We start from the raw sequence: 59,613 nt of genomic DNA, 5'->3' as shown, positions 1-59,613 counted from the left end.
TAAGGCTACGTATGGATTCGGCTGAAATGTTTGCATTTGTGTTTTTCCATTTTTTTTTTCACGCGTTTTTGAGACTTGTGGCTAACAATAGCCGCAAAGTTGGACTTTTCAAACTTTTTTCAGTCAATCAGTGCACATCATGTACTATTCACGGACCCACAAATATCACTTTTCAGCAATTTTTTCATTAAAAATAGGTCTCATAGTATTATTTACACATTTAAAAATTATTTTGCTACAATATTTTTTAGTTTCAGTTTTCAATTTTTAGCTGTATCCAAACAGACCCTAAAAAAAAAAAAATCCGGATGCACATTTGTGTGTAGAAAAAGAATCTGGAACAACAGCAAGGATGCCAACATAATAAGTATGGTTTTGAAATCCGAATTGGACCGATGGTCCAATCAGGTTAATTGGAAACCGTTCATTCAAGCGGTTTTTTTAAATAACCAATCATTCCAAGAAAATCCGTGAACCATGATTGAACCTCCTGGTTTCAAAACCTTAAGTGGTTCTCAAAGGTTAGACTTTTTTTTTTTTTTTTTAATTTTTTACAGCCATTGTTGAAACTTCAAGCCTTTAACTTCAACCACCACCATAAGACTATCAGTATTGAGATCGCACCGCTATCTTTGTTCTTCTTTTAGGTCTCGCTCTCTCTCTCTCTCTCTCTCTCTCTCTCTCTCTCTGTGTTTTTGCAAATGCTATGTATCTACATTTTTGCCTCTAAGAGTCTGTTTGGGATCCGTTTATTTTGCTAAAAGTACTATAGATAAATGTAAAAGTTAACTAAAATAGTACAGTGACACCTATGGATAGTACCAAAAAGTACAGTGGGGCCTATAAATAATAGAAAAAATAAGTTGAATAGTCAAATAAACTAGGTTTTTTAATTTGAAGCCAAACGCACACTAAAATCTTCATCTTTAGTTCTTTCTAGATGATGCACTACCTTGCTTTACTCTCAACCACTAAAGGCTTTGCTTTACTGTTACCTACTTATGCTTGCTCTCAAGCACTTACTAAATTTTATGAGAACTTGTTCTTTATTAAACCCATTTTTTAATGGGCCAACAAATCAATGTCCACCCACTCCACTCTTGTAATTATTTTTTAGAAATGATATGTCTACAACATTTTTACAACAAATTCTAAGTGACAGGTTATTATTGGTTGCTATTGTTGGGGTAAAAAAGTAATCTTAGTGTTAGTTTCAAATTTGAACCAATAACAACTAATCACCTGTGATTTGTTGTAAAAATGTTGTAGACGTAGTATCTCTCATTATTTTTTTAAAATTCACAAATGGTTGAATGGGCATAAAAAAGAAAATATTGGACTGTCAATTATGCTTAGAATTTAATATTTTTTATTTGATAGTTATGACATAAGAAATGCATTTGAAATATAGTTCTTTATATTTATTTCGATTATTTTAGTTAATTTTTCAATTTTTACTAATATAATAGATTTATTTATCTTTTAAATAATTATTAAATTAATTATGACATCATCATGGTTCAACCTTAGTTGAACCTCAATCCAATCTTAAAAACTTTGAATTTTTTTTCTTTTTCAGTTCTTTGAATGGTCTAGGTCTGAAAACCATTTATAACATGCATGTCTAATTTTTAACATTGTATTTCTACTTTCCCACTTTTTTTTATAGATGTATTTCTATGTTCTCACTAGTTTTAGCTTTTTTTTATTATATTCCTTACACATTCATTTGGACATGAGATCCACTTATGTTTGATAATGTCTCAACAAAGATGATGACTCCTTTGTTCATAAAACATTTAATATACTGTGTGAGGTATCTATACTATTATTTAAGGGGCTTCCCCTATTTTGACTGGATTTTTTTTTTTTGTTCCAAAATAACCCCATAGCCTATGTTTAAGTATGAACAAAATTTGGTAAAAATACTTCTTTAACTCCCACTAAAATATTGTCTACAAAACAAGACCACTCTCTTGATAGTTTTCAAATTGCTTTATCCATTTATAGAAAAAATTAAAATTAAAACAAACACACGTTTCTTTGTAAAAACACATATGTTGTACTGATAATAATAAATTAAAAAAAAAAAAAAACACATCTACTGTTATCGCCTACAATATATATAATTTATACTACTATTTAAGAAACTTCCCTTGTTTGGACCGGATTTTTTTTTTTTTAATTCCAAAATACCCCTATACCCCTAGGTTTAAGTAGAGACAAAACCAAAGGATAATCTGGTAAAAATATGTCTAACTTGCACTAAAACATTGCCTAAAAAATAAGAACACTCTTCCACTAACCCACTTCTTCAAGTAACTATACATTTATTGTTTTTTTTAAAAAATAAAAATAAAAAATAAGTTAAATAACCCACATTGCTGCTATTTTTTCCCTAAAAAAAAAAAAAAAAAAAAAAAACCCATGTTTATCCAAAAACAAAACTAAATATAAAAAAAAATAAAAAACTAATAGTTATAAAAAAAAAATAAAAAACTAAATAGATATGTGGGAGGACTTTCGTCTCAGCCCCCATGGTAGTGGTACACTCATCCTTAGGTCAAAGGCTTATAAGGCATGAGTGGAAGGCGTCTCTCCCCGATGTGGGATTGAACAAATCCTTGAGGACTAAGGCTCAACGTTATTTCCAAAGAGGACAATACCTAATTGGGAGCCGAGACGAAAGTCCTCCCACAAGATATATACACATTTGTTTTTGATAAGTAGATACATCTTTAACTCTCACTAAAATGTTGCCTGCAAAACAAGACCACTCTCTTGATGATTTTCAAATTGCTCTATAATTTTTTTTTTTCTTTTTTGTAAAAGTTAATAATTTGCGTAAATTATAATTTGAAATTACTACATTTTTCAATCACAAAAATACCTAGGGGTGTGATGAGTGTTCTGCATTTTGAATGAAATAATTTACTCATCACACCCCTAGGTTTTTTTTGTGATTGAAAAATGTAGTAATCTCAAATGATAATAGATACAAATTATTAACTTTTAAGGCTATTAACTATTAAAAAATATATAATAGCTTATTTTTTTCTAAAATACCCCTACAACCTACGTTTAAGTAGGGGTAAACTTGGTAAAAATGCTTTTTTAACTCCACATAAAATACTATCTATAAAATAAGACCACACTCCTAGTATCCTCAAATTTTATCTGCTTAGGAAGTTTAAATAATAAGGTTAGATAAGTAAATTTCATTTTGATACTTTACTACCCCTTATTAAAGACTCTATTGCCATTTCCTCTAGCCTCTTAAGATTAACTCCAAATGAAATTTCCTTTTGAAATCTCCAACCTTTTTGTTTTTCCTTCCAACCTTCGCTTCCCACTTCAGTTTTACACATCCTGTTCAGTTTTCAAACAAATTACATATTTTAAAAGGCTCTTGGTGTCAAAATGGCCATTGAATTGCATGATGATCCCTTTTCAAAAATTGTATATATATTATAAAATGAAAACTGTCCGTGAAGGTTTCAAAGTTTTAATAAGGAAATTTTCATATCATGTGCTCAATGTTTTTTAAATTTTTGCATAATATTTTGTCTAAATTTTAGGTTTTACTTGTTTCCTTCCAAGTTATGGCGAAAAGTTCAAGATGAACAATTAGATCGAAGTCACTTTTCCAACCGTCAGTAAAAGTTTTAATAAGGAAATGTTCATATCATGTGCTCAATTTTTCTAATTATTTGCATAATATTTTGTCTTAATTTTGTAGGTTTTACATGTTTCCTTCCAAGTTATGGTGAGAAGTTCAGAATGAACAATTAGAAGTCACTTTTCTAACCATTAGTAAAAGTTTTAATGAGGAAATTTTCATATCATGTGCTCAGTTTTTTTCAATTGTTTGCATAATATTTTGTTTTAATTTTTGTAGGTTTTACATGTTTCCTTCCAAGTTATGGTGAAAAGTTCAGAATGAACAATTGGAAGTCACTTTTCTAACCAAATATTGTAGACTAAAAGGCTCTTGCATCTCAAAATGGCCACTGAAGGCGCATAATTCTCCTGCTTGATGATTTTATGTTAACAACAAGGTGGTAAATTAAACTATGATATGTTTTGATCGTAAAAATTGGATCTTGGTGTGTGCCCAAATTATTGGGATTAGCTTTTTGTATGGCTGCCGAGAAAGTTAAGGCAAAACATAAACTGTTTCCAACATGAAATATAATACTTTCTTTTTCTCCTGGCAATTACTACATGCAGTAGAATATGGTGAAATGCATTTTTTTTTTTTAAATTTGTATCAAGTGGTGTTCGCTTGGCCTTCTAAGTATTTGTATGATGTTCTCTATTAATTATGTTTACAATTTTGTTTCCATAACTTTCTATCGATGAATCAATAGAGAAATTAAAAAATGAATTGAAGCTTAAGCAAGGATTTGACCTAAAAGTAATTTTTTGTTCAACTTTTCTGTTTTCCTATATTTAATAAAATTGAGGATTAGTAGCCTTATAATCGTTATACAATTGGAGGATAGCTCATATTCTTTAAATTTGTTTTTCTACAAACTATTTGATTGTTAAATTGGTATCGATCATGATTTATGAAAATTTGAAAATCTAGATACAAGGAATGTATTCATTTTAAAGTGGAAGTTGAATTCAATCTTGAATGTATTCAATTTTTTAGTTGTTTTCAAGGCAAAAAATTTTGTGGAGCTCCTAAAAAGTTGTGGTAAGTTTTAATTTCAAGTGAAATTTGATCTAATATTAATGTCGAAAATGTGTTCTTGCACAATTAGTTAATCTGTCCATGTTCTACCATGTCACTTCCTTTTCTTTTCTTTTTTTCTTTTTTTATTTGTTTGTTAAACCTGTTTTATGTATATCTGTTTTTTAAAACCAGTTTTATGTATATTTTGCATCCATTATAAGTTTTTTTTTTTTTTTTTTTGAAACCAAAACGAAACTTCATTTAATGATTAAGAAAACTAGAATCCAAATACAAAGCCTCAAGGCTGGTGATGGAGACTCTTCTAGCCATACAATCTCATCATCTATTTGACAAGCATAGCGAGCCAGAGAATGTGCAGCTGAATTGGCCGCACGATGCACACAACTAATAGCTACAGTCCAAAGGCTAGCTGCAATGCAACGTATATCCTCATACACCAGACCCAACCGAGACAAATTATTTTTTGTTAAGGAGATGGATTTCGTTACATTAAAATTGTCACCTTCAATTACCAAGTCCGAGAAGCTAGCATCCATCGCGAATGTGGAATTACTACATTTTTCAATCACAAAAATGCTTAGGAGTGTGATAAGTGTTTTGCGTTTTGGATGAAATAATATACTCATTACACCCTTACGTTTTTTCGGAATTGAAAAATATAGTAATCTCAAATTATAATGGATGTAAATTATTTTCTTCTATACTACTATTTAAGGGGTTTCCCCTGTTTGGACCGGATTTTTTTTAGTTCCAAAATACCCCTACAGCCTTTGTTTAAGTAAGGGCAAAATTTGGTAAAAATGCTTCTTTAACTTCCACGTAAAACATTATCTACAAAATAGAACCACACTCCCAGTACATTCACGTTGGTTTTCAAACTTAAATTGCTTCTTCAATTCTCCAATTCTCTTAATTCTGTGTTTTCAAACTCCTTTCACCCACCTCTTTGCTTCAGATTTTACTACAAACAACAACAACAGCAGATAGATTTGAGGTAAGCTCTTAGATCAAATCTCAGCCCCCTCTCTATCTGATCTCACTTTTTTATTTCTACATTTCTCACTTTAATTTCTCTTGGATTCACTTTCACCCACCTCTTTGCAGTGTTTTTGTTGTTGTTGTTGTCGTTGTTGTTGTTGTTGTTATTTAGTTTACCATTGGTGGAGGAAGTGGAATTGGAATAGTAATGCATTTACTTTAGTAAAAATGGAGAGATAAAGTGAAGAGATAATGTGGTAACAGAGAGATAATGGATTATTGTAGTAGTGGCAATGGAGGAAATAGTGGCAGGGGCATATAGGAACCAATGGAAGGTTGTGATGGTGGTGAGATAGACATTAACCATTTGCTCCTTCATTGCCACTATGCACAAAATGTAAGGTCTCTAGTGTTTTCTTTGTTTAGGATACATTGGGTTATACCTAAAAGCGATTTGGATACATTGTGTACTTGGGCTGTGATGTTTCTATTTTTTGAATAAGAATTTTATATTAAAAATATATATTGAACTATGGAGTAAGTTGAGAATGAGATATTGTTTTTGTTTTCTATGTGATTTGGATTGGCATTCCCTTACTCTTTTGAGTCTTTTCAATGAGAATGGTTTTCTGATTTGGAGGTTTGAGCTTAGTAAGTGAATAGGAGTGAATTTGTTCATTTCCATGTCTCTCTTGTGGGGATGGATCCTTCTCTTGGTTCTTGCAAACAAAAAGTGGGTGTTTTATTTAGAAGTAGTGTAGTATCATTTTATGATTTATTATTTTGTGTGATTTCAGGTGATATACTCAATGCGACATCAATTTATTTGATCAAACATCATCTATTAATGAAAGCTACTCATTCATCCTTTACAAAAATTGCTGCGCAGTTGGTCTTTTTATCGGATCAATTTTCCTAATGCAGAATTATGGTGATCTTATTACAAAAAGTGTGGATAATGATCTTATGGCAATGAGTGGAAATTGCTACCCAGTAAGGCTTTAGTAATAAAATGTATAAAAGGTCCTATATTGTACATGAAAAAATATCAATGAAATAAGTTAAGTTTTCCTTGCTTTTCTAAATACTTTCCCCTCTTCTTACTCTTTAATCTGTACTTTTAAGGAAGTTGGTTCCCTTGAAGAATCATTGCTTTCGTCAAAAACCAATTATGTTCTTAACTGGATGGGGTTTGTATAATGAGCTCACTAGTTACTACTGAACTAATAAGATGTTGTATGCTCCTTATTAGCAGTTTTAAGATGAATGGAGTGTATTGGTTTCTTAAATTAGTTAAAAAATGGATTGAGACCCGGTGTAATTACACCATGCAATTAACCCCATTTTCTTCACAAAATTTTTTACATTATTAACTTTTTTAACTTTAACTTTTTACTTCTAGCATAGGGTTTTGTCAAATGCTTTAAAGATGATTAGATTGAAACCAATTATGTTTTCATGGATGGCCAATTAAAATCAACTAATGGATCCTACCACTAAGTTTTTGAATTATGATTGGTAGCTTTTTTGGACAAGATGATTACTTGTTTAGAATTGTGTATTTCAATATATATGCCTTTTTTTTCATAATTTTGGTTGCTTTTACATTTGAAAGTAAATAGTTGTGGTAAATAGTACATAGAGGCAAAGGAAGCAACAATTGAGAGAAAAAAAAAAAAGATTTCTCTAAAATAATATTACAATCACTCTTTTTCACTCTCTTAAAACGTTCAGTTCTTTATTCATAATGTCTAAGCATTAACTTCTTAGTCACAAAAGGTCTTGGGCAAGTGACCAAATTATCCATTGGAAACCAGCAATCTTAGATAATTATAATGCACAGAAAAAGGCAAACTTTCATTTGTTATTCGATAACTTCCATTTCCTTTTACCGATGTCATAAGATTGCACATCAACAACTTGCAAAAGCATTTAAGCTTGGTCAAATAATCTTTGTAACACCAAAACACATAAATTAAGATTCAACTAAAAAAACATATAATTGAGAATATGCAATTAGTTGGCAAATTTTTTGATTTGAAAACAGTAAAAATACTTTCAAACAGTGTGACCAAGTTGAAGTTCAAGACTTTACTTCACAACCAAAAAAAAAAAAAAAAAAACAAGTTCAAGAATATCCCCAAAAGAAATGAAAAGAAAATTTTGGATCCCTTGAACTTTTTAGGGACTATTATGAATGACCAATGACCATTAAAGTTCTCATTCACTACACTTTATAAACAAATTGGTAATCTATCCTTCAAATTCATCTAATATAATCTACCAATACCACAAAAAATAAGTTGAGAACCTCACTATGAGCATCTTTTCATCTAATCAATTTTAGCAATAAGCCTTACCTTTTAGCAAACCAAACAATCCAACTTGAAGACAATAATTCCAAATGTGAAAATATCAAAAAAACATGAAAAACATTCTGAAAGATAAAAATCTAGCCAATTTGCAAAGACAAAAAGTGAAAAATGGAAAAAATAAAATTGTTTTGATCTATCCTTATGCTTTACTCCTAAGATTTCTTTAATTCTTTCTTTATAATTTTGTTTTCAATGATACCAAATTCAAACTAAAATTTCATCTAAACCTATACCACCACCGACAATATCATCTCCACAATCCCAAAATACAAAAATTGAAACCAATCACTCCATAATTCCATCCCATCCACAAAGATAAATGCCAAACTCATATAACCAAACCAATCTTCCTTAAGCAGAAAACCCAAATCTTACCCCATGACAAACCTCCAAAACCAAATTTATCATCACACGGATTTGACCAACCAAATCTTACCCAGCCTTGCCCCGTACCCACAAATGCTGCTCAAGCCATAAGCAAAAATTCAGCAAATTAGTAAGAGATATTTCTAAATAATTAAGAAAACCTAATATAGAGTACTTAAAAAAAAAATATTAGTGACTAGAGATTTATCTAAATCAACTTCATTTATAGATAAATCTTAATAGAAAAAAATATTGAAAAGAAAAGAAGTCATAAAGTAGTAGAGAAAAAATTGATAAGAACAAGTGAGTTGTGTTTATTTTTTATCTAAAAAAAATACGATTGTAATTTGTGTAGTTATTTGGTACAACCACGACTTTTTAGCCTAACTTTACTTATATAGTGTAGATAATACTATCTAATGTAGAGATTCTTTTTCTTAATTAATTAATTTTTTTTTGGCAAAGATTAAGTTAATAGTAACACTTTACCCAAAAAAAAAAACAAAATTAATAGTAAAGCTAAATTCCTAATTTTTATAATAAATTGAAAAAAAAAATTAATAGAGTTATTTTGACATTAAAATTTTCTAAAAATAAATTATTTTTCTAAAAAGTAATTTTTAAGAAAATTATCTCTCTCTCTCTCTCTCTCTCTCTCTTTTATTTTATTTTTTTTTTATGTTTGATGGCCTCCTTAAATATGAGATAGTTTTCAATAATTTTCATATTGTATTTTAAATTCTTTTATTTAGCCTAACATAAAATAAAATTATTTTCCAACAAATTTTAACCAAAAACAATCTCTAAAAAAAAAAAAATATATATATATATATATATTTTTTTTTATAATATTTTCCGTTAATTTAAAATAGTTTCTGTGGGGACAATTTTTGCTAGACCAAGTGTTGCACTTGTAGTCATTTTTGGCTTGGAGAGTCCCACATTGGAAGGAAAGCCTTCCTCTTCATGCTTATATGGCATGAAGAGAAAGGCTTTCCTTCCAATGTGGGACTCTCCAAGCCAAAAATGACTACAAGTGCAACACTTGGTCTAGGCAAAAATTGTCCTCACAATTTCCTATTTATAAAATATTTATTTTAATACTTAAAATTTATAAAACCATCTTTACAACCCCTTCTCTCTATCCCTCTTATATTTTTTTTTCATCAAAAATAACACGCCGCATGTACCCAAACGTAAACACGAACACAAGCTGACGAGCACGAAAAGTATTCTTCTCTTCCACACTTCTTCTTTTTTTTTTTCTTTTTTTTTTTAAATTTTATTCTCGGTGCACACTTTGTCCCTGAACTGTCACTGCTTTCCTAGACGATAACTGTAAGTCTGTTTTTATTTTTTAATAATCATTTTCATTAAAATTGATGGGAAGATAACACTAATGACGAAGAAAGCGTCCATGACGAATTCGTCCTGAATAACGAAGAAACCAGTTATCACTGACGAAGGCAGAGGAGTCATTCAATGCAGTCAATCAATGACCTGGGCAGTTACCAAATCAATCAGGCAGACCGTTGGGAGCCTCTTAAAAGTCCCATTATTGGACCAGAGGCGTTACCTGGGAAATCATTAACAACCACAACGGTTAGCCCCTAAAGCCACATGTATAAAGCCCTCACACAGTCAACAGAAGGTACACACATACATTCACACTTTGAGAGAGCACTCTGGTTTTTATCTTGTTTTTCATTTCATAAGGTGTTTTCATTATTCTGACTTTGGCATCGGAGGCGTTGTGGCAGGCACCACACTGGTGACCCTTATAGAGCATACACTCACAACAACAAGGGATTCCATCTGCCCACTTCTACTGACGAGCTCGTGCTTCATCAAAAACAAAAATTCTCGTTCTCTACTAGTTCTTCTGAATTTTGTTTTTGTAGTATTTCATTTTCTTTGGTGTTTGTATGATTAATTTACAATAATTTTTTGGTTCTCTTTAACTAATAAAGTTTAAAAGTGAGCCTTTGATTTCTGTTTCCTCATAATTTTTCTTAAATTAGATTTACATGTTTTCTAGTTTTTCTCCGATGTCTAATTTTTTGTCCAATTAGATTTCCAAGAATGTTTATTTGGTATTAATGCACTAGACATGTGGTTCAATTTCAACTATTATTAACCAATTGGTGTTTAGTTTGTTCAATTGTCGTCGAATAAGATATGTGAGGTTGAGCTCGTTATGTTACCCACAATTCAAAAGTCTCCCTACGGCTATATGTTTCGATGATGGAACGAAACAACTTTCCAAAAAAATCATGTCTTTAATAAATTATTAATTGGCATTTGAAAGTTGTAAAATTTTCTAAACATAAGAGCACTCACATCAGCTCTTGGATAATTGTGTATAAATGTGTAAAATACACATTTTGACCATTTTTACACATTTTGAAGCAAAAAACACACTACATCATAACCGAACGACGACGTGATGTTGATGCTCCTTCATTCTTTAATTCTTCTATGGTAATAGCTAGAGTAAGTTCCGTCTCACCATCATCAGAAGATGAGTCAAATGGAGGCTCATCATTTGGAAAAATAAAATCAATGTCATAATGGAAATCCATTAAGAGAGAACAAAAACCGAATGGAATAGATAATTTTGTAGAAGTGGGTGGAAATTAGAGAGAAAATGGTCATATTTATAGAGCAAGAATGTGACTTGAGTTTGAATTTCAAAAATTTGACCTTTAGGTTTGAATTTACCATTGGGTTTAAAGTTAAAAAATATGACCTTTAGGTTTGAATTTACCATTGGGTTTAAAGTTAAAAAATATGACATTTAGGTTTGAATTTACAATTTGGTTTAAAGTTAAAAAAAATATGATCTTTAGGTTTGAATTTACCATTGGGTTTAAAGTTTTAAAAAAAATATATATATGACCTTTAGGTTTGAATTACCATTGGATTTAAAGTTAAAAAAATATGACATTTATGTTTGAATTTACCATTGGGTTTAAAGTTAGGTTTGAATTTACCGTATGAATTTCAAAATTATGACCGGTGGATATAACAATAAAAATTATGACCGTTGGGTCAAAAAAAAAAATGACCGTTGATCGGAGACATCGATTCAACAGCATCAATTCGGTCACCAATTCTAGTAATACGGTGGTCGGAGACATCGATTCGGCGGCAGTCGTCGGAGACATCGATTCGACGGCGGTCGTCGGAGACACTATTACAACAATCGGCCCACCGGTGATGGCGGTACAATGGTCGGAGACACCAATCCGATGGGCCAACGAACCTCCACCACAAGCGGCTCTATTGGCCAAGCCACCAGTGTTGGTAGTTTACTTAAAATATAAGTTTAAATTAAAAAAGTATAACTATTAGGGAAAATAATAAAAAATTGATGAATAATGAATATTTTATTGAATAGTCTTGTAAAATAGATAAACTGATGTGGGTGTTTTGTAAAAGTAATAGTGTAAAATAGAAAAAGTAAATTTTTTATGTAAAATAGACGGAATCTTTTTCACGAGCTGATGTGGTTGCTCTAATTATAAAGCCCATTTGGCTGGCTGCAATTGTTTCTCTGATTCCAAGGGAGTATACTTTTTTGTGCATTTCACAGAGTAGAGCAGGTTCCCTATAACTATAGTTAGGCTTGGGTGGGCTTTTTGTAAATTGAATAGGTTCATTTTAAACTGTTTTTAAATAGTTTAGAATAATTGAATTGGAAAATAGGTATTCTGTGGCTGCTTTAAGCATTTGGTAGCAGCAGCCCATACATGATAAAAAAAAAAAATTCAGCAGGTTAAATTTTTCAAAAAAAAATATAGGCTTGGGCCCCTTTCCCAAAAATTATGAATTCCAAGCCCAGCCGGCCAGCCCAGGAGACAAGAGCCCATGACCCATGTAAATCAAAAAAAAAAAAAAAGAAAAAAAGAAAGAAAACTCAGCGGTAAACCTAACGGAGAAAGTGAAAGACGAAGGAAAAAAAAAAAAAAAAGAGAAAGGAAACAGAGAGACAGAGAGGCGAGACAGAGAAATAGTGAGCCACTGAGCCCAGACGCCGACGCGACGCGACGCCATCATCATCATCAGTCATCAGTCATCAGAGTGAGGGAGCAATGAAGCTGAACGTGGACGCCTTGAGATATCTCTCCAAAGATGATTTTAGGGTTCTTACTGCTGTCGAAATGGGGATGCGCAATGTCTGTTTCTCTCTCTCTCTCTCTTTATTTTTTTTTAGTTATTGTATGTTTTGTTTTGGCTTTCCTTTCCATTATTGAATCGGGTAAAAATTATCCTTTGCTTTCAGCATGAAATCGTACCTTCAGAACTTGTTGACCGCATTGCCTCTCTCAAGTACGCCTTTCCTTCTTTTTTCTTCTTACGAATATTGTCTTGAATTGGATTCTTAAATTCATAATCAATGGGCTAATATTTTATATTTGTATTGTCTCTTCCCTACATGCAGGCATGGCGGCACTTACAAAGTTTTGAAGAATTTGCTCAAGCATAAGCTCTTGCACCATGACTCTTCCAAATGTGAGTTTGCGTGCTGCTTTTAGCTTTGAATTGTGTAACATAGGTGGACCCAATTTTTGTTTTGCTATCCTATCTTATTATCTGTTCTTATCTGCTGCTAGATGATGGGTTTCGGCTCACCTACCTTGGTTATGATTTTCTTGCTATTAAAACACTGGTTAATCGCGGAGTGTTTGTGTCTGTTGGACGTCAAATTGGAGTTGGAAAAGAGTCTGGTATTTTTTTTCTTATCTTGCTAGGCAAAACCTCTTCTAGTATATTAGCAGTATATTACTTGATTAATTGTTGCATTTTTTTTTTTCTTTCTTTAAGATATCTTTGAGGTTGCTACGGAAGATGGTACAATCCTAGCCATGAAACTACACAGACTTGGAAGAGTTTCTTTTAGGGCTGTCAAATCTAAGCGAGATTACTTGAGGCATCGTAGCAGTTTCAATTGGCTGTATTTGTCCCGGCTCGCTGCAGTCAAAGAATTTGCTTTTATGAAGGTTCTTCACTGTCATAATTTAGCCATTTGTGTGCTTTACCTTTTTAATTAAATGATTGTCATGCCTATTGATGTTGGTTTCGCACTTGTGCTATGCTCAATCAGGCTTTGGAAGAACACAGTTTTCCTGTTCCAAATGCTGTGGACTGTAATAGGCATTGCGTGATCATGTCACTTGTCCAAGGTTTCCCTCTGTAAGTGTTTCTAATTCATTTTACTTTGAAACTCGTATCTCAATTTGTAATACATGTTTATTTTCCTTCTAATTTAACCTTCAGATGGAAATTTCTTTACTACTTTGATGAATATGAAAACCCAGTCCATTGTGAATCTAAAATTATTTTATGTTTAATTACATGTTGAAGAACCATGTATAGAAAAACAGTCAATTATTTATTTATTTATTAAAATGTAACAACTTATAGGTTTCTTTATATTTTTAGGTTTAAAAATAGGTAAATTCTTTTATAGGTGTCTAAACTAGTGTTGCACATCCAATGAGCTCTAGTTTTATTGACACTTTCTTCTCTGACAAAAATGGTGGAGGGTGAGATTGTGGGTTCAAAACCCATTGCGTGTGTGTAATGTACCAACTTTATATATATACGAGCAGGATACACCAAATTTAAATAGAAGACATGTCCTAAAAACATAGGAGATTTCCTTCCAAACAGCACATAACCACGGTTCTCTCTTACTAGTTGTAAAGCATTCTCCATAACCTGCATCATGCAGCATTGTCATTTCACATATGCAGACATGAGGAATATATCCTGCAATCCCCTCAAATAAATTATTTTATGTAAGCCATTTGACATAAGTTATATTAATTATAAAGTTGTGCTTTCAATTTCATGTACTCTTTTAGTTAAAAAAAAAATCGTGTACTCTTTTATGTTTTGTCAATATAGCTATTTTCCTCCTTTTTCCATGTGATAGAAATCTTGACAAGTGTTGGTTGAAAATTCAGTGACATGGCATTTGTCAACAATTATTATCTGAAAATTACTATGAAAGTTATCGTGATCAAATATCAAAAGTGCTTTAACCTCAGAATCTGATTCTTATAGTAATGTTACAATGGATTCCTCCTTGTCCTACATGTCCTCCCTTTCTCTCTTCTTTCCTTTGGCTCCTTGTTTTTTCCTATTGTTTTGGAATTATTTCCCAAAGTTAAACAACAATGTCACTCCATTGAGCAATGGGAGATTGCATCTTATCAATCATTTCTATCTGATGCAGTGTACAGGTTAAGCAATTGCAAAATCCAGAGATGGTTTTTGAAAGGATCATTGGTCTTGTTATTCGTTTGGCAGAACATGGTCTCATTCACTGTGACTTCAATGAATTCAATATTATGGTATGCAATTAAGGCACTCTGCAATACCATTTCTTTGCATCTTTAGAGCTGTTTAATTAGGAACCTAACAAGTGGTTTGCCATTTTCTTGTCTTATTTCTCAACACATATGTACTGGTTATTATTGCATTCATTGGATTGACTCGGTGGTTTATATCCAAATTCTTTTTATCAGCTTCCGCATTCAGTTCATTAGTGAACTAATTATTTTTCAATTTTTGTGCTTTGTAGATTGATGATGATGAGAAGGTTACCATGATTGATTTTCCACAGATGGTATCTGTAGACCATCGTAATGCACAAATGTAAGAAAAATTGCTTCTTCCAATGCAGTATCAGTTATCATTTCATTCATTTATTTCTGATCACTGTTTTTTCTAATAGCAAATCGCTACATTTGATATATGTGAATTTTTTGCTGGAAATATTACTCTCATCTCTTAATATGTTCACATTTTTCAGGTATTTCGATCGTGATGTTGAATGCGTCTTTAAGTTTTTTCGCAAGAGGTCAGTAAGTGTTCTGGTGCAATTCTTGGATGCATTGGCTCCATTTTAGATTATTGGGGATTTTTTTTTAATTGTCTGAGTTATAATATCTGTGACTCAAATTCTTAAGATCTATTCTAGTTATCTTCTTGAGACAAGTCCGATGGATTTTTTGTCACCATCTAATTGATAGTTCTTGGGAATCAGCCTTTCCCAAAAAAAATTGGGGGGTAAGGCTGTGTACCAATTGAGATATTATCAAGTGTAACGGGCATATATAATTCTCCCCCTTCCCAACATGGTGGTGGACCCTGCAAGCATGGGACCCACCCGTTTGTGAGGGGGCGCTGTATATGCCTGTTACACCAGATATCGGCTCCTACCAATCACCTCTACCAGGCCCCACAGAAGTGCAAGCTTTGTGCATTATATACAATGTATTTTATCTTATTGATAATTCACGGGATTTTTGAATTGATTATTAGGTTGAGTTATTTATTTATTTTTTTTTTTGATAGGTAATAGAAGTTTTATTGATAGCAAAAACCTGTGCCCCTTTCCCTTGGGTGGTTACCTGTCAACAACTCCTGGTTTTACAGGAGTTGTGCATCAATCAATATGGGGTTAGTTTTAGGGCTGAGAAAAGTTTGTAAATCATGGAATATAATTAGGAAAACATTGTGGACAACTGGTGTTAGGGAAACATTGTATAATTAAATTTTGATTTATGTTTAAATTAAAGCATGTAATCGGATATATGGTGTAGAATTTTTTTAGTCTTTATACCATTAAAACGTGTGATTCCTCTCTGTCCAGAAATACTAAAGAAGGGCAAAATGGTAACTCAGTCATAGTAGTTCCTTATCTGCAAGGTAAAAGAAATTCAACTGCTGATTAAAGAAGTGTTTCTTTGTAACCAATGAGGTTTGCCTCACATGGTGTCTCCCCTTGTAAAAGCAAGGTTAAGGGTGATGTAATGGGTTCAAGACCTATCCCATGTGTGTAGTTTATCAATAAAACAAACAAACAAAGAATATCTGTGGAAAATCCAAGCAATACCTATTCTGTAACTGGTTGAAAATCCAAGCAATACTTATTTTGGAGGGATGGGTTGCTATATGAGGAATATCAGAGGTGGTTGACCAAGTAGTATGTTTTTATCAGAAATTGTATCAGGAGACACAGGAGTGTAGACCTATGGTTGAGGGCTTGGAGTTTGAGCATGTTGTTTTACTCTTCTTTGTACTTCTTGGCTGCTTTTTGATTTTTCAAGTGAAGTAGTTTTTTTATAATAAAATTTTTCTTCCTTATTAAAAAGAGAAACTCTATGACACAAGTGAATCATAGAACTCTTCATAGAGCTGAATGAGAGTAAAGAGTTCTAAATAGCTAAAAGATTTTATGTTTGGGTTCAACACTTCATTGTACATTTTATATATGCAAACTGGCTTCAAGCTTAGGTTTTTATGCTAATGGCTTTCATAAAAATCATTTTTCTTAATTTTTTGTATGCATGGTCAATCTCTTTCTTTGTCTTGCAGGTTCAATCTGTCATTTCAAGAAATCCCAGACGATATTGATGATGCAGAGGTAGACATGGATGAAAGTGGCAGGCCTTGCTTTTCTTCAATTGCAAAAGGTTTTGGTTTTCTAGACAAGGACCTAGCAGCCAGTGGGTTTACTAGAAAGGATCAAGAAGACATTGAGAAGGTATGGACTTGGAATTAAGCCAATTTGAGCATTAATCCATAGACTTGGAATGGACCCTTTCTGCACCAAAATATGCACTGGATTGCATCCATTTGCAACAGTTAGATTAAGCTTTAGCGGTCACTTTTGCTTTTGTTTTGCCCTTTTTGCTCAACTTGTTTCAGTCTTTGTCTTGGAGGCAAGTTTCATGTGAATGGTTCATGGGGTGGTGCTTTTAAATTCAATTTTTTCTTGTCCTGTAGTTTTCTTTGGCTGGGTTTCTGACCTTAGTGATTGTTGAAAATATATGTATGTTGTCTCAAATCATAAATTCCATTTCATTTAGAAGCCGGTAAGGGAATTGTCAGGTGATTGTCTGCTTTTCCGGTTTGTTACTATTACTATCATAGTGATATTATTTGTATTATAAACACAAATTTGTCTGTCCACTTTTCCTGCTTTGGTTTCAACTCTTTTAATAGTTCCATGCTTTTTTTAATTTAATCCTTGTCTTGTCCATCACTCATTTTTGTGTTGTCATTTAATTGACACTCATTGAATGAAGATGTCCTTTTAATTTCTAATCTTTAGACCAATCACTCTAATTTGATGGGGCCATGTGTCAATCACACTATGGAAGTACTTCTCCATGCCATCAACCTACTTTGTATATTAGTAATAATCTTTTCATTCTTCCTACTTCGAAAAAGTAAACCAAATTGATGAAAATAACTACTTGTAAAAGTTGATATAAATGGTCACATCTTGGGCATTTTTGAGCACAAATCTTTAATCTTCCATGTATCTTCTGTTAGTTCAGGTTATCTCTCTCTCCATTCTGTTACCACAGCTGAACCTCTGTAGTGGTCCGATCAACTAGTATAATGACACAATCATAGGCTAAGTGACCAATCTATCGAATCAATATGCATCAGGCACACCTTCTATATGTTTGTCAGTTCGTTTGTAACCAATACAGATCCAGATTCATCATATATAACTTTTGTGTTCTTTCTGCGTAATTGTTGGTTTGAGTTATGTTTAGTTTATCGTAAAGAGTGTAGATGCTTTGCTTGTGGAGTGTGTAGCCAGAAAGGAATTCCGAAGTTTTACTTTTTTGGATATTCTTTTCTTGTTGCACTGTTTCTTAAATGTGCATGTGGTAAGCTCTAAAAGGGGCTCCAATATCCTTTCCTTCCCTTGGAAAGAAATTTGGGGTGTGAAAGCCCCACAATGGGTCTCCATTTTTGTGTGGACGGCGGCATTGGGGAATATTCTTGTGATAACCTCATTAAGAGAGGCTATACATTAGAAGAATGGTGTTGTATGTAACAGTTTTGTGGAGAGACGGTGCACCACCTTTTGATTCATGGCACGGTTGCTTATAATTTGGGGAGTTTTGTTTTTAGGTGCTTTGGTATCCATTGGGTGCTACTGGGGAAGGTGATGTATGTCATGTTTGGTTGTAGGAATTGGGTGGGTAAGTATACCTCCACTATTTGGAATATGGTTATTTTGTGTTCGAAGTGGACTATTTGGAAGCTATGTAACCAATGTACATTTGAAGTTGTGGAGTGTATGTGGATCCTGTTGCTAGTAACTTTATCTAGTTCTTTATTTGCTTGGTTCCAAGCATGGGGTTTTACAGTGTGTTTCTATTTCAATGTTTTTAGAATCTTGTCCCTTTTGTACGTGATTTTCTTTGTAATTCTTTAGACTTCTTCATGTTGCTCATGAAGGTTTTTTTTATTATTATTATTTTTTTTAATAGTAATACTATTCTTATCTATCAAAAAAAGTATGCATGGTAGGCTTTCTATGAGTTTGTAGGGCTATTTCTTAGCATGGCTTGCACTTCGCTTATTATGAAATATGTTTGAAAATCATATCAATTGAATAATTGATATTGTATGCAGTTCATTGAAGGAGGGGTTGAGAAGGATGCAGATTCGGGTGATGAAGAAAATGAAGATGGTGGACTTGCGTCTGAGTTAAATGAATCAGACATAAGTGGTGTTGATTCTCTGCATTTGGTAGAGCAGGTAAATATTTTTGGACAATTAGAGCATGTATATTATTCATAAGCATTCACTCTAATGGAGCAGTTTGTGCAATCTATCTCACAAATTTGTCCGTGGCTGAGGCCTTAAGGAAAGATCTAATAGATGGGATGAGGATGCTTATATGTGTGAAGTTTTGCTTGGTGAGAAAAGCACTGTTAATGCTAATTGGCAATTGCATCAACCTTTGCACAGAAAAAAACTAAACTCACTTCTTTTATGGGATTTATGGGATAATATTTACTGATTGAGCTGTGAACATTTGAATTATAACTTGTAGAATTAAGATGTTTGGGCTTGGGAAGAAAGGTGGGTTATTAAATTTATAAAAATAAAATGTGGGCAATTTGGTGCTAGATAAATAGTAGAACATTTGACAGAATTGAGCATCCTAATCATGTCATCAGTCTTTGCTGAGGACATTGTATGATTGGAATTCTGCCCTGGGTAGCACTCCCCACATTATTTTTTCTTGACTTAGAGTATTCTAATGTGAGATTGTAATTTTTTAAGTGGTTCAATCTACATCCTGTGTATGTGAACCTTATCCTTTTTTGACTAAATTGATTTTTTATTTAATAAAATTAGTATTCTGCTCATTCAAAAAAGGAGGAGGGTGTTGGCCCCTCTTCAAACACCCACTAGGTAATTATAGGGAGGAATCCCTGGGGTGATCCCAAGATGTTGGTTAGGAGTTTTGGACCAGGATCTCGTGAGGCCTTGGGAACCACTAGAACAACCCCTTTGGGTTGTTAATCTATGCACTTGTCCAGAAAAATACCGTACTGATTTGATCTAATTTAATCTTAACCTGTAATACTCTAATATGACTTGGGCAACTTGCTGGTTTCTGTTTAGAGCAAGAGAGTAAGCATCTGGTCAGCTGTGTTCTGTTTATCAAATTTGGGCATGGATACATGGTTTAAAATTTGGTGATGTTTTGGAAGATCTTGCAAAACAATGAAAGATGGATAGCCTAGCGAAACCCAGTTCTTGAGTCGAAACATGTGAATATGTTTTGCCGATAATTTTTTAAATTGTATACTACCGTTAAAAAGTCAACTCATTTGTAGTATCCATAGAGCTTAGTCTTTATTTTGCAATTTTATAGATTATATTGTTCAATTGCTATTGTAGATGAATTTCAATTTTTTATATTAATGTATACCAATGTAATACTTTCCAGTTTCCACATAGAAGTCTACTATATTATTCTTTGAAATGCATAAATAGGGAGATTTATGGTCTTTTTATTACTTAGAAATCATAGAAATATTCTGTAGGAATAATGGAAATTAATGCGTTGCCATTTGCACAAGACATTTGTTGCGCTTGCAAAATAATCAATGACTAAGGTATTTAAATCTTTGAATTTGGAAGTAGCCATTTGAATGGCCAAATAAAGCCTGATTTAATACCTTGCATGGTTTGGGATTGTTTCAGGGCGGTAGTGTATTTTTCAATGTTTCAACATCAAATTCTGCACCACATATTTTCTTGTTTTTTTTTTTTTTTTTTGAACCTATAATCTCTCTCTTCTGTATCGTTTTCTTCTAGATTATCCTCATTGAATGTTTTAATTTCTTATGTGAAATAAATTTCAGCCGACATTGAATTGTGATGCGGAAGGCAGAGTAGAGGAAAATGAACAAAAAACTGAAGCAGGTCTAACCAATGGACCTGAAACTCAAGATGCAAGTGATGAGGTATACTTATCATTTCATGATCTCTTATTGCTTTTTTAAAAATCCTGGATTTTGTTCATGACTTCAATTTTTTATCTTTAGTAAAGAGTTTAGGTTCTCATAATGTATGTTTGATGTCATATGCTTAAAATAGAATTTTACTGCTCACTGCCAATTTTCCTCCTTTCATCTTCAATCTTTTGAGTTCCAATACACTAGCTCATACTCTCAGTCCTAAGAAAACTATTTGATTAAAGGAAAAATGCTTTAGAAGCCTGTGCGTTGCTCATCCTCTTCCGTTGATCTAGGGAAACTGATATATAAATCGTAGTTCCAACTAAGAAAACCGGTATGAGAAAAAAAAACATTATTATTAATAATATAAGGGGAAAAAGCTAGGAGTTGTTACATTTTTTTATTGGCAATTTAATATGCCGGTGGGTCTAAAACCCACATCCTCAACCTTCATATTGCTTTTACAACGGGAGTTGTCATTTTAACTAGAGCTCATTGGCCAGAGCTGCTATGTTGTTTGAGATGTTTCAAACATCTTTGTTATTTTTTAAAAGCTATTGTTGGAATGCAATGCCAATTTAATGTTTGTTTTTCCAGGAGGAAGATAATGAGACCATGATTAGTAAAGACGCTGAATTGACAAAGCGTTTGAGAAATCAAAATCGCCGAGTCATAGCATCAGTGCGTGGAGGACGAAAGAATCTTGCCTCTAGAAATACCTACAAAGACAAGGGTGGTAGGTCCTCTCATAATTCTAAAATCCAGAAACAATTGAGCAGCTGGTGAAATTTGTGGAGAATAACCACGTCTTCCTAGGCATGGAAGCTATCGGTTAAAACGGCTGTAGCAATGATAAACAAATTAGAAAAGAATATGTCCCAACACTCTGCTATCATTGCTGCATGCCTTTCACTTTGAAACAAGCTCGGTGATGGGAAGAAAATTGATTGGATTTACTTTTGTGACTATCATGGGCTTGTTTCATTAATTTTTATGAAAATTGTAAGGGCCTTGATTGTATAATATAGGCTAGGATGGATAGTAGCTTGCATCGTTGAGAGTATGTATCACATAATTATTATCCATATAGGTTGTACAAGTCCACAAAGCTCCAAATTTTGCTGGTTATTGGAGAGGTGATTGGTAGGCAGCTTCACTCCTTACCTGTCCCTTTTTTTTTCTTTTTCTTTTTTTTTCTTTTTTTTTAAGACACTTGTCATTGTATTAAGGCTCAACCTTCCTTTGATCTTCTTTGTTAATTAGGGTAGTCTATACCCTCTTTTTAATTGAATAAATCTGCTTATTCATAAATAAAATAAAAAGAGAGGAAGAGATTGTTAGAATAATTTAATGGGACTGCTTAATTGATGTCCAACTAATGTAAATTATTGAGAAGAATAGAGAGGAAAAAAAAAGGTTGAGAAGAATAGAGGGATAATGCCTTGTCCAAATCCCTTTTTTATTTAGATTTTGAAAACCTTGGAGGACTTGGAATTTGGAAAATTTTGGAATATTCATAAAATGTCTACACTTAATTTTTGACAAGCAATATTTAACCTGAAATTGAGTAAAAGTATGCTAAATCATTCACCTATCCTATGGGTAGTCAGCTTTTGCATATTAATGCTTGCTACGGTATGCAAGGGGAGGCATGGTACTAGTAACAAGGGACTATAGTTCATTGATTACTCCAGCAATAGTTACTTCATTTGTGTCATTATTAAGAAAACCGTAGAAGTAATAATTTCCACTATTATATATGTTGTTGATAAGTATATTAGAAAGCTTGAGAGGTAATAAAGTTATATTTCAACTCCACTATCGTTCTTAGTTTCTGAAATATTTTCTAAAGTAACAAAGCAAATTTTAAGAAAGTAAAGTAACTTGGAGTAACACTTTTTATTTTCTGAAATATTTTCTAAGATAAAATAACAAAGCAAATTTTAAGAAAGTAAAATAATTTGAGTAACACTTTTTATTAACGTAGAGAGCTTGTGACAGACTTCTCTTCAATGGAATTGCCTTATATCTTTGCTTTGCAGTAATATAACCAACGTTTTTCAGTTGTAGAGTAATGCTACAACTAGGAAATGTTTTACAAAATCTTATTTTTTAAGTAGGGCATTGTCTAGTTAGTGTACATCGTCAATACACATCACACGTTTCATTTGTTAACTGTTAAGTGTGGACAAAATAGGAAATATGTGTGAAATTATGGACACTATGTCACATTAACGAATGTGTAAGAATATTTCCCCTTCTAAATATGTGGTGTCTTCCATGCATAGTGTGAGAGACGCATAAAGTATAGTTTGATATGTGACATGACAAAATTGTCACATTACTTTTGTTTTTTTTTCCTTAGATAAGTTCAATACCACGTGGACACTATGTCACATTAATGAATGTGTAAGAATATTTCCCCTTCTAAATATGTGGTGTCTTTCATGCATAGTGTGTAAGACATATAAAGCATAGTTTGATATGTGACATGACAAAATTGTCACATTACTTTTGTTTTTTTTTCCTTAGATAAGTTCAATACCACGTCCCTTTCGACAACAGTGTACATCACTTTATTTGTGGACTCTTTACATACATCTATTGTTTTATAGTTGATCCGAATCAGCTTTTATGCCAAATCAAAAGTTGACCCAAATCAATTAAGTAGCATTCTTCTCAAATGTATATTTGTTGAATTGAGCGGGCTAAAATTCTCACCAATTTATTTGGCTTAAAATGAGAAGGTATTTCCTACATCCATTCCTTGGTATTAAGATCTCAGTTCAGAGAATCCATGATCACTATAGGTTAAACTAAGTTGAATCATGACATTTTTCTCAAAAAAAAAAAAAAAGTTGAATAATGACATGTAAAAGTTGAATAATGACATGTAAAAGTGTCAGGTATCAGAAGCTTATATGACAAAATAGGACAAAGTCAATCAAAAATCAAAAATTATTTTTTAATTTTAGGTGAATGAAGAGAAGATATATGGAATGTGATGAAAGTGTGCTTCAATAACAAAATTACTATACAATATATTAACTTGAAAATGAATCTATTTTTGAAAACAAAAATCTTACTTGATTTTTGAAAACTAGAATAGTACTTCCAACTTTGATATTCATTTAAAATTTTCAAAATGTTACAATGATAATTTTGGAGGTTTTGATAAATATGTGTTTGAAATGGAAGGGAACTTAGGACTCAGATAAGTTGTTTTTTCAATTATGACCCTTAAAACTGATATGAATGCCTTTTAGGCTTACAAAAGTGAACACAAACAGAAAAAAATCACAATAATACAATGAACAGTTATGTACGTTATTGAGCAATAATGAACAACTACTGTCAGCTATGATTTGCTATGATTTCCTGATACATCCAAAGTACTGCAAATAAATAGTAGTCAAAATAATTACTGATACAATGGTTTGTTTTCAATGATTTCTTTATACAATATTTGTCTTCACTTCAAGTTTTATGACCCATGTAAGTATCTAAATTAGTAGTTGTAATGGAGTTATCTCAACTAATAAAGTTTTTTATTGTTAAATAAAGTCACTTCAAGTTTTTTTTTTTTTTTTTTTGTAAAAAATTTCTTATTAGTTTTACTAATTTGTTTTAAATTTAAAATATATTAAAAAGTTGTAAATACTACATCATTTTTTTTTTTTGAGAAAATAAAATGGGGTGTTTATGGTTATATTAAATCTCCGATCAGAGCATACACGCTTAGGTATATGATGCCCATCAACGAACTCCTGCTGGTAGCGGAAATCGAACCTGAACGTGTAAATACTACATCATTTTGGCATCTAATTGTGTGATTTGGACGGATAGTAACAAAGCGACTACGGGTCCGTTTGGATTGAGCTTATTGTTGCTGAAACTGAAAACTGAAAACTGAAAACACTGTAGCAAAATAATTTTTAAATGTGTGAATAGTATTGTGGGACCCATTTTTTTTAATATTTTTTAACCCGTGAAAGTGTCAAATGTGTGATGTTAAATGTCAAACAGTAGTGAACAGTGTTAAAATCAGATTAGCAAAACGCAGACTTGGGTTTCAGTAGTATCCAAACGCCCTCTACATTGATCACAAGTAGAAATTATGTGACTGAAATAAATATTTAAATTAAATATTTTAAAAAATTAGATGGTGTAATTTATAATTTAGTAAAGAAGAAATTTATCGCTAGGTCCATCCGAAAATTGGGCCTAAGATCTAGGTCCATCCGACCCAATGAATGCAAGCTACTGCGGCCCGGAAAAGAAAAAAAAAATCATTTTTTGTCATCATTTGGTTTTTTCTTTTTTTGAGCAGTTTATTTTGACGTTTTCTTTTTTGACGTTTTCGTTTTTACACTGACAAGTGAATGAATATGACAAAACATTTCCTTTAGTGAATGAATATGACAAAACATTTCCTTTTCATTTTTATTTTTTATGATAGGAAATGTTTTGTTGTATTCATTCACTTGTCAGTGTAAAAAAGAAAACGTCAAAATCTTAAATCCACGAGTTGGGCTTATATTATGAAGTCAATTAGGTGGGCCATACAGCCATACAGCCCAAGACATTTAAACACACGGACGAACAAGACTGTAGCAGAATAAAAAATGATAGAGAGGTCGGTAACTCTAACAAATAGTCGATTGTCAAACTGCCAAACAACCCCTCTCCTCTAATGATTATTATAAAAAAAATCTAAATTTAATTTCACAATTTACTCATTTGTACGATATTTTTTCTGCCCAAAAGCAACTTACATGTGACTCACTACTACTTTTTGTTCATTCTCACAATCATAAACAAATTGTGAATTTAGAGTGAGATTTGGATATAGTACTTTATGCACTGAACCGACAAGATATACTAGCCTAATTAAATACGCTTTACACATGCGATAAGACACTTTTTTTAATTTATTTTGAGTTTAATGTAATTTTTCAATTTAAATTTATTTATTATTAGTGGGGTTATATAGGAAGAAATTTTTAAAAAACTAAGATTTAAGATTTGAAATGAAGTAAATTACTGAGTTTAGTGTGTGTTAATTTTTAGGAAAAAAGTTTCTCTGATTTTTTTTTTGAATTTTGTTGAATTACAATTTTAACCCCATTTTTTTAAAAAAAAAAAAAAAAATTTAAGGATAAGGATTATCTAATCAGGTTAAGGATATTTTTGACATTTTTTGAAACTATAATTAAAATCCTCTTAATATATAGAGAAGAGATACAGTAACAAACACACGGTGCGAACAAGACTGTAGCAAAATAAAAAATGATAGAAAGGTCGGCAATTATAACAAATAGTCAATTGCCAAACTGCCAAACAACCCCTCTCCTCTAATGATTATTATAAAAAATCTAAAATTTAATTTCACAATTTACTAATTTGTGCTATATTTTTCTGCCCATTATCAACTTAAATGTGACTCACTACTATTTTTTGTTCAAACTCACAATCATAAACAAACTGTGAATTTAGAGTAAGATTTGGATTTAGTACTTTATGCCCTAGACCGACAAGATATACTAGCCTAATTAAATGCGCTCTACACATGCGATAAGACATTTATTTTATTTTATTTTGAGTTTAATGTAATTTTTCAATTTAAATTTATTTATTATTAGTGAGGTTATATAGGAAGAAATTTTTAAGAAACTAAAATTTAAGATTTGAAATGAAGTAAATTGTTGAGTTTAGTGTGTGTTAGTTTTTAGGAAAAAAGTTTATCTGATTTTTTTTTTTTTAATTTTTTTGAATTACAATTTTAACCCCATTTTATTTTTATTTTTTAAGGATAAGGATTATCTAATTAGGTTAAAGATATTTTTGATATTTTTTGAAACCATAATTAAAATCCTTTTAATATATAGAGAAGAGATGCAGTAACATGTACTTGACACGTGCCCACTTTCAAATTCTGACAGGTCTAATACATAAGAGCACCATATCGAAACTGGTTTCATGAGATTAGGTATGAGAATAATAGTGTCCTTATATTATCTATACTATTATCTATATCTATACTATTATTTAAGAGACTTTTCCTGTTTAGATTTCTCATTTTTTTTTTTTTTTGGTTAAAAAATGTCCTTACATCCCTATGTTTAAGTAGGGATAAAACTAAACGATAATTTGATAAAAATACACACTAACACCTACTAAAACATTGCCTAAAAATAGGGTTACTTTCATATTAATTTTCAAATTGTTTTATCCACTTATAAATTAGATTCTCAAAATAAAAATTATATATATAAAATAAAAACACAAAATTTTTGTTTTGCTACAAAATAAGACTACTAAAATAAAATAAAATAAAAAAATCTCTTCGAACGCATGAAGCACATTTAATGAGGCAGTCCTATTATGAACGTAATTTGTTATGAAATGATTGTAAAGGTCTCTTATTATTTTACTAATTTTTTTTGTTTTAGTTCGGAATAAAATATAAAAGAATTGCGAATAAATCCCCACCACGTCTTCGTGCTAATCCACGCGCGCACTCAAACCACGACACGACGCACTCCGACCACCACCACTATATTCTCTCCTCTCTCTCTCTCTCTCTCTCTTTTCTCCCACCCCAACATTTGGTCCGCAAGGGACACGTGTCAAGTTTCCAGAACCTACTTAAATTACGTGGACCAATAAAAACATCGAAACTGATTGGATCTCATCGCCCACCTCTCGTCCACGAATTCTGATATCCACCCCCTCGATCTGCTCGCCACGTGTCCTCTTCTGTGTCACCCTTTTTATTCACCCTAAATAAATTATTAAAATATTCTCTCCATAATTTTTTTTTTTTTTAATTTTAAAAAAAGAAGAAAATTCTCTCTCTCTCTCTCTGAGCTTCTTGTTGTTGTGTGAGAGAAGAAGAGAACTCTACTCTATTGAAGCTACGAGAAAGTTACTTACCTCATCGAAAATCGGAGAGCCAAAATTTTGATTTTCTCTCTTTCTTTCAATTCTCTGACTTTGAATATCGGTTTTTCCGGGAAACAAAGGCTTTTGGTTTTTTTTTTCACTTCACAGGTGAGTTTTGTTGCTCTGAGCTAGATCCATTTTTGTACTGCAAATTTTCTGCTTAACTTTTTTTTTTTTGCATGTTTGAATTGTTTGGTTTATGATTTATATACTTAGATTGGTTGCTGAGAAAATACTGGAAATGAAAAGGATGCAAAATTTTTTTTTTGTCGATTTAATTTCTTTATAATGAACAAAAAAAGTAGGTCAAAATTAGTCTAATAGTATCTTCTGATTTTTTTTTTTTAATTATAATTTTGACAATACTGATGTATAAATGCTCTGATTGGTTGCTGAGAAAATTTTTGGAAATGAAAAGGATGCTAATTTTTCTTATTTATTTAATCTCTTTATATTGAACCAAAAAAAAAAAAAAAGGCTTAATTTAAATTTGATTTTCTTTCTTTCTTTGAACTCAGAGACTCTGAATTTTAGTTTCGCTGGAAAGAAATTTTGGTTTTCGCTTTTCAGGTGAGTTTTGCTGTGAGATAGATCCATTCTGTTCTAGCAAATTTCTGCTTCTGATTAACTTTTTTTTTTAAGGTTTAAAATTTTTTTTTTTTTACCATTTTGTGCATGTTTGAATTGTTTGGTTACTGAGAAAATACAGGAAATGAAAAGGATGCTATTTATTTATATTGAACCAAAAAATAGGTCAGAATGAGTCTAATAGAATCTTCTGATTATTATTATTTTTTTTAATTTTAATTTTTACAATTTTGTGCATGTTTGAATTGTTTGGTTACTGATGTATGCTTTGATTGGCTGCTGAGAAAATATTGGAAATGAAAAGGATGCAAATTTTTTTATATTGAACAAAAAAAAGTCAAAACGATTCTAATGGTATTACTGTTTCTGTTTCATTAATTTGTGCCTTTTCCTATTATTATCGTTAAAAAAATCAAATTAGGACAGAAACTGTAAAGCTTTGTTTGGTTGGATTTTTTACCTGCAGTAAGTGTTGGAAAATTCACTTAATTGAACTTCATACGGTTATTATTAGTTTGGTTGCCAAGAATATTTTCTCACTCTTTTAAAAAAAAAAAAATATTATTATTACTTTAATTTTCAGTAATCTTAGGGTTTTGCATATTCTTCTTCTTTCCTGTTCTCAGAATGAAAAGAATCTGAAATTATTTATCTATTGGGTTTTGGTTGGAAATAAATTTCTAGTTAAATTTGATAAAAACAATTATAATGCTTAATTTGATCTGTGTTTTTCCTTCTCAAAACAAAATAGGACTCATAGTACCCTATTTCTCGGAATCCAAACAGGTATTCACTGTCTGAGTATCGGTTTGTGTTTCAGGGTGTTTTTTTTGGTAATCCTGTAAGATTGTACAAAAAAAATTCTATGCTTATTAACAATCACGTTGCTCCTAATTGGCTAAATTGAGTTTAATTGTTTTTGGTTGAATTGCACTGCCTTTTCTTTTATAATCAAGTTACTTTAGTTTTATCAGTTTTGCAACGTGATCACCACTTATGTTTCCTTGGTTTTTTATTTGATGCAGGAAGCAAAATTTGGCAATAGAAATTTCACTATAAACATGACATCATTTCAATCAACTGCATGTGTCTGGGGTGGTGGATAGAGGATCTAAAGGAATGTCTGACTTGTACATGTGTGAGGTAGTATATGTTTTATCCATTCAGATTAGTTCCATAATTTGCAGATTTCTTTTCTATAATTCCCATAGATTGTAAAACTTGGCTTGAAAGATTTTAATTATGTGTTTGGCTTCATGATTTTGGGTGGTCATAATAACCTTTTATGTTGATGGTTAGGAAGATTTCCTATAAATAAAAAGAGACTTTGAGAAGTTTTAAAAGAGCCTTGAGATTTTTCAACAAAAATATAACCTTTATGAATTTTCGCATGCTTTCTTGAATGAGAAAAATGAGAAATATATATCATGGTAAGCTCTTCTGATCTATATATAGGTACTTTAGTGCAGTCTAAAACCAATGAATTAGCATTTGGCGCTTTACATGTGGTGGAAGGTTATTTGAAAATGTTTCCTCATGTTAGTGGTTTTGTGGCTTCTCCTTTCTACCATGAATTAACATAATTGCACATTAGTTGGAAGGCTATTCCATCTACATATGTCTCATCTTCTTTGTTATATGGTCTTCTATAATTTTTTATTCTATAAGAAAAAAAAAATTCCTTTGAAGGCATAGTTCTGTCACCTAAGGTTCTGAAGGAATAGGTCAACTTTCTCTTTAAAGAGTAAAAAGCTGTTGATGTAGTTATTTCATTCTTATTTATTTTTGGTGCTTGTGAAGAGCGCTAGAAAAATGATTTCTGTAATGTGTAATTAGATTCTTTGGGGTACTTGAGAACTAGTGTTATAGAGGAATGATCTACCGATTATCCTTTTATTTGTGCTCAGCTATTTTGCTTGGAAGAATTAAGAACCGCTCTGCAGCCCATGCTGTGTGCTTTCTCATCCTCTAATACTGCATCTATTATTTCATTTTAAACTTTTAGTTACTTTTATGTTACTCATATGGGTTATGATAAATTCTCTGTATTCTAATTAACTGGGATCTTCTAGGCCTTCTCTCTCTCTCTCTCTTTTTTGCTTGCATTACCAATTGTGTTACCTTCAAGCACCATGTACGATTTTGTATGTTATTTATTTATTTCTTGGATAATCTTAGTTCTTGCGGTGATTGGTTTACATCTTCCATCTTATGCTGTTATGCATCAATTAGTGTAAATTGTTTAGTCTTTGATATCTTCTAGATGTTATGGCTTTACTTTAATTCTCCTTATAGATCCCCTACTGTTGTTTTAAGGGTCTTCAGTTATGTATGATTAACATTTGCTAACCTTGGTTATAAACTACCTGATTAAAAAATTCCTTAGCATATAAATTAGTATTTATTTTAGTTTTATGGTGAAATCTTTTGGGCTCCATTGCATAGATTTTTTCTTATTCAAGCAGTAATTCTATTACTGATTTGATATCACATTCTCAATTGTTATCTTCAATTGTACTTTTGATCCACCCATCTACCACAATCAGGCTTTTGCACATTCAAAGTTCAAAAGAGTGGAGTACAAAGAAATGGTTGCATTTCTTTGTAATTCCTACTGAACTCCATTTATACACTAATTTATACTAGTTTCAACAAAAGTTGCTTTTCCTTCAACTGGACATTAAAAACACATTCTTTTCAGAAGAAACTTTAGCAGCTTCTTGGTTTGTCTATTTTTCCAACCTGTTTTTCCTTTTCTCCTATTCCTTTTCTTTTATTCTTTAATTTTGAGTTTTCCTTCCCTCTTATTCTTCTTATTCTCTTCTCGTCTCTTCTCTCTCTCTCTCTCTCTCTCTCTCTCTCTGTTTAAGGTCTTGGATTGAAGAAAACAAAATGTTGCTGAATTGTGGGTGTGTTTTCAAAACTTAAGTGATGTTATGTATAAGTTTCATAAAATTCAAGCACACCGCAGATAATCATGTTTTCAGGGAAAATATGCAGATATTAGCCTACCATAGTAGTACGTTTCACACATGCACCATTTTAGATGCATTCTGGGTTCTGAGTTAGTAGACTCTAGATATAGTGTCACTTCTTTCTGTTCGATTTACAGGATTAATTTGTGAGGTTCTAATAAGTCAAGAGGCAAGGCCAAAAGGAACTGGCTAGAATCTTAATTTAAAGCTGTGTACTGGCATAGTGAATTTCACCAAGTAGCATGCAGAAGCTCAGGATATCTGTTGTTTATGCCAGGAAGAAATCCCATCCACTAAAAGAATAATTATTGATTAGCAGGTTTCTAATCTTGGTGCTAATTGGGTAGCTTTTCAATTTGATTTGAGATTCACAAGGTTTTCCATCATTTTCATTAAAAAAATTTGTGATTAATTTTTCTTGTTCTTTTGGGTTTTAATCTTGTATACATCCTGTGTATTAGGGTTACACTTGTTTTCTAATGATATTCATTATTATTTATTCCTCCCCCCCCCCCCCAAACAAAAAAAAAAAAAAAAAAAACAAAAAAACAAAAGAAGAAGAAAGTTTTGTAGCGTCTTGTGGTTATATCAAGTGTTGTATCCAAAATGTAGATGTGGTAGACATATTGCACAAAATTGATGTCTAGAACTATTGTGTAGGAAAGGATTTTATATATTTCTGCTTATTATACTTGTCGTCTTTAAAGAGTTCACAAGGAGTGTAACTTGACATTGGGAGGTTAACTAATCCTGTCACCAAAGATATCTATGTAATTGTGGGCAAGGATGTTATGCCCATTGTAAATTGATGTTGATATCAACTAGGTTTGATTTGACAAAGGTTTTTTCTGGAAAGCCTATACTTTCTAATGAGACAATAAATGACTTATCAATTGTATGAAATACTTCATACACAATGGAATTAAATTTCCCCGAGTTTTCTAATTTCTTTTTTTTCGATGGCAATTGTCTTATGTCATTTGCATTACTTTTTTTCTTTTTTCATGTGGTGATTTTTAGCATAGCCATTTGTGTATTCTAATATCATATAATCTTTGGTTGTTATACACTTATACTCCTTGAATTGGAACCATTAGAAAGAAATTTTCTTGACTATGAAATAAGGGCACTTCTAAAAAACAAAAGTCATACCTAGTGCACAAAACTTCTACTTTTGTAGGGTTTAGCTTCTCCCCAAAAAAAAAAAAAAAAAAAAATTTCGGGGTACAATTTCCCACCAATCACCTCTCCCAAATAAGGGAACTTATCAAGTAATATATTTTAGATGCTTTAATTAGTAGGACTAGTAGTTCCCCGTATTTTATCATTTTCTACAATCTGTGGTCATTTAGGCATGTATACGTGTAGTGAAGTAAATTTATTAGGAAAATGTTTGAAACAATTTTACTTTAAAATGCTTTGAGTGGTGACTTAAACCGCAAATAGTTGATAACTTGTGGAACAAAATGTTGTGCCTTCCACTTATCCGCTAGTTTCATGGGTTCTTGAGTTGATCTTTTGAGGACATGATTGTTATGTCAAGAGAGGGGGGACACGATGACCACATCTATGCAATACCCCAAAAAGACTAATCAAAACGCCTTTTGTACGGAATATAGCTCAAAGCGATTTAGTACATACCAGATGTGGGATTAAAGCATGCTTGCTTAATGTCTTCACAATAAAATCTTGAATTCTTATTACTTATCAAAAAAAAAAAAAAATCTTGAAGTCCTTTGCTATAATGAAGTACCAAAATCTCTTCCACCCAAATTCCTAGCATCTTTGTTAGGGGAATAAATATTGGGATACAGTGCCCGTAAGCCACTTGCTGGTATTGGACTGGTTATGATACTAATTTCCAGGACAAGGGACAGGCCAGCTTCATTTACATGATAGGCCAAAAGGATTAATAATAATTAGAGCTCATCATACTCGCTTATGTAGCCAAGATCAACCTGGTGTACGCCCACTTCGGACCCAACAGGCTTCCATGCACCCTCACAATACATAATCTTTGGCTTCCTTCTTTGTGATGGTGTGTTTTTACATCTTTATTTGTCTGATTCCTTTGATTAGATTGTTAGTGATTTTATCTTACATTGGTGAATGTATATGTTGCATTTAATTGGTTTTGTGCTTTGCTGTGTTTATTCTCATGAACACATTGTATGTTTCTTTTTCCATTTTCATCAATAATAATTCTTATATTACCTATCCAAAAAAAAAAAAAAAAATATATGTTGCATTTAATTGTTATTTTATTTCCTTGTTGGATAATCTTTGTATATCCTTTGAGGAAATTTCTTTTGTACTCAACAAGTTCTCAACCTATGGTTATTGGTTAATCATGAGTTTGCGAAAAGATGGATTTATATATGCATGCATATCATACCTGTTTTACACAGCTTGCATAGTTTGTAGTGCACTATTCTCACTATCAGCATATGGACTCTGCATCATTAAAAATTAATACTCACACTTTTATCTTAACTTCTTTTATAGCAGTTGCTTTAAATTAATGATTGAATCATGAAAATCTACTTGTGAAAGTGTTTTTTTGCTCCCCCCCTTGTATTCATCAGGTTATGAGCACTAACTTCTATCATTCTGATTTGTGTGCTTGGATTGGAAGACGGCTTAGTGTCCCTTCTTTATTGAAGGTCTTGACTTATATGTTGTTAAGACTTAAGATTGTTCTAGAACTAGTCTCACTATCTCTTTGACCTAGTTTTATTTATTTATTTATTTATTTTTATTATTATAAAGATTTGGTTTGGTTAAGGTTGTTGCTTGTTATATATTAATAAATTTGAGATTAGTATATGTGCTCATACTAAAAATAAATATTAATTAATTAATTGCTGTATCTCTGCTGTGTCGTGTCCTAGTTTTTCATGAAATACCATGTCGGGGTGTTCTGCGTTGTGTCTTATTAACCGCATGCCTTCCATATTTTTTGGTGGTCAAATTCCTCATGTTGTCTTATTTCCTTATACACCAATGTTCCATTTGTCTTAAAATTTTTGGGTATGTTTGTTATGTTCATACTTTAGTTCCAAGGGGTGATAAGTTTGATCCCATGTCTATTAAGAGTGTTTTCCCTATGGTAATTGCATGTTCAGAAAGGATAGAAATGTTATTTTCAAATCTTTGACATCATTTCATTAGTACTGATCTCATATTCTTTGAATCTATTTCCTATTCTTCAATTATCCCAAAAGCTTAAGCTATTTGGATTTGATAAATTAATCATTTAACTACATACTTCTAACAAACCTCATGAAAGGAGGAATAGTCCTTATAAATCAATGTGTAATGTGCAAACTTGCAGAGATTTGTATCACTTGATTTTGGAGTAAGGTTTGTCAATGTTGGCATCTTAGACCTATTTCTTTTGGAAATAGGGTTAAAAATGTAGCTCCATTTTGTTTGATGTGTCAGATTAGAAACAAAGTGGGTGATGCCTCAAGCAATGGGAGGAGTTCTTCAATGTTGGCATCTTAGACCTATTTCTTTTAGAAATAGGGTTCAAAATGTAGCTCCATTATGTTTGATGTGTCAGATTAGAAACAGGAGGGCCTTTGAAGAGTTAGAGTTGAATATTAAGAGGTTGAAATCCCAATTTGTGGGGTCTCTCTTCTTTTGGATGTCCTTGGATGGAAGTTGACTGTGGAATATGTATGATTTTATTCTGATGAATATTTCTTTGACTTTTTCATAGTTCCTGAATTGTTTCTAGGATGATGACTAAAGTTTCTGTCATGATGTTACAGCTTGAAGACAATGTATGGGATGACTTTGATGAGAGTGGTGATCATATAGTGCCTCGTCCTGGTGACAAATGTAGGGACCAATTTGCAGTACAGGGTGATAGCCATAAGAAACCACGGCGTGAAGTAATTGGTGTTACAATTAATGCTGCTAATGCAATTAAACATAGTATTTGGGAAAAGGAGGAAACGAACTTACCAATTCTGACCAAGGAATACGCAATGCTGGAAAAAGGTTCATGGTCTCAACCACCTGACGGCATGTTTTCTTCTTCATGTGATAATGACTCACTTAAGGAAGTGACAAGTAATCAATCTGATGAAATGAGGATGTCTAGACATTGTTTCGAAAGTGGAAACACTGATTCTGGTGGCAGTGAGTCGTGTGCCAATGATCCTATCTTAAGTGACAAGTGTGCAGCAGTTGATGATAATCTGTACCGTTATTCACTCAGTAACATATCCCAAACAGATGATGATCTCAGCTTTCTGGACAATGATCGTGAAGACAAAGAAAGTAGTGATCTCTTATACTATTGGTGGCCGAATATAGAAAATTTTGAGGATGTTGACAAGATGTTTAGGTAGTCTTCAAAATCCTTCTTTAAATAGTTTATATTTTCTTTTCCTTCCCTATTTGTGTGACATTAATACTGGATCTCTTTGAAGTTAATGATTTAGTATTGATATCTGTTCTTTTGATCTTGCAGAAATAGTGATTCAACTTTTGGATTAGGGTCTCTTGGTAATGAAGAGGAGTTGTGCTGGTTCTCATCTTCACATGCTACTGAAGTATCTGAAGATGCATTGAAGTCTGACAAGAAGTTTCCAGGTCATGATGCAAGTGCAATGAGAAGTATACCAGAACATCATGAAGTTTCCAGGCCAAACAATGCAGTTATTCCAATCAATGATTCCAGCAAGAAGTGTGTTTCCATGGGTGAGCAAATGAATTCTGAGACCTCAGATATTGATGACCCCACCACTCTTAGTCAGTTATCATTTGTTATGGGGTCAGATACAAAAAGTGAGAGTAAGAATGGCTTGACGCCCAAAGACCAGGTAAGCTTCTGTGAATTCAAATTGATGCTTATTTTTATCCAAAAAATAAAAATAAAAATGATTGTTAATTTTTAAAATATACTCTATATCTTGGGAAAAAAAAATTGTGAGATTCCAATATATATATTGCAGTCACTTGACTTCAGTGATAGTATTAAATTCAACATTAAATGTCATCCAAAAAGAAAATGAAGTTCAATATGAAACCTATCACCCTGTTTAAAGGCAAACCCCCAAAAAGAAAGGATTACAGCAACTTACAAAGCAATTTGTTGTAACATCCAGACCAGGACCACTAAATTTTCACTTCAATTATGCTTTGAGACTGTGGTTGGCAACAAAATATTAAAATAAAATGCACCTAGTGTATCTTACACAAAATTTGCAATTTAAATTCATTGTAACTTTTGGTGTTTAGGTTATACTTTTCTTGAACTTGCTTCCCTTGTTAGTACCTTTTCCTCCTGTTAGGTAGAACACTTATATATTATTTTAATATTCTCTCTCTCTCTCTCCCCCCCCCCCCCCCCCTCCTTTTATTCTGAAGCTTACATATCTTAATTTCACATAGTTCATCTTTGAAAAGGGATTTGGTATTTTTCTTACATAGAAACTTAAAGTGCTTAATCTATTTGAACATCTGACAATCACATATCTGTTCTCCCTTTTTTCTGTGAAGAACCTTCAAAATTTTGACAATTTTATGATTACATGACAGATCAATTTTCATCGAAAGCAGTCAAAAAACCAGAACCAAACAGAAGGGAAAAGAAAAGATCGTCATCTGGAAAATGGTGTTTCTTTGCAATCGCATGAAGTTTTTTCTTCCCTTGGAATTCATCAACATAAACAAGACACAGGACCTGATACCTTGAGTTATATGCAGATGCATGTACCCTATATGCACTTAGACTATCGTCATCCTTCAGATATTTGTCAAACAACATCAGGTAACAGATCTGATAACAATGGCCCCCCATCTCCTTCTCCTAAGGAGTCTTCCTATGCATCAAATCCAGTCCAGTCCATGGAGAGTTCTCATGGTCCTTCACTTGAGGTTCCTGTGAAAAATGAAAAGAGAGAAAAACTACATTGCTGCCAGGATTTACAAGCTCCAAGTACTAGGAAGTCTAAACTTGTAAATATGACTACTCCAATGGCATTTGGTCTACCTTCAGCTCAGAAGCAAGCACGGCTCTCGGAAAATGAGGGTGAAGCCCATAGTGAAGTTGGAGTTACCAAAGGAATTCCAACAGAATTTGATTCTTCAAATGCACAGGAGAGCTCTTGCATGAGCTCTGCGTTGGATGAGATCTCACTAGAAGCAACTAGTTTTCGCCAGCTTCAACAAGTCACGGGACAGGTAAATGATATACTAGAGTTTTGAGTATGTTGTTACTTTTAAATTTATCATGGTAGCATGAGAATCTATGAACACTTGAGTGCTGATGTGTGAAATGATATATTACCTTATAATGATATAGTATTTGTCCATTGTACTTAAGAGCTGAATTACACCATTAACTTCTGATACTTGAAAAGGTAGAAAGTGCTAAAATGCATAGCTCTACTATTTCAATTTTCTCAACAAGTGGCAACAGAAATGTGGGAGGGTAAGTAATTTGGGGTGGTTTGAGAATTGGGATCAGCATTCTTAATTCAGACCTCAGGCTAATAGTTAGGAACTGTCATGTCCTGTCTTAAAGCTCAAAATGGCTTTTCATTTGCCCCTCCAGTCCATGATTAAAAATAAAAAAATCCCAAACCAACAGCCCATCTTGCATGATCAATCACATACTCAATGTCTATTGGTATTTTCCCCCAATTTATGTTTTCTCACAATGATGGAGTTATATAAAGATTTACGTACTCAATGTCTATTGGTATTTTCCCCCAATTTATGTTGTCTCACAATAATCGAGTTATATAAAGATTTACGAGAGAACTTCAAAATATTAAATGACTAATAAGCACATATATTTATAGAACACAAACCCCATGTCTCATTATTTTTTTTATTGTAAAAAAGTTATCACGTTAATTTTTCTTTCTTTTGCACTATATTTTCATCATAGGCTAATGTATTGCACATACATTAATAGTGTGCTATTTAATTTTTTTTTTTTTTTTTCGTTTTTTGATAATTTTCAAATTGACTGTGAGCTGAAATCCTGAAACTACTTGAATTCAGTTGGATATCAGGACAAAACTGTGCATAAGGGATAGTCTATACCGGTTGGCTAGAAGTGCTGAACAAAGGCATAATTGTGCAATGATTGGAGGCAATGGAGATGACAATGATGGAAGTCGGGCATTAATGGTTCAAGAGACAAACAAGTATGCAATAACTGCTTACTCTCAGTTTCCATTTTAAATGCTTGCTAAGGTCTAATACTATTGTCTGAGTTTTTCCATTGCTCCTTGGTCATGTGTTATTACAACCACAAAGTTGTTTTATTACCCATACGTGGGATGGGTTGAATTCAGTTTGCCAACCTGTGATTTAAAAATTGTAATTTACCCACTCTAGGTTTAATTCCTTAATCATAAATTAGCCCAAATTAGTTAAAACTTGCATGTTTAATCCCGTTTTTTGAAAAGTAAACGTATAAAACAAAATAGCAACCTTATTACAATCTGAATAATTAAATTCTTGAACCTAAAGTATTTACAGAATATACTTGTTAGTGCCCTAGTCGCGTATGTATAATAAAACCAAAATGTACTCTTTGAATGACAAAATTTGGCAACCTCAACGAGGTCATTGTTGTTGTTTTTATTTTTATTTTTAAAATCATCTCGTATGTCTTATCCCTCTCCAAAGTTAATGGATGGAAAGCCCTAGAGCTTATTACCTATGCAATAAAAATGACAATGGTCAAGCATATCTAGACGCTAAAACCAGTTTTACATTGGAGACAGATTGATTCCTTCATATATATTAGAAAAGAAAATCTAAACAGGCTATATGAGCCTGCCCTATTGGAACCATGATTTAGGATAATAGTGTCATGCGGAGAGCCCAAAAGAACTAGCAGGTTCACCTACTATTATTTTATAATTACAGTTCAAGGTACAAAGCTCCAGCACACTAGTACATAAACAAGGAGACTTGGACATGCGTTACATTAGCTCTCACACTAAGATCATTTATCCTCATATACAACCTAGGCACCTTCACACAAAGCCTGTCCAGCAGACTTGTCATGGCAAACAACCTACCATTCCCTCACATATCATCAACACTCATGGCTTGCATGAAACATAAATGCCTCTGTTCATAGTTATAAAAAAGTTGGTAGCTTAACTAACTTTAAGTTTCCATATTCATGTTTGTAATAGGTTCATTTCTTCACAGCTTAGAAAAAAAAATTCTAAATAAGCCATATGGGCCTACCCTATTGGGACCATGTTTTAGCTTTTAGAATAATTAGTGTGTCATGTAGAGAGCCTACAAGAACAACAAAACTCACCTATTATTACTTTACAAATACAGTGCTAGGTTTAAAGTCAAGCACACTAGGACATTAACAAGGACACTGGACACACATCACCTTAACTCTCTCACCAAGATCGCTTGTCCTCACTCATATATGGTGTATAAACCCTTACACAAAAGTGTGCACGGCACACTTGTCTCACCTAATTACTTACCTAATTCTCTCTCACCTTCACTCAAGACTCAAGGCTTGCATGACACATAGATGCTTCTTTTCATAGTTATAAAAGGCCAATGTCTTAGCCAACTTTTAGTTTCCTTATTGCTCCAATGCGGTTTTATCTTCCCATGAGAGGAGATATCGAGTGGTAAATGAAGATACTGCAGTAGAGGGGAGGCAGTGGAGAGACTTCTGAAAAGAGAGCTGTGTCGAAAAGGGAGTCAATGTTTTTGATGGTTCAATATCAATGGAATCTGGTTGAGGTTTGGTTATAGTTCAATATTAGGAATCTTGGAATCTTATGAAAGCTTTTTCAGAGTCTAACCTAGAAGATTTTTTAATGAATTTTTTTTTTTGATGGATTTTTTAATGGATTTTCATCATCAAAGAAATATAATATGCAAAAATATTATTAATCAAAATTCTCTCTATTTGCTGCCAAAGACCAAATCAAGATCATATTACTTTTAACCTAGGATGCACGGACGTGGCAAAACGGCTGCTGCACCCACGTCCGATGCAGCGACGCCACTGCCTGCGCGTCGGTGCCGCATCCTTTTTTTTTTTTTCCCTGACTCACACTGACTCAGGCCGATTCGCACTGAATCGGGCTGATTTGCGCTGACTCGGGCCGTATCGGGTGAAACTGCCAGGCCGAAATTCAAAGACTTCTCCGGGCCGTAGCGGTCCATAACTCACTATTCTTCGTCTTCTTCTTCTTTGCTTCGTCTTCTTGAGTGAGTTCTGTTCTGTTTCTTTTTTTCTTGAAGAGTTCTGTTTCTTTTGATAAGAACAACTTAAAAGCTTAAAAGTTGTGGCTCTCATGCCTCTCTGACCAAACATGTGAGAGCCACATCTACCCTTTTTTTTTCTTTTTTAATGGGAAGCTACACCTATTTTAATAGGTACCACATATATCCTTAATTTTATTTTTGAGTTGACCAAATACGTGAGTCACTAAGCCACATCTTTTTATTTTTATTTTTTTATGAGAAGCCTCATCTATTTTAATACCTCGGTCATAATTCAAGTGTCAAAAACTTTATTATTATATAAAAGCATGCTTAGCAATATATAAAATATATAAATAAAAATATTTTTAATAATTTTTTAATCGCCACACCTTGCTGCACTCGCACCCTATTTTTTCAAAAATTACCGAGTCCCGCACCCACACCCGCACCTGCACCCGAGTCTGGAAACGCATCCGTGCTTCATAGCTTTTAACTAAAAGAGGAAAGTATCTCCTAATAACTGAGAAAATTCAAATTACACTAAAAGAAGAATAAAAAATAAGTCTCTTGACCAAGCAATTAGAAATTCCATAGTCAAACAACTAAGTCTCTAAGATTAGTTAAGAGTACCCATAAATGTAGAACTTCCTAATTTTATATTTGAAATTAAGACACTAAAACTAAACTTGTTGATCTGGCAAACTTTTGATCCTGCCAACACTAGTAGGATCTCTAGGGATTTATTCGTGAACCAAATGATGTGGGTGACTACTTACCAGAGGCTAAATAAATGGCATGTTTGAAGTCTTAAGATTAGTTCAATTTTGACATGAGGCCTAATTCACTTGGCAAAAATCGAGGCCTAGTGCACTTAGAAAAAATGGGCCTAAGGCCCCTTCTACCCCCAAAATTTAAAAAGGTGTTAAGGCCCCCATTACATTAACAAAAGTGCCCCCCCCCCCCCCAAAACCAAAAAAAAAAAATTAAATTAAAAAAAAAAATGTAGACTGAAAATTGAATTTTTAATAAGAAAAAAATATAGGTGTGTTTTGCATTCTTTCCTTTACCTCCAAAAAGGCCCTCAATATTTAGTCAATTTAAATCCAACCTCGTTGAAACCCTAAACAGTTTCACTAAAACAATTGTTAGAAGATTGCCTAATAATCATTGAGAATCAATTTTCCCGTCAACTAGAGGTTTTGGTTTTGTAAATCAGTCTTCAATACAGTAGGTATACGTTTGGATTGGGCTGATATGTCTTGTGTTTCTGCATTTTTGGCTTTTTTTTTTTTTTTTTTTTTGGGACCAGCGCCTCTTGCACTCTCATGGGACATGGGACATGAACAGTGCATTAAGGAAAATGAACAGTGTTTTCATTAATGAACAGTAACCAAAATTTTGTTTTTGTTTTTTTTTTTTTTTTTTTTCAGTTTTCAGCAAAATAAGCGGTATCCAAATGCACCCTAGATTACACTATTTAGTGAAGTTGAAATAACTTCTTTAATAAGTTTGATTCTATTATTGTTCTACACTTTAAAATTTATTTTAGTCTTGTCCTGTTATGATTTTACATTATAATTTTAAGTGGATTAGCTACTATCAATGGAAAAAGAGATGCTAATAAATCCTAAATACAGAAACTTAATTAGTATTATTGTATCTCATAAAACAAGACATTAAATGGATTAGCCACTATCAATGGTAAAAGAGATTTTAATGAAACCTAAATACAAAAACTTAATTAGTAATATTGTATCTCAATTCTCAAAAAAACAAGACAATTGGTTTTTTTTTTTTAAATAAACTATGATATATAGTTAAACAAAAAATATTTATGCATTAAAGAAAACTCCACTGAAATTTACTTCCTTAGGCCTCAAAAGGCCTAATGCAACACTTTTGTTGACTAATTTGGATACAATACAGTGCTCTATTTACATTTTGTATGTAGCTGGTGGTTCATTTTGTTTCTGTTTTCTTTCCATCTAGCAGTTGAGGGTTTGTCAGTGATTTAAAAAACTTTTTGGACATGGACGGTACTGGTGGGCAATGGGTCTTCATATGCAAGTTGGTTTTTGTTTGTTATGTTTTGTGTACAATAGTTGGATTTTAATACTAACTTTGTTAGCAATCAAAGTCCTACTAAGTTAGGAAAACATGAGTCCTTAAGTACTTTTATACATAAAACTCCTGAAGGGCTTTGGTGAGATTCCATATTGTGGGGGTCAAAAACACAAGAGCTGAAGAAACACTATGGCTATTCTTGATCTACACAACTAATTTATAAAAAGTATGAGTCAGAAACCCACAATGGGAGAATCAAACAGATGATTAAAGACAGAAAAGACTGAATCACGGCTTTATATGGACAGAATAAGTATTCTTGAGGGGAATACAGAGATAAAGGAAGATGAACACTGCTACAAGCTCCTCACTTTCTCTCTCCTAGTTTTTCTCTCAATTTTTCTGGATCCCACTTCCTGTTGTTCCCCTTCTCCTTTTATAACCCCTCTCCTCCTTTAGTTGTCCTGCTCTTTAGCCGAATTTTTGGGGTGATACCTGTCCCATCAGCATGCATTTCTGCCATTTTGTGATCATGAGGGCAGACTCTGGGGGTTGTCCTCCCTGTTCAGGCCAGTCAATTAGCCATTAATGCGGCTGACATTAGGTGAGAGGAGTCCTAAATGTGAAGGTGACTGCTGCATTGGGTTTTGGTTTTTCCTAAAGTGTTCCCGTGGTAATCTGATGAAGCGAGGCCTTCTTGGTAAAACGGATGGGCATACGATCGCACATCGTTGGGAACACGGGTTCCACAGGCTTCCCGGGCATGGTCCCCAGCTTGCATCTTCTGGACAATGGACTCCCTTAAATCCCCCCAGGTTTTCGGGCTAACGCCTTACTGTGGAAGGGACGGCTTAGTTTTTCTTCCTTGGGTCAGCGTCTTCAGGGTAGACTCAGGTCTATTCCCCCACACGTACCTATGTCTTTCTCCATCATTTATTTATTTGATTTTGTTTTCTAAAGATCTCAACAATCAACTAATTATAAGTTATTTTTATAAAGAAGAAATCCTTTCAATTAGATTTGAACTAGTGTCTGGATTAGGGTGTAATTGTATACATATTCAAGTTGCTACTCACATGTATTGATGTTGGAGAACAGTTCAATTTGGATTTATGGTTTCCCTGATTGATATTGGAAGTTGAAGTCTTAAAGGTTATGGGTTTGTTGATGAGAAAGCTATTCTAAGAATTATTAAGTGCATTAAAATCAAAACACTGCCCAAAAAATTAAAAAGAATTCTTGCCGGTGGCTACTTATAGTGCCTATAAAAGGTGTAAACTTTATTTATTTTTAATTATTTTTTAGTCTTGATTAATTATGCGTTTGTTGAGGTTTTCTTGCATAGATTTTATAATTGAATGGGGTTGAATGGGGTATAATTGGGTCTAGTTGTAGTTTAAAATTAAAAGTAAGTTGAAGAAGCAGAAGAAAGGAATTGGAAAACTTGGAGTCTCCTGGGGATCTTCTAAGTCTCTCTCCTCAAAGAATTTCAGTGGAATCTTACCATTAAAGAAACCATAATATGCCAAAAAAATTTATTGATCAATGTTCTCTTAAATGAGACATATATAATATATTTTGATTGAGTGATGTTAGGGATACTAAAATTTTATTACATAAAGCTTACAAACTGATGTGTCACCGATCTAAAAAAAACAATTCATTAATTTATTAGGCGGGTGAAGCCCACCAATCAAATTCATTATCACATCATTTTGTAAGTTTTATGTAGTAAAACTTTTAGTTCTTTTAACATTTTTCTTTCTGAATTCTCTTACTCCTCAATGCTAGGACTTGGACTCCTAAGAAAATTAAATTACCTAAAATGGATCACAATAAGATCCATGTACCATAAGTACAGTGCACGTGTAGTAAATTTGAAATAATTAAATACTATTAACTCCTGAAAAAAAAGGAGCTTGCCTTCAGCTATCTAGTGCAAAGAAACATGAAAATAAGACTAATATTTATAATAGTCTATAGAGATCTCTCAGTAGGCCTCACTTAGAAACTAAACCTAATTTGAAAAAATCTTTGCTCGTTGAGCTTGCCTTTTTCTTTGAACTTTTGTTATCCTGTGCTTCCTAAAATATTTTATGGAGTCTTAGATTCAAGCATTTAATTGCAAAATTTTATAAATTGAAGCATAATTGCCAAAATTTCATAAATTGAAGGTAATTGTCAAAATTTCATGAGTTCTCTGTTGTTTCTATTATAAAACAAAAATACATATATAGAAGTAAAATCCTAACAGAATTTAGAAAAAGATGAAATTCTTAAATATGAAAGGAAATAAATCTATTTCCTTATACGTTCTATTAAGCAAACTCTCTGGTAATTTTCCATCTTCAACTTTTATATAGAATATAATTAAAACTTTCGTTTTCTTCTATTTTTTAACTATTTTGTAAATAAAGTTATCTCTCAGTTGCTCTATTTTTGTCTCTTGTGCATAATTTCTCTTTCCTCTCTATCTAAAAATTGCCTCTGCCACATGCCTGCATGAGCATAGGCGTGTGCTGGTAGACTAGTAATTAAAAAAAGAATCTGAAAGATCAAAGTAAACCCTTTATAGGGATAAATTAAAATGGACTCACAACTAAACTACTACTAACCTAGGAAGACACAGGAACGAACACAGGCACGAACATGGGTACGGTTACGACATGGCGATACGAGCTATTTTTGAAAAATTATAACATGACATAGCGGGTACGACACGGGTATGGCATCTCAAATGAAGTGTCTATACTTCCTAGTAATAACTCCTATGCTAAACCACTAGTTAGTAAAATTAATAACTACCTCAAGAATTTGTATCAAATTTTGAAGGCAAGGGACTCTCTACTGAAGTCACATTCACATAATGTACATTGTTTCAGTCAAATAATAGTTCTATAAAAGGTATGGGAAAAATTCTAGTCGCCCCCACCACCACACATACATCCTCCCCCCCCCCCCCCCCCCAAAAACAACCAGACTGCCCATACATCAAATTCAGTAGTTTTTAAAGGAAATACATATTAATATCTTGAGGAAAAGAAAGATCAATGCTTTAGGTACAAGGTTTTGGTCACTGGTCAAATCAATGTGCTGGTAGACAGCTCCCCTTGCTGACGGAAGGATCATCGTTGAAGGTATTACAACAGCAAAAGGAAGTGGTTATTCACAAGGTGTAGGAGTTAAATACAAACATAAAAGAGAACTCATTGAAGAGCTACTGTAACTTGCCTCGAGTGTTGAAAGAAGAAATGTTCAATATGCATACTCTCTTGCTAGGGTTGAGAAGATTGAAGGAATGCCAGCCAAAATGAACCCATTACAAATAGCCAGTCTTTTTTCAAGCATGTAGGTTGTAGGTTAGCTGATTGATTGATAGGTGTTGCTCCCAACTACAGGGTGATTTTTTTTTTTTTTTTGGCAGAGTAGGGGCACATAGTAAGAAGTAAGAACCTAAATAAGTAAGCACCCTATTTATCAACAAGAGCCGGCCCATGGGTCTGACAACTTATTAGAAGATTTTTCACGTCTGTCTCGTTTTTTCCCCTCTAATAATCAAGTGAAAAAAGCTACCATAGTTTGGATATTGTACATGCTATTATAGTTGTGAGAGAATAGGGTGTTTTTAATTTTAATTTTTTATTTTAAAACTGGCTTCTTTTATTAATGTATTGGTCAGTGGTTTTTGTACAATTTATTTAGGATTCAATGTTTTATGCAGTTTTTAATCCCTTCAGGGTTTATTACACAAGTCTTGATGAAAGCCGTTTAACCCATAAGTTGTACTTGAGTTGATTTAGCATCTCTCTCTCTCTCTCTCTCTCTCATGCATGCCTGCATAACTTCCTCTATTACTCTAGATTAAAGAAGTAATTGGCTAAGTGTTCTGTAGCTTGGATTCTTTAAGTTAATGAGTTCATTGTTCGTGCTAATTACCCTGAATGATTTTATCTCTTGTAGTTGCTGTGTAGTTGTCAAATTTGTTCTTGTTGCACAGTAGTTGTTGAATATCAGCTAAGAATGTACTTCAGTCTTGGATTAGCATTTTCATGCTTTTGATAATGACCCTGTTCAGGTGCGCTGGCATTGATGATATGGAAACTGGCACAAATCCTATAGATCGCTCTATAGCACATCTACTATTTCATAGGCCTCCAGATGCATCTGTAATGCCTGCCAACAATGCAATGTCTCTCAAGTCTCATGCCTTGGTAAGCTTTCCCACTTTTATTGCTTAAGCTGGAAGTTACTTCAGATGCCTTATTTAAAACATTAGGCTTATTTGTGGATCTTAATTAACAGATTCATGGGGCTGTTACTAGTCCACCTGCAATGCCTGAGACACTGGTTTTTAAGGAAGATACTGTTCCAAGTGCGGATAAGAAGACGCTGATGACTGACAACAAATAAGGAAAAATAAATAGCATGAGCTCCATTATTGTGATATATGTCTATTTTTTAACCAACTTCAAATCCTCATGTATAATTATCGTTTGAGGTCCACCATAGATGTGAGGTTTGAATCTCATGTGTTAGATATGCTTTTTTGTCTGTGTTGGTGCATATCCTTAGCATTTGACAGGGCTATAAATTGTCCATCTGTTACTAATATTTTCGTGCATCTCAATCTCACCCTGATAGTATCAGTAATTCCTGTTAATTCTACCCATTTGTATTGCTACTTGTCAGCATTGGTATCTTGAAGTTTCCTTAAGACATGCCTGATAAATTCTTCTAGATTTCGTTTCTTTTGCAGATATTGTTGGCATCCTCCTATACATGGATGAACTAATATTTGAGGACCAACATACCGATGTAATTTTGTTGAATTTGGTGACTTGCATTACTCACCTTGAAAAAAATTGGAACAAAATGGTTACTTTTAGTTGAGCTTCAAATATGCCACATGCTTAGGGCTGACATTCTGATCTAGCACATGCCAACTATAGTATCGTGCTCAAAAAAAGAAAAGGTGTCATCATGTATACTTGCATAATGCCATCTAATGCTTCCTTTAGGTTTGATACACATACATTATACATGTTCACTTATGTCCGTTTCCTCTATCATTGTTTTTCCTTCCAATAACATGGCTTCATTAACAAACTAAAAAGCTCCAGATCGTTCATAAGACAAATTGGAAGTATCAGCAGCAAGTGATGGACAGATAGAGCTGTATCAGTTGTGCAAAAATTGGTGAAGTATGAAAGAATCCGGAGTCTAGATTCGTCCAGGCTTCGCAAGGTAAAAGGATCTTGTGTTTTGGTTGCAAGCAAGACAGAATGTGGGAGTCTCTTAGGGTCCGTTTGGATTGAACTTATTTTTGCTGAAACTGAAAACACTGTAACAAATAGGTAAAAAAACGTGGATGATTTATTTGGTTGAAAGTATTGTAGCTCAGCTGAAAGTTCTGTTGCAAATAAATACCAAAATTTTACTTTGAATTTTTTTTTCACTCCTCACCGTACCCTAGCTAAGCCTGTGCCAAATCACTTCATTAATCCCAATTTTGGACAAAAATCTAGGGGCCTTCCTCTGGCCCTCCATGACTTGAACAGCACAAAACCGACAAAAAGCTTCTAGTTCCTTAGAGTCTTTCTAGTCAGCTCCTTTATCATGACTACCACCGTCCATCGATTTCTTATGCTTAACCATTTTTGTTACAATTTCCTTCTATACTCATTGAGGCATTTAAACAAACAGTTCGGGTGCATATCATAATCAGTTAGGCATGCCCACATGAAAAATGCAAAGTAAAATAACATATATCCAAATACAACAGAAGTAATAAGAGAAATAATGGTATTACACGAAGGATCAATAAATTCACATACTAGTATCATGGAAAACACAACAGAGAACCACACACAGACATTGAATTCAAAAACCACACACAAACGGTTAAACACAAAAAACTACAGATTGATGAAACGTCATGGAAAACAACTTACCTGTGAATGCAGAGACCTACAGTGACGGCAACGATGTCCCAAGCGGAGAGAAGGTGAGCTCGAGCGTTTGTTGAACAGAGGGGATCTTTTCTTTTGGTTATACGTAATGGGTTTGCTTTCATCAACTGGTGTGCTCTGTTTTGATAGCTTTGTGGTTGATGGGTAGGTGAAAGACATTGAAGAGGATTCGGACAGAGCATTGAAGGGGATTGAAAGCATTCTGCTACCGGTAGTTGAGAGAAAAAGCAGAAAGGCTCAGAGAATGGAAATAGCCATTTGGATTGAACTGCGCACCGTTTTGATGATCTGATTCTCCAAGCTTCTTGTGCGATGAACAACACACTCCAAAGCCATGAACAGTACGCGCAAGAGGTTTGTGCATTTATTGTTTCAGCTCTTGGAATGAAACGGTGCGTAGAGATTAAACGGTGTCCATGAATAGTGTTTCACACGCCTTTGGATTAAATGAAACGATGCGTATTAGAAGAAAACTTGCGTTTCAACCTTGCGTTTCCTCAGCTTCAACGTGCGCGTGGGTTCCAGCAATAAACGTTGTTGCAAAATGTAAACGTAGGATTAAGTTGAATCCAAACGGGTACTTAATGTATGCAGCCGAAAACGCGGGATACCACTTCCTCAGAAAGGGCATTATACAAGATATGACCGAGAAGGTATCTCTCTTGAAATAATTTCATGAGGCTTCTCTTCCATATGGGATCCAAATGTGTGGGACTCTCACATGGTGTGAGAGAGGTTTTGACTGTTTCATGAGGTAATTTTGTGTTACAACCACTGCAGTAACTAGCTCAACTCAATCATGACACTGGTGGCGGGACTCCCTACCTAGTGCGGGTGCAAGATTACCTAATGACAACAATAAACTAACGTCAATAAGGCTGATTATCCCACATTTGTATAATGCAATGCCGTGCAGAGAGATTGATCATCTAGTATTGGTACAATTGAGGTGAAATAAGAGAGCGGACTAGGTTGTGCATCGTAGTTTGTATGCGCTCTCCTTTACCCTCTATGGGAAAATGAAAAAAGAAATAAAAGAAAATAAGAGGATTAGATTGAGCAAGTTCTTAGAAAAATGGTTGTTCACATTGTTCTAACCAGTCGAAAGAAATCTAACTATATATATTTGTGTGTGAGAAACATATATATGAGGTCTACTAATAGAAAAAACGGAGCCAAAACAGAATTACTATAGAAGAATTTTAGGATTTTAGTGTATCCTCAAAATAAATGTTCTTTCTTGTTTATTTGATTTTTGTTGTCTTCTCAAAAAAGAGAATAGATTTATGTTGGGTTAGGTTGAACCTATGGCTTGAGAATAAAGCCCAAGTGGGCATAGGATCTCGACCAGTGCTTCACAGGTTGGGTTTTGGGTTGATCTATTTTTCTATATATAGATTCGACGCCCCCTTCTAGTTCCAGGTGTCATATTCAAGATGCAATTTCTCAAAAGGTTTAAATAGCATCTTCAAGATGTAATTGGCAACTCAACATCAAAATCACATCATGAAGATACAATTTTACTTCTAGTAAAAAAGAAGTGTATTTTTGGTAGAAAGTGGGAATATTTATTAATAAAGAGAATTTTTACATCAATTTTGTTCATACGACACCTGTGGTGAGTGCCTAATTGCAAAAGATTTCATAAGGGGAAAAAAATACAATTTAACTTGGAGCTCACATTTTGAAAATGGGAATTCACGAGTGTTGTATTCTAGCATTATCCTTCAAGTAGTAGGTAAAATGGGCCCTGAAGGGGGAAATAACGAAGGGGGAAATAACATTATTGATTACAAACAGTTAAGTCCTTTGGAATATTAAAATTAACCACACATATTTCTTGAAGACTATAACTTCAAACGAGTTAAATATTGTGTTTGGACTACTAAACTATGAAGTTATAAAACCCATGAATATTTCTTGAAAGGAAGGTTAATTTCTTATTAAAGATAAAAACATCTTCATGGTAGCAAATTTCTAAAGAAATCTCTTCATCCATAGCAAATAAATGTGATTTTCCATTGCAAGTAATGATTCATGGTCCAAGCTAAGTATTCATGGGAACCTTTTTTCGGATTGTGGTTTGGAAGACCAAATCGTGTATTCAAGTAGTTCTAGAAATTGACTATACACATGAAGCTTGACATGCCACAAATTGTCAATTAGATTTTTTAAAAAGCTAGTGCACAACAATGTTTTATTGGCCAAAACACCGAATCACTCAGCTGGTCTTTAGGAAAATAGGTTTCCATCCTCTCTCTAGTTTAATTGGCATTTACTACCTTGTTTGGAACTAAATATATCTGCCCTAGTAGTCAGAACATTTTGCATCCTTTGGGAAAGTGATCAAATGGTTTAAACTTTCTCAACTTACCCCTTTTAGCCATAGACTAAGTTAAGTGGGTTGTCAAAACCCAATGCCCAAAAAGAGGCAAACCACTCTTAGTGTGCATTTAGTTCCCCTTTAAGGAGCCAAAATGTACTTTTTCAAGCTGAATTTCAAATTGTGTGTTTGGTAACATAATGCATAAGCACGTTGGAAGAAAGTCATTTTTCCAAATACAAAGGACTCGCAAGTTAACGTGTGGCAATTGGGTACGAGTAATTGCAAAAATCCACAATGCTTTATTAATATTACCATTGGAAGCCATAGTCCATTTCCCAAATTGCCCATTGTGTTTTCTTAAAAACCCAATTGTACCCTTTGATAAATCAAGATAGATCACGCCATTTGCTATCCTCTTCGTGCTACAGAGTTCACGTCAGAACCAAATCACGCCATCTACCCATTGAGTTTTCCCTCTCTTTACCTACTTGCCTTTTGTTTTCAGTCTTGACCCTTTAATTTTATTCAAAGGGACCAAGAAAAACACTAACTCCAACTCTTCATCAACACCCACTCAAAAAAAAAAAAATGCCATCACACGTCATAGAAAATCATCCTCCCCTTATTTCTCACTTTAACTTCACTAAAATCCCTTCTTAAGCGAGGCAAAAAACTCTAAGGAGATCCATATTCTTCAATGTTAGTGATCAACAAGGGGGTCACACTCTCTCTTCATCACACTTGAGTTTACCCCTTTAATCTAAAATTATCAGGAAGAACTTCTCTCCTTTACTATTTCTCTACACCATTGGATCTACAAAATTTGTTGTCATTGAACTTGTATTGTTTTACTTGTATTTTATCACTAGACTTGTGAGTTTACTAATTTTTGGAACAATTTAATTTTACGGCTCTACGCACACTATTCTATTTAAACTTACTATTGGACATTAATTTTCCTATTTTCGTTTCATTATAGGACCTATACTTTTATATTATTATTTTTTTACCATTGGATATAAATTAAAATTCCTTTATAGGTTGTATTCTTTTTCTTAAATTTTGGAATTTGTTTCTTTTGTAGGCGTAATAGAACACTGTAGCTATAGTCTATAGGTGTTCTTTGAGCCAGTATTTGGTTCCAAGCTTGACTGGTGGTCACTAACACAACACAAACCTGTAGTTTAAGCTTGCATGAAGAAGCCTGTTCATTGATTCTCATCCGCCATTATGAGAGTATGGATTTGGAGAGATCTGGCATCTATGTTACACAATGTACTTCGACTCGGATGATTTTGCCTTCTCATGTGTCAGACAAATTTGTGCGTAGTGTGTAATATTATAGTCCCACAAAATATAAAAGGACAAAAATACCATAAAGGAAGGAATATGTTATAGTCCTCCAAATTTTATTTCCCTCCACAAACCATTATTGTTCGTTTTGAGTCCTATAAACTTCTGTTTATTAAAAACTATTCATGATACCAGGTTTACCATCTTTCGTAGGTCACAGGTCACATCTTCCATGACTCTCCGCTACAACAAAACCCACTGCATAGTATTTTAGTTTATCATGCATTACCGACTTCGAATAACGTTGTGCAGGAAACCCCACTTAATCTCAGTTAACCTTCCAGCGTAGTGAGTATAAGCATTTAAGCAAGCAGAACAAAGCAAGCAAAAGCATATGACATCTGAGAAAAGCCATAATAAAGTATTGTACACTGCACATGCCCTGATCAACATGCTCTGCCAACCAGTCTTCTAATAGCTCCATGAACTACATCAATTATACAGTAGGGTACCTTCATAATTTTAAAAAAGTTCTAGACTATCACAGGGCGATCTCTGAGGAATACTCTGCTGAACGTTGCTAGTCAAACTGCTGCCGGAGCTGCATCTCTGTTTCACTTTTCCAGGAAGCATGAGATGATTGGCCCTTCAGCCTCTTACTCTTCTCCTTATCTTTGATGGTGGAACCCTTCTTCTTGAGCTCATTGCTAGCGTCTTGAAGAGGGTGATCACCACATACAGGGCATACCATTCCTCGTGCATTTGAGAAAGTCTTGGGTATTCCACATTGCAAGCACATCCTATAAACAGAGATGAGACACCTTAGACAAAGGCTTTGATAGAGTACCAGACAACAGGCATGTACATCATTAGTCCTAAGGCTTTGATGGGCAAATTGATTAGTTGGTCCTCAGAGAGCTAAACACTTCGATGAACCCACCCAAGTGCTTGCTTATTAACATCAGTAATTATGTTTTAAGTCAATATCAATACCTAAGTAATTGAAAATATTAATTGACTTATGCACACAATAACTGTTACAGTTACTACAAAGGAAACCTGCTTCACCATTTTACTAATCTCTCAAAGTATGCGTTAGCACTAGCAGGAAAATAATGTTGTGTTCATCAACTTTTTTCATTTTTAATTTTAATAGGTAAGTTACTCATACATCTGGTGAGTCATGACTTCACCCTCCACCCACTCTTGTGAGACAGGGAAGAGCTCATTGGCAAGTTGTAATTAAAAATTAAATACATATAAAAAAAGAGAGGAGGACATACCTCAGTAGCTCTGCAGCATCCTCAGCATTAGGATTGGTTACAGTTGCCACTCGTTTGCCTCCTTCTGTTGTGCTTGAAACTGATGATGCTGGAGGTCGATTACCCTCAATATCACTTCTTACTCGCTCATGGATACCAACAAGTTGAGGTTTAGCCTCAACTACAGCACCTATACATTAATAATACAACCATCAAAATTTGTTTCTTACAATCTAAGTAGTTTACCAGTAAGTTAGAAAAGTAAGTTCTAAGACCAAAAAGAAACTCTTACAATCTTCAATTCATAAAATTAAATGCATAGTCCCAACACTGTAAATCACTGAATGTCTAGCCATGACATTTCCTCCCACACAGAAGTTTTCAGTGCACAAGTAGCTGAAGTAACAGTATCAAGAATATCCACAAGGAAGATACCAACCAAAATATTCTAAATTAAACAATATTAATCATGACATCCATGTCATTAGAGATTATTAGGCAGTGCAATCAGGTCTGAAGTTTTAATATCCAATCAAATAACAAATATTTTTATTTCAAGAAATTTTTTTTTCTCTTGGCATCAAATAGAAATACATTACTTTTTTTTGATAGGTCAAACAGAAATACATTACAAGATGTTTATTGTACACTATTAAAATCTCATTACTATGTAAAAAAGGCAATGCAACAACTGAAGTCCCATACCATTAAAACATAGAAGTGGTGGTATTTGGCCCCAAAAAAGGTGATAGTATTTGAGTGAGAGATAATGTCTTAGGACAAATTATCAGATTTTAGTTGATAGTGCAGTCAAAGCACCTTCAAATGAAACTCTAATAAACTAATACTAATGCAGAATAAGGGGATATAAACATGCTTATCACATTGTTTGTTAAGTTGTACGATCAAGATCATTGTCTTCTCATTAATAATTACTATGAATCTCCATTGCTAGTCATAATAAAATAATAAGCTGGATTACCAAGATGCTTTATTTAATAACAAGCTGTAAATGCAGAAAACCACAATGCTTGAGCTATAGGACTGTGAAGTAGCTGATCCTCTACTATCTCACAACGACACTTGCACACCTGAAAGCTATTAATAACTACCACCTTTTTTTTAATAAGATTATCCAAAGTGAGGATAAAATTCATGGCTGCACAGTTGTAAAAAGACCATACACTAAATCTTCCTTTTCAATTCGGAATCCAAAATAAGCAATGCTCAGTTCCTTCTGAAAGTGTGCCATTGTACTCAAATGGAAGTGTTGATTAATAAATAAAACATAGTGTTAGTATTGACTATTGAGGCACATTGGCGTTAGTGTGTTCTTTCCCCCTTTCTCTTTTCCATTGGCCTTCCATGCATTGTTCACACTACTGTTCACAACTCCTAGACAAATTTGTTCTCAGCTTCTTTTCATCTCTTTTGCAACCATAAATCAAATCTTTTTCCTTCGGCCTACACTACCAAAACCCTAGTCAGTCATGAACCCTAAAACTAACCCTTTCCTTCTAAAGTTGTAAACTCTACATCCACATAGTCTCCTAACTCCAAGCCTACCACAAGCATACATACATACATACACACACACAGATTCCACAACCTGTCCAACATTATGGTTATTGTTGAGATCATCAAAACACATTCTTATTCTTACAGAATCCGATAAAAAGATTAGTTCTTTCAAATGCAATTATTATCTAAATTCTTGAAACCCTTTTCAGGAAATAATCTGTTTATCCTGACCCCACAATCTCGCCCTCCGTCTCCGACTCCAACTCATTCTTATGCATTATAATTTACTGCTTCAAGACTTTCTTCAAATCCGTGATGCCTTCAAATTCGAACCTCTCCAACTTCAAAAAGTTGATTACCAACATACCCATATATTTGTTCCAGGCTTTTGTACAGCAAAATGCAAAGTTGGGTCTCATTTATTTAGCCTAGTACTCTAAGCAATTGTTCTATTTAGCAAAAATATTAAACTCTGAAAAAAAGGAAAGAAGAAGAAGTAACCTGTAGGCAAGTGTTGCTTGTTTTCCTTGCGGTGGTTTCTCCTTCTCCCTAACACTGGCTGCTGTTGCTGTCCCACATCTTTAACTTTGCCATATTCTTCTACACTGTTATTCAGAAACGCTGGCGGTCCTGAAATCTATTAATATTCACTGCTTTCATTATTCATTACTGTAAAAAAAGAAAGCAAAAGCAAAAGCAAAATTATCCCAAAGAAAGAGAAAGAGAGAGAGAGAGAGATGTACTTCGGAGAATAAGTCTAACACAGAGGGAAGCCCTGAAGATCCCGACCCAGATGAAGGTATTGGGAGTTTGATAAACGACTTGTCGTGGGTAGCTCCTTCCTTGTCGTTTTGTTCGTCTTCGTCTTCGTCATCGTCTTCTTCATCTTCATCGGAGTTTTGGAGATAAGGGTGTTGGGGTTGTGGGTCATCTTCCTCTTCTTCTGCGGAAGAATAGCCTTGAAGGAGCGACAAGCTCATTTTCTCTTTTCTCAATTCTCTGATTCTTCCCTCTCTAAACCCCCAAAGGATGCACAGATCGTACTATACATTACATACAGCAAAATTTAGAAAATATTATTATTTTAATTTAATAATTATTATTTAGAATAACATTATTTTCGTGTTTTCATAACACAATTTGAAGTAGGAGTCCATCTAATGGAATTTTATTTTGAACCTCGATTATCGGGTTTGTAGGTTTTTCAACCTATGTAATCCGACTTGATTTGTCAAATATATAAATTTATCTTATTACTTTTATTTTACTGTAATATTTTAGTTTGATTGTATTTTTGAAAAATGATTTTGATAACTTTGGAAATTTGGAATATAATTTAGGCATATTATGTAATTTGTGATAATTTATCCCAAAACATATTGTAGGGGGGAAAATTTCGAACCTATTACAAGCTGACACATTATGCTACAAAGTCTACAAAATATAGCTAATTACAAAGCGCCACGTACTGCTACTAAGTTTTCCAATCACTACTTAGAAACCAACAGAAATTTGCCAAATGTCATTGAAATAGAGGCATAAAATGCATGCAAAAACCAATTACACATCAGCGCTTATAAGCGATGACATAAGCAGTCTAGTATGTGTAAGCAATGACATAAGCAGTCCAGCGCGTGTAAGCGATGACATAAGCAGACCAATCAGGCTGTGACATGTGTCACCAATCAGACTCTGTCACATGTCGCTCACCCATGCCAAAACTCCTATAAATAGCAGCAAATTTAGTCGACTACACACATATATATATATCTAACCACAACTCACCAATCCAACCTAACTAATTTGATCAATGTTGTTTCATTAGGTTAGTTTCTACACATGTAATGGTTGAGCAAAGTAGGACTATCAGATTGAAGATATCATAAAATAACTATTTTACCATTGGATGAGGTTAAATGTAAGTTGTAAAATGGAGTGTCTACATTGACAAAGCCATTAATCAAAATCTATGGACGACTGTTACTCAACGACTAGGAAATCCATAATAGCTCCATCAGTAACCATCAGAACCTTAATCACCCTAATTAAGGAAGGGGACTTAAATGACCCTTAAAAGTCACATATAGCAAGTATAAAGGCCTACTCATAGCACCCAAAAGAGCTACGAATCACTAAGATACTTTTAGTTTGTAAGCTTTCCGCTTAGCTATTTAAGGTTTCCTGACTAAGTCATCAAAGACCCTTAGGTTAGTGCCACACCGGTGTCCTCCAATCAACCCTTTTTCTTTCTTGAAGGTCTAGATGACCTTTCATTGATATCTTGGGACAAGCTACTCCCAACTAGTGGCAATTTTCTACATCAACAGTTTGGTGCTGGTTGTGGGAAAAGATAGATAAGTCATTTAACTCTTTCTACAACATAAGGGTATCTCGTTCCAAGCTGAAGTCACGGAACACGAAGAAAACAATCCTGCTCAATCCCTTGTAGAGAGGCAAGTGCAAGCCTTAACTACTAGTGTTCAAGAACTGACCCGCCAAAATCAAATTGCTCATGCAACAGCCTATCAAAAGGTGAACGGGCAAAGAAAATCGTAATGATGAACACCGTGACGAAGAAATGGCCGAGAGTCGAACTGTTAGACAAAGAGAAACACCTTCAATTCATTGTTCCTAAAATGAGACTAGAAATACAACTATCAAAGCATTCAGTTCAACATCTAAATTGGGAACCTTGCCGGAGAACCAAAAGTTTAGCCATAACCCTAGTTAGATGCCCAATATACTTTAATTGAATTCATTTCTACAATATTTCAAACAAGACAATAGAATTTATCTATTCTTTTTGTTGCAAACATTTCAGTTCAGTTCATAAATCAATTCAACTGAATTCTAATAGTACTCAATAAAAGGATATACTAGGATAGGATACGGCCCAATAAGGCTGATACAACAACCATATTTAGGTAGTTTAATTGGATACTACAATAAGTTAAACCATTCATAGTTAACCGAAAAAAAAAAAAAAAAAAAAAAAAACCTATTGAGGTGACACTCAAAAGAATTGATGCTTCATTGCAATTAACAAAAAACGTACTTCTTTTGCATATACATGCAATGTTATTCGCCATCCAACCGTAGCAAAATTTTTCATCATTTTGGCTCTAATAATTCATGCAAGATATGATTGCTTGGTCTTCATTATTCGTAGATCAATTTGAACAGCTTAGAATAATAAGAAAGCCATCAAAATATGTACTAGTCGTGCCATCAACCCTATTGAGGTGACAATCAAAAGAATTGGTTAAAAAAACCAAAAACAAAACCAAAACCAAAACCCCCAAAGAAGACACTAATATTGAATTCCAAATCAATTGGCATATATAGGGAGCCTGTGGCTCCAGATCAACAACCCATGTCAATGAAACGTAATTCAGTTTGAAAATTTTCAATCTGTTGATGGCATTTGTAAGAAGTGAAGTAATTGACTCCGAAGAATTCAAAGAAGAATATTGTGACAAGAAAAGGGGGAAGATGTAAAAGATCAGCACAGTCAACCTAAAGTAATTTAAGAATTTGTTAACTCATAAATAAAAATCAATCTTTAAGTGGAGGAAGGGAGGGAGGGGGCAAAGACCAGGGTTACAACATAAACAGTAATAAATAAGACAGTAATCTTTTTCTGCATCTTGTTAGGTCGTTGCATGTCTAACATGTTTTCTAGGCATGCCTACTCTTTAAAATAACAATAGGGGGATATGAAATTATGTTATCATTAATGTTAAATATTCCAGATGAGCAGAAATACCAAAAATGGAAGGGTGTAATGAATTTGATGGGGGCAAAAAAATAAATATCATTGCCGATGAAGAAAATAAGTACAGACAGAATTCAGACTATTTACTCTCAACAGGAATCGGAGTTCCTCCCTGATTGATAGAGATATGGGAAAGCTTCAACCTGATGGCTTCAAAATCTGCATTTTGCCTCTCTTCATTTGTCAACCACAAAGGCAAGCAACGATCAATTAAATCCTTGCCACAACTCAGCGGGGAGCCACTTTTAAGAATACGGGTCCTCCCAAATCTTGTAATCCTTGCTAGATTTGAATCAGAAGGCTCCTCAGCATAACTCTCAAAAATGTCCCTGATGGCATCACACCAGATTGGTCGAGCTAACTTAAGGAAGTCATGAACAGCCACTACTGGAAGATTCACACTTCCCAGTTCAGACTCACTATTCCCACCTCTTCCATGATAATCTGATCCTCCAAGCTTCAAAAGACCATGAAAATCTGCTAGGTCACTGTACACTATTGACCAAACAAAATAACCATGATGTAAGTACCAGATAAAGAACATAAGGAAAATATGAGGCTCCATAAATTTTTACATAGATAATTTCCTTTCAGAATATGAGCATTTCAAGTGTTCCAATATAGCATAAAATAAAAAATCTATTCAACGAGGCTTCACAGTCAAGAAAGAATAAAAGGAGATTGTCATGTATATCAACTGGTACATAATCCACACAGTTCTCTACATCATTAACAAGGATGATGAAAGCAGTTTCATCCCAGAATTTTCAGAAATTTGTTGCACCATAACAAAGAAAGCTTGATGTCTTACAAAAGAGGAAAAAAAATTCTGAATAGAAACTTTTTCGATCTCAAATTACAGCCATATATCCACTATTTAACAGTAATATTAGTATTAGGCCAAACTTATCAACCAAAAATTTATTACTTAGTATTTGACACCACAA

General features: G+C 33.5%; 4 protein-coding genes across 8 annotated transcripts in view; 2 read left to right on the top strand and 2 right to left on the bottom strand.

The window, feature by feature from the left end:
• Positions 1-12,376: 12,376 nt before the first annotated feature.
• LOC115969056 (serine/threonine-protein kinase rio2) lies at positions 12,377-22,066 on the top strand. The gene is made up of 13 exons (XM_031088615.1): positions 12,377-12,599; positions 12,707-12,753; positions 12,866-12,936; positions 13,038-13,151; positions 13,249-13,424; positions 13,529-13,617; positions 14,666-14,783; positions 15,014-15,087; positions 15,245-15,292; positions 16,813-16,981; positions 18,877-19,002; positions 20,625-20,726; positions 21,318-22,066. The coding sequence occupies exons 1-13, from the start codon at positions 12,516-12,518 to the stop codon at positions 21,504-21,506; spliced, it is 1,407 nt and encodes a 468-aa protein (XP_030944475.1). The 5' UTR covers positions 12,377-12,515; the 3' UTR covers positions 21,507-22,066.
• Positions 22,067-27,542: 5,476 nt separating this feature from the next.
• Positions 27,543-47,265, top strand: LOC115969542 (protein LNK1). Of its 4 annotated transcripts, XM_031089212.1 has the most exons (9): positions 27,543-27,773; positions 28,184-28,235; positions 29,279-29,396; positions 35,005-35,585; positions 35,712-36,063; positions 36,782-37,426; positions 38,255-38,400; positions 46,596-46,731; positions 46,823-47,265. In XM_031089212.1, exons 3-9 carry the CDS (start codon positions 29,373-29,375, stop codon positions 46,928-46,930), a joined length of 1,992 nt encoding a protein of 663 aa, XP_030945072.1. In that variant the 5' UTR covers positions 27,543-27,773; positions 28,184-28,235; positions 29,279-29,372; the 3' UTR covers positions 46,931-47,265. The 4 variants fall into 4 exon arrangements, with proteins under 4 accessions (XP_030945072.1, XP_030945073.1, XP_030945074.1 ...); XM_031089213.1 differs by lacking the exon at positions 28,184-28,235; XM_031089214.1 differs by lacking the exons at positions 27,543-27,773; positions 28,184-28,235; positions 29,279-29,396 and adding an exon at positions 32,979-33,266.
• A 5,150-nt stretch (positions 47,266-52,415) lies between these two features.
• On the bottom strand, positions 52,416-58,021 carry LOC115969190. Its single transcript, XM_031088780.1, has 5 exons — positions 57,947-58,021; positions 55,635-55,934; positions 55,393-55,528; positions 53,392-53,560; positions 52,416-52,908 (listed from the first exon to the last, which is right to left on the bottom strand). Exons 1-5 carry the CDS (start codon positions 58,004-58,006, stop codon positions 52,689-52,691), a joined length of 885 nt encoding a protein of 294 aa, XP_030944640.1. The 5' UTR covers positions 58,007-58,021; the 3' UTR covers positions 52,416-52,688.
• Positions 58,022-58,565: 544 nt separating this feature from the next.
• Positions 58,566-59,613, bottom strand: part of LOC115968964 (3',5'-nucleoside bisphosphate phosphatase) — a 6,328-nt gene continuing 5,280 nt past the window's right edge. For both annotated transcript variants that reach the window (XM_031088509.1, XM_031088510.1), the window contains exon 5: positions 58,566-59,161. In XM_031088509.1, the coding sequence (XP_030944369.1) occupies positions 58,746-59,161 (416 nt within the window). In that variant the 3' untranslated portion in view covers positions 58,566-58,745. The remainder of the gene's footprint in view (positions 59,162-59,613) is intronic.

Source organism: Quercus lobata, chromosome 11, assembly GCF_001633185.2.
Source record: "Quercus lobata isolate SW786 chromosome 11, ValleyOak3.0 Primary Assembly, whole genome shotgun sequence".
In the NCBI taxonomy this organism is placed as follows: Eukaryota; Viridiplantae; Streptophyta; class Magnoliopsida; order Fagales; family Fagaceae; genus Quercus; species Quercus lobata.
Note: the sequence above shows the minus strand (reverse complement) of the source record. Positions and strands in the feature narration are given on the sequence as shown.

Coding starts and splice junctions, on each gene's coding strand:
- LOC115969056 (XM_031088615.1), top strand. CDS start 12,516: ATGAAGCTGAACGTGGACGCCTTGAGATATCTCTCCAAAGATGATTTT. Junction 15,088..15,244: donor GACCATCGTAATGCACAAAT/GTAAGAAAAATT, acceptor CACATTTTTCAG/GTATTTCGATCGTGATGTTG. Junction 16,982..18,876: donor ATCAAGAAGACATTGAGAAG/GTATGGACTTGG, acceptor TATTGTATGCAG/TTCATTGAAGGAGGGGTTGA.
- LOC115969542 (XM_031089213.1), top strand. CDS start 29,373: ATGTCTGACTTGTACATGTGTGAG. Junction 29,397..35,004: donor CTGACTTGTACATGTGTGAG/GTAGTATATGTT, acceptor ATGATGTTACAG/CTTGAAGACAATGTATGGGA. Junction 46,732..46,822: donor CTCTCAAGTCTCATGCCTTG/GTAAGCTTTCCC, acceptor CTTAATTAACAG/ATTCATGGGGCTGTTACTAG.
- LOC115969190 (XM_031088780.1), bottom strand. CDS start 58,006: ATGATGAAAAATTTTGCTACGGTTGGATGGCGAATAACATTGCATGTA. Junction 55,529..55,634: donor TGTTAGACTTATTCTCCGAA/GTACATCTCTCT, acceptor GAATATTAATAG/ATTTCAGGACCGCCAGCGTT. Junction 53,561..55,392: donor CAAGCAACACTTGCCTACAG/GTTACTTCTTCT, acceptor ATTAATGTATAG/GTGCTGTAGTTGAGGCTAAA.